Source organism: Vulpes vulpes, chromosome 13, assembly GCF_048418805.1.
Source record: "Vulpes vulpes isolate BD-2025 chromosome 13, VulVul3, whole genome shotgun sequence".
NCBI lineage: Eukaryota > Metazoa > Chordata > Mammalia > Carnivora > Canidae > Vulpes > Vulpes vulpes.
This window is the reverse complement of record NC_132792.1, coordinates 10,760,426-10,832,514: the sequence shown is the minus strand read 5'-3', so window position 1 is coordinate 10,832,514 and position 72,089 is coordinate 10,760,426. Positions and strand designations below refer to the sequence as shown.

Sequence of the window (72,089 nt, the reverse complement as noted above, 5' to 3'; positions counted from 1 at the left end):
ACATTGTATGCATTTTAAGGAAGCACCACAAATAATTCCCAGAAAGAGGTTGCTTCAAACTTAACCAAAGAAAGTGAGCTCCCCTCATTCAAAGCAATGCATTTCTGCTTCTTAAGTGATATCTTATTGGTTTTCAAGAACTGAGCCCCTCATACTCTGCTTTCTTCTAGGGTGGAGAGCTCCGTATGATATCTGGAAAAAACCTTGAATCTCTTAGCAAAATCAAACTCAAGACCTTATGGAGTCCTTAGCTTTCAATTAATTGGAACCCTGAAAGTCCTAAGCTCCTCACCACAGCTGGACCATGGCTCTATCAAGAATACAGTTGCCAAATTAGGCAAATAAGATTATAGGACACCCAGTGAGATAGATGACAATTTTTAGCATATATACGTCTCACATAATATTTGGGATATCCTTATAATATAGAAATTATTGGTTGTTTATCTTAAATTCAGTTTAACTGTGTGTCCTTTGTTTTATGTGGCAATTCTAGTCAAGAGGACCCTCATATATTTGAGAGGCTATTATCTGGACTTGTTTTTATAGCTCTTGAGAGCATGCTTAGGAATAGAAGTTATACCTTGAAAGGTATCTTTGTTCAAAAGCTTTGGGAATTCCAGTCCTGGGGAAAAAAAAATCAGAGATACTGAGTAATTGACCTTTCCATTGAGCTCTCTGCTAAAACCCCACCCAACAGAAAAAGCATTACAGCCATTCATATTAACATGGTGGTTTTATGTAAAAGAATATGGAATGTTTTATGTAAAAGAATAGACAGATCGGGGTGCCTGGGTGGCCTAGTTGGTTAAGCATCTGACTCTTGATTTCAGCTCAGGTCATGATCTCAGGTTCGTGAGATTGAGCCCTAAATCATGCACACACATGAGATTAGGAAAGCAGCCATTGTTAAAATTAATAAAAGAAAAGCAAAAAAAAAAGAGACAAAATCAAAATGATATTTTGCTAGAGATAGGCTATAAGTTTTATGCTGAGTCATGTAGTAGCCAGTGGAAAGAAGAGAGTATGATTCTCATTGTCTATCACTAAAAATCAGCTGTTGCTCTGGAGAGGGAGATTCATTTTTGGTCCTCAGCCCCAGGGGAAGTTTCTCCTTTGGGATATCAGAGAGAAGGTGCCACATAATTTACTGAGTAATATCTTCAATATCAGTCCTACAATTGATGTGCTCATCGATTCATTCATTCTTTCATTTAAAAATTTGGTTCGGTGTGTACAAGGTGTTGGCCATTGTCCAAATCACTGGGGATATGACAGTGAATGAAATAAGGACCTCATTTCATGATTTATCTGCCTAAGAATGGCACATTTTGAAAGATTTTGTTTTCCAACTGCATTGATTATTTATCTATCTGTATGGTTTTACAGCAGTGGAATCAGCAAATTGCAGAGACCCAATAAAACGTGGCAAAGCTCATCCTTAGCAGGGTCCCCGTGGGGATACACTGCCCTAGGATCTTTGAATCCATGCTTTTGCTTTCCCATTCCTTAGTGCAAAGTTAGGCTTTTTGGCCAAACTCAAATCTGCCCCTTTCATTTCTCAACTCTGTTACCATCTTGTTTTGGAAGACTTACGGGGTGTCCAGATGAGCCCAGGTGCTGGACACAGGGCTAGGAGGGTCACATATTTCATAACCCTTCATCCTCACAATCATTCTGTGAGATAAGCAAAATGAAACCCAGAGAGTATGAGTTACCAGAAACTCTATGGCTAATAAGTGTAAGAATTTCTGCTCTTCCCATTATTCCTGTCTTCAAAGCACAGTGACCACCATCCAACCCAAAATCACTCAATTGTGACCAACAGATGCAAGTCTAGCCCAGGCTTGGACCCTGATAGCTCCAATTCTAGCAGCCAGACACAAGTCAAGGCACCTTTCACTTCCAAAGAAAGAATAACTCTTTTCTCAGCTGGCCTTGACTTAGCATAGTTTGACTGGTCTCATGATTATTATTGGTTCCCTACAAGTGCTGAGCCAGAAGGCCTTGACTCAGAGCAGGTGAAGGCAATTCCTACACTGTGTGGGAAGTTGTTCTAGATGACCTTTTTGGTCTTTTCCAACCCAGAGATGCTTTATTTTGTCAATAAGATGGTGTCCACATGCATGCTAAACACGAGTGATACTGGAGATTAGGAAAGAAGAGAGCTCAATGTGTACTGACTTGTCAGATAGATGTATAGGTGTGAATAATTTTCATTTTGAATGTAAGTTGTAACCTAGTGAGATGGAGATCTGGGTATGCTTAAAACATAAAATCTTTATTGCAGCCTTTTTTTTTTTTTTTTTTTTTTTAGAGAGAGAGAGAGAATGTGTAAGGTGGAGGGAGGGGCAGAGGGAAAGAGAGAGAGAAAGAGAGAGAGAAAGCAGGTTCCACACCCACACCTTGAGCTCAGGTGAGATCATGACCTGAGCCAAAAATCAAGAGTCAGACATTTAACTGACTGAATCACCCAGGCACCCTGCCTTTTTTTCTTAAAGAAAAGCAAGTACATATACCAGTTAAATTTCAAAAACAAAAAACACACTTAATAGCTTCTTGGGGCTTGGCTGTCCTATGGAGATAAGTTCATTTCCCTAAGGTTCACCTCCCTCATTAGCAGATGGAAAGGGTTAAAGTAGATGCACTCCAAGATCCCTTCCCATTCTGTATTCTAGAATTGCCTGATTTTATCCTGCCTTTCCTCTTCTTCCACCTTCTCCACTTCCCTGCCTCCCCCTACTTTCCTGCCCTCTACCATGAAATATGTTGTCAAGATGACATCGTTGATTAAAATCAGCCCAACTAAAGACATTAATAGCCACATGTGACTAGTTAAATTTACATAAATAAATTTAATAAAGAAAGAGTTTTGCTCTGAACCTCCAGAAACCCTTCTTGTATTTTACTGATTAGTTCATCATTCTCTCCAGAGCAATTTATGGATATGAACATGCCCCAGAATTTTAAACATTTATGCAGCTGCAAAAAAGATGGTCTGCCTTTATCGATATTAATGAGAGGCCACAAATTATACTTTGAGCTTTCCCCAAAGCAATCCAAATGGTACAAATTGACACGTTTATCTGTATCTACGGATGGAAGATAAGTACTGGACACAGAAACAATAGACCAGTCTCATTTGTGCTTCTGAATACTTGTGCTACCTTGGGTATACAATTTAATCTCTTGTGACTCTCGGTTATCATCATTTGCAAGTTAGATAGAACATTCCCTTTGTCCTATGTCTGTAGTGAACATTAGGAGAAATGTTTGGATAAAATAAGATAAAAGCAGAGAGGGAGAAACCATGAGAGACTGTAGTTAAGAGAACAAACTGAGGGGTGCTGGAGGGGAGGAGGATGGGGGGATAGGCTAGATGGAGGATGGGCATTAAGGAGGGCACTTGTTGGGATGAGCACTGGCTGTTATCTGTAAGTAATTCTATTCCTGAAACCAATACTACACTATATGTTAACGAACTTGAATTTAAATAAAATTAAATAATTTAAGAATAAAAAGAGAGAGAGAGATTTAGGAGAGAACCTATCCAATCCTGCTCACAAGAAGCATCAGCAAGTGTGTGTGAATGTGAACATAGTCAAAGTCATGACTTTTATTTTCAGCAAGCTCCTAACATCACATTTCTGTCTTCTGCATGGTTCACTCTGTCCGCATGTGGTCTCTGTAACACACCACACACGCAAACACACCGTGGCACAAATACCATCCAAAGGAGCTTGGACCTCAGTGTTGGATTGGAGATGCTGGCATCTGTGTCCTCATTTAAACAGCATCCATTTTCATAATTCAATTGGCTAGACTTTAATTGGTGCAGCTTTTTCTTTACCACTATATTACCCTCCCTTCGCAGCTGTTGAGTGGCCGACTTACCTCTTTCCTTGGCCTCTTTATCAAATTTCCCTGCCCTGTGGACTCCCTCTTCAAGGGCTGGCCATAGATATTCACCAGTTCTGAAAGCAGGCTGGCAAATGAATGGTTGCTAAGGGGATTCTCGGAGTTGTAGTTGATTATAATCTATTTTATTATACCTAGAAGCAGCTGTGTTTCCACTGGGGCCCTCCATTCCCCATACAAACACATTAGATCCTCCTCGATGAGCAGCATTAAAAGTCATATGGGGAATTAAAATTCATGTAGCTCTTACAGATATTTTTACTATTTACATTTTAGGTGAGCCTAACTCACTTTACAACGCTCCACCTTGATATAATTGGCCTCTACCTCTTTTTCACCCCTCTTAAACACCGTGCATTTCCAACCCTAGATCCATCTCAGTGTTGAGGGTGGAAATTTATTCATTTGTGCATCCCTAACATCTAGTATAATCCTAATACACAGGATGCTGCTGAGGGCAAGGGGAGGAGGAGGAAGAAAGAGAAAAAAATGGAAAGGAATTAATAAAATGCTCGAGTTGCAAAATGACTCAAATTCAGAACTGGTAAGTGAAGGGGCCAGACAGACCCACGTAATTTGGCTCCAAATTCCTCATGAGCCAGAACTCTGACCTATTTTCTTCTAGGTTTAGCAAATTTCTATAGCAGAGTGTAGGCCCTAAAAGGATCTTTTACTGGATAGAGTCTATTCAAGTCAACAGACAAAACATGGAACATACCCTGGTTCCAGACACTGTGCTTCACCCTGGGAATACACAGACACCACAGATGTTGACCCAGCCCTCTGGAAGGTTAGTAGTGTTGAAGGCCATGCAAATCCACACACATTATTAATAGAATAGAGCACGCAAAGTAGCTATTGTGTGTGCGTCTCTTCCAGAGGTAGCACTATAAATGTTTAATCTATTATGAAATCACATATGGAGGGGATGCTTAAGTTGTGGTATAAAGGGTTGTTAAAGTCTATCCAAGAATATAAAGGGAATGGGAGTGACAGGAAGAAGAAGGAGGGACACTTGATGCTGCAGGGATAGCATGGCTGTCATGGAAAAGTGGAAGCATATTTGCATGGGGAAGACAACATTCTTGGAGCATAAACATGTATAAGAAAGTGGATGAAATGATACAGAAGAAAGGAGGAGCACGCGGAGAAGGACTGGATACCACATGTCTGTGCCAAGACAAACACACCTGACCACCTCTCTGCTCAGCTCTGATGGAGGAAATCTGAGGCAGAGAGCGAGTTCCTTGGAAGATGATACTCGCTGTATTATCCATTCAGTTTTCCACATTGTAACACAGATCACACAATCACAAGTTTCCCATTAGGCTTTCTGCAAGCTGACGAGGTACGTCTTTTCCTGTTTCATTCCTGAGCACCTGGACAGAGAACACTCACAAATGATAATGATGATCCATTACAATTTAACAATGCACTTTACACAAGGGACTCATTTGAAAGTATATCTTAAAATGCTTTTGAGACTTGGTTTACGTGTATATATATATATGCACATACATAGGGTTACATCCATATATAATATACATAGTGTTTGCATTACATATTATGTGTTATGTATATGCATGTATATTACTAATATGATAGTAACTAATACTGATCTATGTAAATGTAAAACTATTTTTATATTAATACCTATCTTGCAGGGTGGCCATGAATTTTAAGCATACATAAACATTCTGTTATTACAACATGACATTTATCTAAAAATAATAGTTTTTACAGGGCACATAATATCGTGTCGCTTGCCAAAAATCACTTAATTTATAAGCAATTACAGTGATCAGCATTTAATGAGCCTATACAAACATGCCAGACACTGCACTAAGTGGTAGACATTTTTACATTTTATAAAAAATGTATGTTTGGAAAGGTTTGTCAGCAGCAGCATTATTACCATTATCATCCCCTGCAAACAAGAATACTGAAGACTACAGGAGTTCAAGGACTTGCCTAAAATTATATATCTGCTAACAGGTAAGAACTAGGATTTGAACCAAGGAAGGGCGGCCCAAAATTTATGCATTTAACCTCTATGTGACCGGCAAAAACAGAGCTGGCGAATTTAACCTGCCACTTTCTGATGCTCCTCAACCGGGCAGGCAGCTTGTAACATGTTTGAGCTAACAGCCCAGGTTGCTTTGCTTCCAGCCCAGGGCAAATCTTCAGAAGGTCAATGAAAAGTGTATTTCTTTGAAACTCTCCAGTGTCTACGGATCCAGTGGTCTGCTTTCCCTTGTGTCGGGCGCCCCCGAGGATGTCATAACACCCTCCCTTCTTACCTCCAGGGTCACTTGAGTAGACCATACAATGCTCCTGTAAGTTCCAAAGAGCCAGGCAGACGGAGCTCAGAGAACAACGTGACTCCCCAGCTATCTTCCCACTCCTGAAAGCTGTGGTCTGCTCCTGTCTCCTTGCCTCACATCGCCCTAGAAGAGACTGTTTATCCTTGGCCAGTTTCCATGGCAACCACTTCTCCCACAGTACTATCTTTTCCTTATAGTAATTGCTAAAAGAAGAAAAACATATGAAAAATAATTAGGAGTTTTTGTTGCATGCTTTCTCGAGTGTGACAGGTAGGGCAAGGGGCAGAAGGTGAAGGTTGTAGGACTGTAGTGAGGAATCACGCGAACCATGGCAGTGTGGGCAAAGGTGATTAACACAAAAGAAGTAATCTCATAGCCAAAGTGGAGTGCAATTTCCTGTTTCCACCGTGGGAATACATGCATTCTCATTTTTACTCATGGATGGTTATGAGAAGTAAGTGAAAGAGGTTATACACTTGGTATCTTAGTTCTGGACAAGGTTCTACCCAGATTAATGAAATTTAAAGTGTCCAAGGAATTAGTTGCTGGTACCTGTTGAACCGACATAACTACTGCATCCTGGCTCAGTGTCAGTCAATAAGATACTGCTTCCCTTGGAGGTCTAAACTCTAAAGCGGTAAAAGCTTCTTTGGAGACCCTTTGGGAAACAGATGTGGTAAGAATGAGCACTGGATTGGGAATCAGGACACCTGCTTTCTATCCCCAGCTCAATCATTTAACTAGCTATGTAATCTAAAGCAATTCCACCATCTATAAAACAAGAGCTTTGGATGTGACAGCTCCAGTGAGCTCAGAAAGTCTTAGAGTTACTGATCTGTGAGTTCTGGAGAGCTATGTCAGATGGCAAGGAAAGGAAAAGTAACCAGGAAAGGTCTAACAATGACAATAATGGCTACTAATATCTAATCCAAACAGGCTTTTGTCTTGGGGAGTGTGCTTTGTGCTTTCCATGCATTATCCCACTAAATCCTCATGATGATATTATGAGGGAGCAATTCTTATTCCTATTTTTCAGATAAAAAAGCTGAAGACTCAAGAGATGGAGCACAGTGTCGGTATAAAGCAGAGCTAGCCCCCAAACTCACGTCTCTTTGACTCCAGTGCAGACACAGGATTGCATCCTAACTTGGCAATGAGAGATAAAATTATAAGGCCTCCACCAACGTCCCCCAGAACACACATGTGTAATTTCCTACATTTTGTTTATCACCAAATCTCATACATTGAAGAAAAACAAAAGAGCCCCATTGCAAGGAACAAAAGACCAGGCAGCGCATCTTTCTGCATCATTTTTACGTGCAATTAGGAAGTCCCTGGGTAAATGCACCTGTGAGAGCAGAACCTGGAATCAGTGGAACCCAGCTCAGGTTCAGATCTGTACTACTCGCACCTCTGTACCCCTCCACAGAGGAATAGTATATCCAATGTCCTCTGAGAAGTGGTGAGGTTTCTTGAGGATTGAGTTCCTGTGACCTTAGCATCTAGAACAGAGCTGGGCACATCAATAATATTTGAATAAAGGATTAATGTTCCCTGTCATTTTTGTTTCTAAGCTACTTACTTTCATCAGTTGGTTCTGGCCTCCAGTTTATTGCACTATTTCTCTCTGACCTAAAACCAGTCTGACTACCTTCACAATACTGCTATCTGTGCCTACAGTTTATATACATTCCATTTGCCCCGAAGAGCTACAATCTGCTGTATTAGTATAATTGTAATAGTGTCTTTATTTTCAGAGTGTCCCTATTGTCCAGGCTTGAACAATAAATTACATGGTTCCCTCTAGGTACCTCACCATTACAGCTGAGCTTCATAATCACATCGAAACATAAAGAGTCAGGGAAGATGTGAGAAAATATTCTCTAAGAATCTGAGTTGCTAAACTTTGAAATAATTGAATGGCAAGGATGAAACTGCTATCTTCTCTGAAGATCTTCAGAACCAGATGTGAGCTGTAACCACCAATATTATTCAAGCACTCATTTCTTAGATTGGAACAGTGATATGTAGGAGTGGATAGGAAACCACACAAAGTCACTTCCTGATCAATGGCTCTACGTGATAGGAAAGAATGGGCGACAACAGGTAGCATGGCATCATGTTAATAAATGGCACCAAAAACCAAAGCAACTCAGCTCTTATATGCCTGTTGTTTAAGTTAAAGTGAATAAATTTTCAAATTGAAAGGCATGAAATAGGGGTGACTGAGTGCATCAGTTGGTTGAGCATCTGCCTGAGGCTCAGGTCACAATCGCAGGGTCCTGGGATCGAGCCCAACGTTGGATCCCCTGCTCAGCCAGGAGCCTGCATCTCCCTTTCCCTCTGCCTGCCACCCTCCCTACTTGTGCGCTCGCTTGCTCTCTCTCTCTCTCTCTCTCTCATTTTATTAATAAATAAAATAAAGGCATAGAACAGATGTGTTTAATAGGGAATTGAAGGTTACATGAGGTGAGAAGATAATGAGGATGCCAGCCCTATCTTCTTTGTATTCAAGTTTCCAGATGCAGACAAATTACATTCCAAGGTACCAGAAGAGCTTGCTAATATAAGTACAGAGGAATTGCTGCATGTAGAATCATGTAGAAGGAAAAGGTATTGAAAAGTGGAAACGGACAAGTGTTTCCCCAAATTCTGAAAAGGGTTAAAAATCAGTTTACAGAACTAACAGCTGAGGTCCCTTATCAGTCCCAGGAAAAATTCTGGAACTGGTTATACAAAATACATGTGGTTATCACACATGGAACCAACTAGGGATCCCAAAAAGCCTGCATAAATTCACTAGATAAAACTTAAGCTTTTATTTTCCAGGTTGAAGAAGTCATTAGGCTATTTACACAAAAGAAAGATGGAACTTTTGTACTGCTTTGATATTAGCAATGTATGTGGCAAGGTCTCTCCTTATGGTCTTATGTACATGTTAGAAAAGTATATACTCTATAAAGTGGACCATGGAAGCTCCGTTATCCTCCGAAAGATCAGGAAGACCCAGGAATCCTGGATTCAGATCTTGGCTTTGCCTTTTTTATCTGTGCAACCTTGAGAAATGTCTTTAACCTCGCTGAGCCTCATCTATAAAATGAGTGGACCAATGGTTCATAAGCTATTGTGATAATTCAGTGTAATTTTATATTGAGGATTAATTCAGAAGTCAGGTAAGTGAAGATCAAATTTGCCTGTTTACTGTGGCTAAAACTGAGTTGGAGACCATGGCTCCAGCTATTACCGGAATCAAGTTTCCAAATATAACTCCTGAGGAGGGTGCCAGGGTGGCTCAGTCGGGAAGGCGTCTGACTCTTGATCTCAGCTCATGTCTTGATCTCAAGGTGGTGAGTTCAAGCCCTGTGTTGGTGGGTCCATGCTGGGTACAGAACCTACTAAAAATAATAATTCCTGAGGAATAGATATCTCTATGGAACACAGGCCCCCTCATAACAGGCTTAGAGTAGAACATGAAGCAATCAAGAATGTATGAGTCTCACTAGCAAACTACTCTGCAAAATAAGGGAGGAAAGAAGGCTCTATAGTGCACACTTAATACTTTACTAATTTCACAAACCCTCTAGAGGACTCCTCCTCCTGGAGAGAAAAATGAGTGCAGAAGTAGAGGGAAGGGCCAAAGCTACTTCCAAGAAGACGGTGCAGCGTCTATATTACAGTTCTAAGCAGAAACTCTGGAAGAAGAAAAGATTTGCTCCTACACTAAAAGGCAATAAACAGGAAGCTAGGTATAGGATGTTATAGTATTCTAGGCTGGACACGGAGCTTAACTGGCGATGTAGTCGACGGGAAAAAGAAAAGAGGTTGTCCAGCTCAACATTCTACTTGCTAGAACAAGCAAAGTCATAAAATCGGACTAGTTTACTCCCTCATATTGCAAAGATACAGGGCAGCCAAGTTTAAGACAAGTCACTTCATGGAGAGTGACGTTATTGATGAAGACAGAAAGTCCGGAGAGTGAAAAAACTTTGTAATGAAGCTATGCATTTTCAGCTTTTTTTTCCGAATGTCTTACCCGTCGTGGTTATCAATATTGACCATCTATCTCTCCCTTGCACCGCTTATGCTTTGCCCGCATTCAAGCGCACCACATCTTAAAATTTTCACGTACCTTAATGGTTTTTCTATAGAATGCTCAGTTAAAAGGAGTTATTCAGAAAGCAGAGCATTCTTGAGAGCTTCTTTATGCCAGATTATCCAAGTATTATAACTTCAGATACTCCCTAACATATTATTATTTTAATATCATTGTCATTACACTGCTGCCTTAAGTGAGATTTTGCTGCAGCTGGCTTTTTTCATTTGTTGTTTTTGGGTTATAATAGAACATAGTAGCTTCCAAAGACAAAAAAAAAAAAAAAATCAATATACACTGCTAAAAATACCTTGGTGTTATCCCAGCTTGCAGTTCTTCCAGCCTTAAAAGGGAAAGAAAGATCAGTGAAGATAGGTTTTCAGGCCCTGGCATTTAGGATTCTATTTGATGATTTCCAAATCAATGCACCAGAAATGTCTCCAATGTCTTACTTGTAAGGACAGCTCTCCTGCCCTGCTTTTCAGTATCACAAAAGCCAGTCTAAAAAGCTGTACTGATCGGCTCTACCGTGCATTTCTCCACATCACTCCCACTTCAGATTCTTGCTCACAAGGCCGGGTGAGGTACAGTCCCACGGAATGGGTGTGTACGATGTGTGTTGAGGACTGGGGAAGCACGTATGCACTTAGTGTTCCCAGAAGCTCGATTTCAAAAATTAGGGGAGTCTGGGAGTAATGCCAGAAGGAGAAAAAAAAAAAAAAAAGAAAGAAACTCCTTTTCTCTGTCTCCATCCAGGCCATGAAGAACTTTGTGCCTTGGGATTGGTCCAAGCTGCTCTCTGGCTCACGACATTTTCTCAAACCAGAGAATGTATTTTCTGGTAAATATCCCTTCACTACTGCTGATGGGAGAAACTGGAAGCTGACAGGAGTTGATATCAAATTTAATATGATTTAGTTTAAAAAGCATTTACTAAAGTCCTTCCTGGTGTCCAGCACTTTATCAGACCCTGTGGGGAACATAAAAATTGAATAAGATGCTCACTCCCTTGCAATCAGCCTAACACGCAAATGGTTAGCAACAGAGTATGAGTCTTGGGTGAGTTTGTGGCAGGAATTCAAAGGAGAATCTGTCATAGAGACCATCTGGATTGGCTTTTTAAGAAGGTAGCAGGTGCGCTGGGACTCTAAGGATGGGTAAGGTTTGAATTTAGAGAGGACCAACATGTGAGGCATGTGGAAAGGCAAGTCATGGGTTCTTCTTGGACAACTATGGCAGCCTAAGGGCTGGACTCGTTGTTTGGGGTTATTGAGAGCAGTTGCTTAGGGCCAGAGTTGAATATTAGTTTAACAAATGAGCTCTGAAATCAGCTTAGGTTGGATCTTTAAACCGGGGTTCTCTCCTACAGTCTTGGGTAAGTTCCTGAAACAGGTAAAGAATACATACCACATGAGGTGGTGTTGAAGATAAAATGATTCAATTCATTCATTCCACCAATAGTCTTGATGCCATCTTTGCACCAGGTATGTAGACTTCAAAAGTTCTAGGCACTGAGGAATCAGTATACGCAAACAGACAAAAATGATTCTGTAAACCGTCCACTGTAGGGCAAACAATCAGCAAATGATCGTTTTTAATTCAAGACTTTAAGCTTCGTGGGAGAGAAACTGAAATGGTAGGAACTGTCTTAAGGAATATAGACTTGTCCTGGGTGGATAGAAACAGGGGTGGTCAGAGAGCTCGAAGGCAGAAAGACCAGCTAAGGAGCCACTGCAACAACCACACGATGAGAGTCAACCAGGGTGGGGGCAGTGCTCAGGAAGGTTGCTGATGGGTGGAGCTCAATGTGGCACCTTCTCCCCTGAAATTTTATGCTAATGTCCCCAGGAATAATTCAGAGCTCATGGTTTCACCCATCACAAAAGAGTCATCACTAGACTTTCCACTGAGTATATATTAAGGCATCCTGACCTTTATTTACTTCTGAGAACAGCAGTTTTCCCAGGTTCCCAGTTGGGAAGGAGGCTTATAAATAAACCATTTTGCTTGTTCACTGAACTAGACTGTCATTCACGGTGATGTGCTGACTCAGGTGATGCTGAGTGAGTTGGAATGTTAACATGAAGGTCTTTGAGGGGAAAAGAAACAACACTGCTCTTCCCCTTAAGTTGGAGGAAGTAAAACTGGGAAGGCTGTGGTCTCGGCTCATTAAATGATCTCCAGTGTATTCATCAGATGCCTCGTCAAGAGTTTTATTATCGACAAAGGGATTCTCTTTTCTCTAATTGTATATACCTTAGAGCCCAGGAAATTGCCTGTTCTAAAGGTAAATAAAACACCAGATCTCCTCCCTCCCTGCAAATACGGGACTCCTTGATTTTTAAGCCATAAGCTTACTTAGAGGAAGAAAGCAACCACAGAAGCAATGCCAGTGTCTTCGGGGTTGTTACCATATGCCGGAGCACTTGCCATTTGCTGTGTGGGTTACACATATCTGAATTAATCAATTCAATTAACTGTGTGCCCCAGAAACTTAACAAGGAATAAGAGAAGAGACACCGACACCATCTTACAGTAGAAGCTCACAAGGAATTACTAAACCAGACTTTCTCAGCAAAATACTGATAAGCACTTGACCAGCACCCACTCTCTGCCTGTGTATCCTTCCCTCTCCTAATATCCTGGAAATCCTCCAGGAAAATGACAGACCCTTGACCCCCCTTTCCTCCGTTTTGCCAGCCAGGACCTCCCTCCCTTTTCTGGCTTCATCATCTTTTGCTCCTTTGGGTCAGTCATTGTTGGCACATTCTCATCAATACCAACCAATCTCCTTCCCGTGCAAACTTTGCCAGAGAGCTCGGTTGTGTAGCTTGCAGAAACAACAGAATGAGCACTGGCCTGGGGTCAGAGGGCCTGGGTTCAGATCTGGCTCTGATCTTTACTATCTGTGCAGCCTTGAAAAATGTCTTTTCTGAGCCTCATCTGTAAAATGAGTGAACAGTGGTTCACAAGCTAGTGTGATAATTCAGTATGGTGCTAAATAGATACAGAGATATCCACGTATACATCAATATAGATACAGGGGGATGGACATGTTTATATTGAAATCTACATATATACATATGGAGATGTTAGTATGTACATATAAATTGATGACATAAATCACAGTCTGCTATTATCTTAATTATGTATTAGTTCGCCTATTTATCATTCTGGTTTATGCCGCAAAATGGCAAGCTCCTGGGCAACTGGGTGGCTTGGTCAGTGGAGCATCTGCCTTCAGTTCAGGTTATGGTCTCAGGGTCCTGGCATTGAGGCCCGCGTTGGGCTCCCTGCTCAGTGTGGAGTCTGCTTCTTCCTCTCCATCTGCCCGTCCCTTGCTCATCATGCTCTCTCTCTTTCTTTCAAATAGGTAAATAAAAAAATCTTTAAAAAGGGGTGCCTGGGTGGCTCAGTCGGTTAAACGTCTGCCTTAAGCTCAGGTCATGATCTTTGGGTCCTGGGATCAAGCCCCGTGTTGGGCTCCTTGCTGAGCAAAGAACCTGTCTCTCCCTTTTGTCCCTGCTATGCTCTCTCTTGCTATCTCTGTCATATCTCTTTCTCTCTCTCTCTCAAATAAATAAATAAAATCTTTAAAAAAATTTTTTTTAATCTTTTTAAAAATGGCTAGCTCTATCAGAAAAGAAAATCATTCCACCTTGCTATTGTCCCGTCCTCAAGGCCTAGAACAGAGCCTGGAACATAGCAGGTATTTAATAAATATTTTTGCAAGAGTGAATGGATGAATTGTTGATGCTCAATAAATATGTTTCTTTCTGAGCTTCAAGCTAATAGGGGATTTTTTTTTTTTTTTTTTTGCTTCTGATCCCCAGCTGAGACCTATTGGAAGAAAAGTGCATAATCGTGCTAATTGACTTCATAACAAATTTATGATTTTCAATCTTCACCAGACTCTAAGTGTTTCTTGATAATCCTTTAACATGTGTTGGCTCAATTTCCATTCTTTTTTTTCCAAAGCAGCTGTTGCTAAGTATCACCTCCTCCCTTGCCTTCTGCAGCCCTCCATCCAGTTCACTCTGCCTTTGATCCATCTGCAGAGAAAAGAGTCCTATGACTTCAATTAGCCCTTTCCCTCCCTCCTGCTTCATGATGGCTAATTTTTTGAGTCAGAGTGACTGGGTGCAGGGATGTCTGGAGGGGAAGACATTATATCTGGGTGTGTTGGGAGATGTTTCTGGAAGAGATTAGCATTGGAATGGGGGGACCGGGTAAAGTCACACCAGTGGGGATGGGCAGCATCTAATTGGTTGAGGGCCTGAATAAATGAAGAGGCAGAGAAAGGGTAGAATTTTTCCTCTGCTGGATCTGGGACACATGTCTCCTCCCGCCCTCTGACAATAACTGTCCTGGTTCTCAGGCCTTTGGACTGGGACTGAGTGACACCTCCAGCTTTCCTGGGTTTCCAGCATATGAGCAGCAGGTCACAGGGCTTCTCAGCCTCTGTAATCACATGAGTCAATTCCTATAGGAAATGTCCATATATATACATATATACATCTATGCATCCTGTTGGTTTCTCTGGAGACCTCCAACCGATACACGACTCCTGCCAGACCTTCTTCCAACTCTCCCCCACCTCCTCTCTCTTCCCTTTCAGTCTACGAGGAAAAAGGGCCCTCTACTAATCTCTAATGGAATTCCCCAAGGGGATTAACTCCCATCAGCTTCCCATGTGCAAAGAGGAACATAAAAATAGATTGAAAAAGACAAACGAATGGTAGCTTTTTAAGGATGAATGTTAAATTTATAAGTGAAAACGCCCAAGGCCTAAGGATATAAAAAATGTTCTTACCTAACAAGGCTCTCCTTCTTGGCACACAGGATCTGGCAATACTCTCTTAGATGTGCATAGCCCAGTTGCATGATGTTTACAGAGCACTGAACCACATGACAATCCTTTAAAAATTGAGGAACAGGTATTAGTACCCCCATGTTGTAAGTGAGGAAACAGAGGCTCAGAGAACTGATGTGCCCAAGGTCACAACCTTCATAACTTTGATGGTTGCAAGTGGACACCAGATCTTCTTACTAGAAATCCCAGGCTTTCTCCACGGAGCCCTTCTGACCTCTGTTGGTTTTAGCCCACATCACAGACCCACAGATACCTAGTTTATGATCCAATTTTTTGCCCTAGCCCTATCTTCTATGACAGAATGCCCAAAAGGCTATGATTCTAGATGCATCTCGTGTAATAGTTAAGCATACTGTCTCAGGGGGAGCCAGACTGTGCACTTTCAAAGCCTGTAGCCATCACTAGCTGCACAAAGTTTAGCAATGTCCTTCATCTAGTTGTCCCTTGCCCCTAAGATGGAGAGGCTATCCAAATATCATACACTTCTCTGAAGATAAAAGGAATTAATGCATGTAAGACACTTAAAATTGTGCCTGCCATAGAAAGGATCTGTACGCATGAACTATTCTCACTTAACCAAGGAATGTCCTTTTCTTCTCCTTCCTCTGTGTAACATTATGGCTCACGCTGAACAGCGGGTGGTCAGATACACATTTATTAAGAGCCTACAGTAAGTGCCATGTTATTTTCTTGCACTTCTATCTTGATGTGCTTTGCCTGAATTTTGAAGTATTGATGCATTTTTTTCCCATGGTGATCAAGGGCCCTATGGCAGGGATTATTTCTAGGAATGGCCCCCAGAATCCAATGTCCGGATCCCCAGAACCTGTGAATTATTTGTGGAACTGCGTTATGTTATATGGCACAGTTGGCCTTAACGAGAAGTTACCCGGGTGCTTCTAATCTAATCACACGCGCCTTGAAAAGAGGAGAACTTTCTGCAGGTGGTCACAGAAGAGGAAGTCAGAAGGAGTTCAAGCCTGAGGGGGGAACTGACATGCTTTTGTCTGAAATGGAAGGGGCCACATGAGAAAGAGTGTGGGCAGCTCCTAAGAACAAACAACGGCCCCTGGCTGACAGCCGGCGAGCAGCCAGGGACCTCCATCCTACACCTGCCAGGAAGCCAGCTCTGCCCACACCTGAGTGAGCCTGAGAGCAGGTTCTCCCCCAGCACTTCCAGGTGAGAGTCCGGCTGGCCTGTACCTTCGCAGCAGCCTGCGATGCCCTGAATAGAGACCCACTTAGCCTGCTGAGAACTCCTGACCTACAAAACTTCACGGTAATAAATGAGCATTGCATTAAAATGTGAAGTCTTTGACAGTTTGTTTTGGCAGTGATGGAAAATGGATATGGGCGGGAACCTGCCAATGTGCTCTTCAGGAAAACATTTGTGCTGCCGGAACAGCTCTTCCCTGCCACTCGGAAATATAAGATCTTCACTCTGGAGCTGACGCCTCCACTGAGTGACGAATGGGGCCAGGAGGAAGGAGGACGAGAAAGGAACGTCGGGGACACAGACCACAGAATCCAGGCTTGCAGGTAGGGTTTTGGCACCTTGGTGAGAAAACTTGGCTATTTTTATATAACATTTGTAGAAATATTTTTATTTTTTATTTTATTTTTTTAAGGATTTTATTCACAAGCAAGAGAGAGGCAGAGACACAGGCAGAGGGAGAAAGAAGCATCGGTTCCCTGTGGGGAACCTGATGTGGGACTCGATCCCAGGACCCCGGGATCACGATCTGAGCCAAAGGTAGATGCTCAACCACTGAGCCACCCAGGTGTCCCTGTAGAAATATTTTAAATTTCTACTTCGGGTAAATAAGTTTACAGGGGAGAGTGTCAGGAGCATCAACTCGGTAGTCAGAGTCGCCTTGCTGCCACTGACCCGCTGTGTAACCTTGGATAAAACACTTGGCCTTGCTAAGCCTCAGTCTCCATATCTGTGAAATGGGGAGAATGCCAGCCCCAAATTGAGCGGTCTGTTGTGAGGGTTAAATAAGAGGATGTTTCTGAAGCACTTCCTTTGACACCTGGCACTTATTAAGTGCTAAATAAATGGTTATAATTATAATTATTCATGTATTCATTCAAAAAGCATGTATTAATCATCTCTATGCCAAGCATTGCTAGGCAATGTGAGAACACAAATATGAATAAGGAAGAGTCTCCACCCTCAACAAATCTCTCAGTAATGTGTCCCTATGTATCCTTGCATTTACTCATACATGTAAATCTTCCCATGTGTGCGCGTGTCGGGTGTGTACAGCGTGTCGGGGGCGCAGGTGGTGTGAACACTGTGCTCTCCAAAACTCCCAAAGGACAAAGTGCTGCGTTCAAACCTAAGCTTTCTCCTTCTCCTCAGAGGTAGGCGACCATACAACTGTTAAATCACTTCAGAGGGGTAGAGCCGGGAGGTCTCAGCACGGGGACCCTCACCAGCCCGTGCCCCCAGGAGAGGGATGTTGTGCCTCATACAGGGGGGCAGGCATGCCTCAGGCAGAGGGCTCCCCACCCAGAGAATTTTGCCCGGTCCTACCCTCCAAGCAGGGAAGCACAAGGCCATCCATCAGCTTGGCTGTCTGGGAGTCCCAAGAGCTCCTCCAAACAGACCCATTAGCTGAAAGGATAAATATTTACTCTGGGCTCATCTGAATAACCCAGAAAAAGGACTCTGTTTTTTATCAGTAATAAAAAACACTCCCACCTAAGCTTGGATTTAGAGCTTTTTGTCTTTAAATCTTTGCTGCCTTGAACCACTCAAAGTCCTGTGAGAGACCAGATTAGGGTTTCCCCTTGGCCTCCAAGCTGCCTGGGGGTGGGCGTGCACAGGAGCATAAAGGGAAATGTGTCCTTTCACTAAGCCAAGTATGTGTGGCCTCAGCCTGGCTCCTGCTACACAGGTAACCGAAATATTTGCCCTTGGGAGAGAAGGTGCAGAATGTGCTCTTAAAATGCTCCGACTGGTGAAATAAGAGATTTTAGATAAACAGCTTTCGAGGGACCCCATTTCCTGAGCTATGCTTTGATCACATGACAACAGCACCAGTGAAAACACTTTTGTTAACCTTTCAAGGGAGACGTTTGGGAAAGAGCGCTGGCCTGGGTAGTGGAGGGGAGAGTATGGGTAAGGTGGGGGGGAGGGAGGGACAAGGGGGGAGGAAGGGGAAGGAGGGGGAAGGGAAGGGGGAGGAGGTGGAGACAAGGAGGGAGGAAGGAGAAGGGGGAGGAGGGATGGGGGAGGGGGGAGGAGGGGGTGGGGGAGGAGGGACGAGGGACGAGGGGGGAGGGGGGGGAGGGAGGAGGGATGAGGGACGAGGGATGAGGGGGATGGGGGAGGAGGGGGTGGGGGAGGAGGGACGAGGGACGAGGGGGGAGGGGGGGGAGGGAGGAGGGATGAGGGACGAGGGATGAGGGGGATGGGGGAGGAGGGGGTGGGGGAGGAGGGAGGGGGGAGGAGGGGGGAGGGGGGAGGGAGTAGGGGGTGGGGGAGGAGGGAGGGGGTGGGGGAGGAGGGAGGAGGGGGGAGGGAGGAGGGGGGAGGGAGTAGGGGGTGGGGGAGGAGGGGGGAGGAGGAGGGGGGAGGAGGGAGGAGGGGGGAGGAGGGAGGACGCTGGGATGGAATAATCAGGAGAAGCTGGCGGCTGTTCAGACAACCCTGGGCCAGTCTCCCCATCCCCCAGCCCCACTTTCCTTACAGGTACACCCTGCCCCTGTCTCCTTTCTGGAAGCCAGACTGACCTGGCAGAAAAAGCCCAGAGTGTGGAAGCAAATAACTGTCCTCAAGCGTAGGGCCTGGACATGATAGGGACCAGAATATGCTAAATGAAAAGCTTGCACTATTCTTTCCACCACAAAGATGTTCTTTGATCCCTCTGGGCCTCAGTTTCCCCAGCCGAGTTATGGAGATAACAGTGCTTCCCTCCGGGATGGTGGAAAGGTAAATAAGAAGATACACGTGTATGTACCCAACAGAGATGGCTGCACTCGGGGGGGCCAATACGGGTCAGCACAAATCGCAGTCCAGGGCTCTGGAAGATGGCAAATGTATTGGAACCAGTTTAATTGACAACTGGCCATCCAAAGGCTCGTACAGGTACTTGGCTAAGGTTTGCAGGCAAAGCCGAGCAAGGCCTACCAGGTGGAGACAAACTTCCTCCTGGCCGCATCTCGGTCCTCCAGGATACCTGGCTTCACGGGACCTGGGCGCAGGCTGCCCACACACTGCAGGGCACTTTCCTATCCTCCAGACCTGATGGGGGGGGCCCATCTCTGTCCCCAGCCTGTCCACGCAAACACCTTGGTCTCTCTCGCCACAGCAGAGACAGCTGTACTCGTTGCCCAACACGCTCCTATCATATGGTAGTAAGTTCTCAATTAAGTTTTAGTGAATTAATGAAGAGACGAAAGAATGAATACAAAAATGTGAAGATAAATCTCTGTAATAATCTTCCGTTAGGTTCGTAATGTGCTTTCTAATTGTCCTTCATTCAAGTAGGTCACTTAGCTTCCTGGTTACTGGAGGGTCACCCTGGCTGCTTGGCCATCACGTGGGGGGTTTTAAGCCATCAGGGAGGCCGGCAGGAGACCTTGCGGGCCCAGTCACCACTGCAGAGGGGTTTGCAGAAGAGAGGAAAAGCCTGGGTCTCTCTTTCTGCTGCTGCTGCATAACGATGCTAATCTTGCTCTTCTCTTCCAGCCCCGATGCTCTGTACCCGTGTCCCTCCTGAGACCCAAGGAACTGGGGATACCTTTGCTACTTGTGACCCCACTGCAGGACAACTGTCCCACCTCTTTTCTTCCCACGTAATGAAAACTTTTCCCAGAGAGAGGCATCAATGTGGCCGGGATTCCAGGAGAGACCATATCCTGTCTCCCAGTCTTGGGTTGTTTGTCTTGATGGCCGTGGAGTTTTGAACCTACCCCCTGGTCTGAATGAGGAGTATATTATTTTAATGTATTAATAGTATTTTTATTATTAATATATAAAATACAGTTATAGTTGATGTTTGTTCTTTCCTTATTTCTAATGATTTATTGAGATAGAGTTTGCTCAGGCATTTTCTAGAAACACAATGGGTGAGGTTCCTGATACTCTGGAACTTCTACCCTAGAAGGGGATGCAGGTAATAAATAAACGTGCAGCTAAATTCAGATAAGTGAGCTGCTAAAAGAAAAACTGACATCTGTAGAGCTTCCGTTAGGATTATTTTTATTCTATCACTCATTCACCCAACACTTAAGTGCTTACCAAGCACATTCTTTTTTGCTAAAGACGGAGCAGAGAACAAGGTGTCCTCTTTGTCCCCAGGAGCACACATTCACCTAGGGAGTCAGAAGTTAAATATCAAGTTATACAGTTAATCATTTTAGGGAAGTGTAGTGTGGTAAGAGCACAAAGCAAGGCATTATAATGTAGTCTCAGGCTGTCAAGAAATGCTTCCTGGTGGATCAAGGAATGGGCACCAGTGAATTCTAGTGTGCTCTATGAGCAGCACCCTTGTGAGGCCCCTTTTGACATTGACTCTGCGCTTGAGCATGTGATTAACCTTGGCCAATGACCTACAAGCAAATCCAAAGTGCATAGAGGGGTGGAAAGCACTCATGCCCTGGAGCTCACCCTCTCTCCATGCCAGGAATTCTTCTGCCACCACGTGAAGCAGCCCAGGCTGATCTGAGGGAGATATGTGGCTCACCCGGCACCTGTGCCCAGATGTAGGAGAAAGAACATCGTAGACTATGCAGTCACAGTCGAGGTGCCAGGGACTGCAGCTGCACAAGTGACCCAGGTGACACGAGCAGAAGACCTACTCAAACTGCTGATCAAAAGAATCCTGAGCAAACTGAAATTTCTTTTTTAAGTCTATAAGTTTTTAGGGTGTTTTGTTCTGTGACAAAGGCTGATTGAGAAAGAGCTCCCCAGAAGCGGGCAGTTCTCCATGCAAAGAGCCAGCACATGGGTTATGGGCATACAGACTGGGGAACAGGTGAGAAAGTTGTTATCAAAGTCTTGTAAAATGGTGAAAAATTTTTGTAGAGTCTGGAGGAGTGCTCAGAAAAGTGCTTTTGGAAGGTGGAAAACCGTTGATGCGCAGCAGTGCCAAACTGTCCTCCGAGTCAAGAGAAAACTATTCCTAATGAATTTGCAGATCTGGCTATGGAGATGACCAGAAAGAATGAGGAAGTGTTGATTGGCTGCTTCTTGTCGCTGCTGGTGAGGTCCAGGAAGGGAGAGGAGAGGGAAAGATCTACGCTCTTCGTAAACCGGGATTTTGAGGGACTGGAATGTAACCAAGACTTTCCAAGTTGGAAAATGAAACTATTTCACACCCTTTTATTTATTTATTTTTTTAAGATTGATCGATTGATTTGAGAGAGAGCGAGTGAGCAGCGGGGAGGGGCTGAGGGAGAAGGAGACGAGCAGACCCCCTGCTGAGCGGGGAGCCTGATGCAGGGCTCCATCCCAGAACCCTGGGATCATGACCTGAACCAAGATCAAGAGTGGGACACTTAACTGATGAAGCCACCCAGGTGGCCCTGTACACCTTTTTTTTTTTTTTTTTTTTTTTTTAGTAAGAAACAGCCTCAGATTAAAGATCAAATCAAGGGTGTGGCTATACAATTTTTTCCTTAATATCTCAAAAAGACTGAAAGTGATACTTAATAGAGCCTCTCAGCTAGACAAAGCTGTTTTTCAGAATTATTAATAATAATATATTAATTATTTTATTATTATAAAACAGCCTTAGAAAGTCTGGTGTGAGAAGCCGATCTCAAAAAGGAATTATGAATGTGGATTTTGACCAAGAAACTGAATGTAATGTGATACATAACAAGCCCAAAAAGGCTTTAAGGGAGTTATACAATCTAAGATTAAAGGAAATGAGGAGGTTCTTCTGAACCCCTATTTTCCTTTGAATAAGAAGGAGTTTGAGAAAACCTCTCAAGTATGATTTTTTTTTTTTTAAGGCAAGAAGCATTCTCTGAGGTTAGAGATCAGAATATTGAGTGTGGAAAAAGAACATGGGGGGATACCAGTCTAAGGAGCCAACCTCAGTGAGCGTAACCAGAACAGGGCCTGATGACTTATACTTGGTTATATGTTATGATTTTTTTAAATATTGTATTTTATTTCTTTGAGAGAGCACAAACAGGGGGAGGAGTAGCAGGAGAGGGAGAAGCAGACTCCTCACCAAGCAGGGAGCCAGCCACAAGGCTCAAGCCCAGGACCCTGGGATCATGACCTGAGCCAAAGGCAGATGCTTAACTGACTGAGCCACCCAGGTGCCACCATTATGATTTCTGCAAACCAGTGCCAATTCTTTTGCTCCTCATCCCTTCCCTTTTTTGAATGGAAGCATCTATTACCGTTTTTTTTCTTCCTATATCACCGCTGTATGATAGGTATTTGGGGGTAGAAAAACTTGCCCTTTTAGTTCCTATGTCTTTGTATCAATGAGAATCACAGTTAGGGAGCTCCACTCGTGGAGCTTCACCTGTGTTGGGATCTAACACAGATTATAAGATAGGAGCTATGAAACTAATGCCATGATTGAATGATCTGTTGGGACTCTTCTGAGGAGGTTAATATTTCTGCAGGTTAGAGGGGCATGAGTCACTGGGGCCAGAGGGGAAACTGTGGTAAGCCCCTTGTTCACTATGACTCTTGGTATGCATGCCCTTGGGTGGTCCCCTTCCCACACTGACCATTTGACTTGTTTTCACTAATGAAACATGGGAAGATAAGATGCAGGCAATCACCTTATACATTGAGATTTGCTCTATCTTGCCGCTGGGGACTCTAAGCATGTGAAGAAACCCAAGCTAGCCGATTGCCTAGCTTGTATGTATGGTCCAGTTGATACATACCCCAGATCACTGAATCTTGAACTATCAATCTCCAATTGATCATCCAGTGATCCTAGGGCCAAGCCAAAAAAACAGCCTAGCCCATATTACCCAGTTTCCTGAGAATAAAGTAGTTGTTTTAAGCAGTAGGTTTGGGGACAGTTTGTTTCTGAGCAAAAGTGTGTATAGCTTCTCTGAGGCAAAGATATTTAAACTGAAATATGAAGGTTTGGCAGAGATTAGTTAGGCAATAGTGGGGTGGGGGGACAATCTTCCAGGTAGAAGGAGAACCTATATGGTGAGTTTGAGTGGCTGAAAACATGTCCCAGTGGCTAGAAGAATGACAATAGTACGAAACAAGGATGTTGGTGAGTCTGGGCTTGACTGTCCACTGTGGTTTGAACTTAGGTCTTTCCCACATTTTTTCATGCTTGGGCCCAGGCTGAAGAGGTACCAGCTATCTGGAAAACTCTCTTCATGGTGATGAGGGAGGTGCAAGAGAGAAACCTAACCATGCAAGCACATTTCTGTTTACATCTCATTTGTGAATATCCCATTGGCCAAAGCAAGTCATGGGGATAAGCACAAAATCAAGAGCAGGAAGTCCTTCTGATCACCTACATTTATAGGGACCTACATTTGGCCAGAGTAAGTCACACTATTCATAGCAGCACTCCTCAGTAGGCAAAAAGTGAAAAAAATCCAGATGCCTACTAATTGGTGAATAAGTTTTAAAAATGCATATCCAGAGCTATCTGGCTGGCTCAGAAGGTAGAGCATGCCACTGTTGATCTCAGAGGATCATGAGTTCAAGCCCCACGTTGGGTGTAGAGATTACTTTTAAAAATGCATATCCATACAATAGGATACTTTTTTTTGACAATAAAAAGGATTAAAGTCCTGATACATGTCATTATATGGATGAACCTCACAGACGTTTTTTCTAGGTGAAAGAATCCAGACATAAAAGACTGCATATTGAATTTCTAGAAAAGGCAGATATAGAGACAATCTATTGGTGATTACTTGGGACTAAGGGTGAGAGTAGAGATTTACTGCAAAGGGAAATGAGGTTGATGAAAATGTTCTAAAACCAGATATGGGTGATGACTGTAGAGCTGTATTTGCTCAAAATCATTGAACTATTTACTTAAAATAAAGGAATTCTGTAGTCTGTAAATCATCTCCATACCCGTACTAACATGTGTAACTAGTGGAATGAATGATACCTTGGCATTTTACTTAACAATATAACATTTCCAAAGGCATAATTAAAAGATTGACTTGATACAATGTGGCCATAGTTGCAAAACTCTATTGTCTCTTTAAGCAATGGCTGAAGTTAAATATTTTTTTCTTCAAAAGTATTTTGCCAAATTTTAGAATTTTCATTAGTTATTCAACTCTGGCTGTAAATAATAAACTTTTTTTTTATTTTGACTTCTGTGCTACTGCATTTTATGTTAGTGCATGTGGTATTAAAAAAAAAAAAAGTTGGCACCCATAAAAGCAGCTGCAATTAATGAAGCATGCTCTACTTATTGGCTTTTCATATAATATGTACAACAGAAACATTCTCTTATAAACAGGTCAAGAACTGTAAAATGTTCACTAATTGCTAGAATTTGTTCTTCTGTTTAGAATAAAAATGGATTTAACAATCAGAATAGCTATTCAAGGGGTAATAGAAGCAGGAAGGAGGGACCTCTGTCATTAGCTAATCTAGCAATTATCCCCAAATCAGAGCTTGTATTCTACATGAATATCAACTGAGTTTGTTGAGGAGGTGCAGCTGGAGAGGTGCAAACAGCTGCCTACTCTAATGCAAAGTTCCTTTGGTTAGAAGAATGCACTAGCATTCATCCAGGAGCTGTAGGATGAACTTAATTCTCTAAGCGGAAAACAGCAATTTCAATAGGCCAACGGCAATTTCACTACACTTCCTTTTGAAGCACGTGGAGAATGTGCCCACTGTAACATCCTCCCATTTATGAACTCTTGACATTATTGTTTACGAGTTAAACATCTATCCTGAAAGCGGTGACTCTGCCTGAGATCCTGGAGGAGAGTAAGCTTAGGAAAGTGTTTTCTCTCTACATTCTTTTTCTAGCAGGAGGTCAAAGAGGGAGTTACAAAACTAAAAATGAGCACAGCAAAAATTGTACGTCACAGCTTACAAAACATTGTCACAGGCATCGCCTCTGAGTTAATATTTATTCCAAAATGTTCATCAGGAACTTTCATAAAACCCATGTGTTTGGCTAGGTGCACTACTTCTCTCAAACTACTGCCTTTGGAAGGATTCTGGTGCACATCCTTATGGAGTTCGTGGTAAGCATTTGGTTCTCAGTTCTCTAAGGTCTGCATCATCACAATGTACGTTCAAAGGTTTGGGAACTTCAGGAGCTTATTGTTTAATCACGGTCCCAGTATTTCAAATGTGTGGGGAGGTAGGCCGACCTCATCAAATACGGATAGCGTTGCCTCATGGCTCTATGATTTGGAGCATGTTTGTTTTGTTTTGCTTTTGTTTAATTGTCTGTTTCCAAAGCTTCAAAGTCCTCATCTTGGAGGAGATTTAACAATATAAATGTCTTAGGTGTGAATGAGAAATTCCTCTCTGGACCCCACTTCAGCCTTCATCTGCCACCCCATTTCTCTTCTTTCTTTCCCAGCAAAATTTATTCAGAGTTTTTATTTATTTATATTCAGTTTCCAGTTCAAGTTTTTCCTCAAACCCACTGTTTCCCAAACACCTGTCCTGTCAAATTCTAAATCAGGTCATAATCTACCTTATGCAGAGTAAGAATCAGTCTACTCCCCTCTCTCTGATCTCATTTCGTATCACTCTTTCTGGCCTCATTCATTGAGATCTCATTGACATCTAGTTTCTTCTAAAATATGTCCGGAATCTTCCTCCTCTCTTTATAGGGCATTTCATTCTGTTGTTTTCTCTTCCTGAAATTGTCTTCTTCCTGTGATCCATGTTGATGACTCCACATGTTCTCTTTTAAATGTCAATCTCCAGGAGGATTTCCCTAATGCTTCTGTTTAAATCGCAGCCCCTCTACCCACCAGCTACTCACTATACATCCTATCACATACATTATTTAATTCAGTAACCTAAGCTCTGAGAGGATAAAGAACATTCTTACTGTTCTCCTGGGTCATGTAGCTTAGGGGAAAAGTGGTTTTAAGGCTCCAAACATCTATTATTTGTAGAAGAAACAATGGATTAAGATTAGGAGGGCCATGTTTGATACTCAGCTTCTTCACAGGGTCTTTGACATCTTAGGAAAACCATGTCACCTTGCTTAGTCTACATATCCTCGTTTGTAAATGAGGGCAAAGCATGGCTGTTAGTGTCCTAGGCATCCTCCTGCTCCATGATTATTTTTTTTTAAGATCACAAATGTCACTGGGAGCTAAAGACTGTCCCATAACTGTATGGTCCCCTTGTGTACAAAGTTGTGTTATCTTCATTTCCAGCTCAGTACTTCTGGTAAGTCAATGTAGCTGATGATCACAGGGAATAAACTACTTATCTCCACAGTTGGGTTTGACTAATTTCCCTTTTCTGAAGAGAACTAGAGAAGGAGGCCCCTGGAGTTGTCTCTAGCTCTGTGGTGAACTGCTAATTTGAAACCACAGGGTGCTCTTTGAGAAATTGCAGACTCACATCTGATAACCATTTTATGGGAATGTGCCTGGGCCTTTTAGCTGTGGTTCCCCACAAAATGCCATGATGAGTGACATGCTTCCAGCAGATGAAAGCTCCATGGGGGTCAGTGCCAGAGACCTCTGACTACATCACTTGGCATTTGCTGATTTCTGCCTATTTTCTGTGTAAGTGAATGTCTCTGGGCTATGCTCTCATTTGAATGTTGGTATCCTAGTGAAATTCACATGCGGTCAAATGGAAATGGTATCTCCAGAATGAGGTAAAGTATACCAAGAGAATTAGATTCTAGTGTTTAAGAAAAGTTACCGACAAGCTTTCCAACCACGGCCTTTCTTCATCTTTCTTTCTTTTTTTTTTTCTTTCTTTCTTGAGGAAGAATATGATCTTTGCAAGATGTCAGCACTTCCATTAGCACTGGCTTCTGAATTTCTGCTCATTTTAGGCAGGAAGGGAACTAAGGTCAGAAGAAAATGGGACGTAAAATGAAGTAGTAGTTGTCAAACCCTAGGAACAGAGTATGCACTTTCAAAATACAGCATTTTCCTTGACAGGCAGTTTAAGATGGTGAAGAGCCTGGCAGTCTGGAGCTGGACTGCCTGGTTCAAATCATAGCTCTGTCACTTATAAGCGCCAGGGCTTTGAGCAAATCAATTCACTTCTGTGCCTCACCTTTTATGTCTCTAAAATGGGAATTCTAAAATAAATTTTTTAAAAGATTTTATGTATTTGATAGCACAAGCAGGGGGAGTGGCAGGCAGAAGGAAAGAGAGAAGCAGGATCCTCACTGATCAGGGAGCCTGACATAGGCCTCGATCCCAGGACCCTGAGATCATGACCTGAGCCGAAGGTAGATGTTTAACCACCTGAGCCATCCAGGTGCCCCTAAAATGGGAATTCTAATACTATTGTAAAAGGTTCTTGTTAAGAGTACAATAGCATCTGAGATTATGAAGTTTTTGTGATTTCCCCTATAGCACACTGTCTTCCACACTCTTAGCTCCTAAAGGACCTGAAATTCTCACACAAGAGCCAAGAGATATGTTTATTCTCCATTTACTGAGGGCTTACTCTGTGCCAAGTGATATACTATATGCCGAGAAAGGAGGATTAAATACACCCTTTTGTCCTTCAGTGAGGCAAAGGACACACACATACAAATAACCAACTATTGCAAGTCTAGTGCTTTTTACAGAGGAAGCTTATTAGCAGAAGATAAATTCTTTCTAGTTTTTCAGAGAAAATAATACCTGGGCTCTAGCTGAAAAAAAAAAGTAGGGACTGGGCATTGCAGACAGAAGAAAAACAAGACAAAGATGGGAAAATACATGATGTCTTTGAGAGCCTATTTTGTGAAGATAGTGTCATCTTTAGTAGGCCATGTGAATGTTGATCTCACCAATTATATTTAAAACATCTTAACAGCAAAGACCCTTTCATCTGTGTTTTTCCCTAGGGAATGTCTTATATATAAATACAAGCAATGTTTGGTGAATTGGTTTGAATTGAAAATGTGATTTAGATAATAAGTACTATAGGATTTCAGAGGAAGGAGTGATTCATTCCATACTGGAAGTTTCATGGAGAAATCTTACTAGACTAGTGAAAGATTGAGAGATTCTTTTTTTTTATAAGTAAATTTTGGTGAAAAGGAATCAAATTACAGCAAAGAGTATGAGCAAATGTGTATTTAATCCTTCTTTTGGACCCTAGAAGGTACATAATTAGAGAGGCATCTATACTAATTCTATATTATTCACCTTCTCTTTGGCCAACCATCTTTCCCTTCTTGAAGATATCCAAGAGGGGCTCACAATTAACTGTCCTATTCCCAATCTACAGAGATGGACACACAGGATTCAGGTTGACCAATCAGGATGTGACATCTACCTGGCCTCACTAATTTGTCCTGGGAAGGGCAGGCGACCAGTCAATCCCCCTACAATGATCTGACCCATTCTACGAGAGGTCGTCTTCATTCTGGATCATGGACCTTGTTGAACCACTTCCCACCAAATGGAAGTAGCCCATCTGATAGGTAGCCAACATATAAAGAATGATAAGTCCTGCGAACAATATGTGGAACCCTGTCTGCAAAATTTTACAGCTATCCAGTTACATTAGAGAATAATCTCTTCTCCACCTCTTTCATATCAGCCTGGATTTTGTTCTTTGCTCTACCAAAAACGAACTTCCTCCCTAATACAAGATGAATGGCAGGGATTGAGAAACCAGCCTTTGGGAACTGCCTCCTAAGAATTAGTGGTTCAAAGAACACATGGAAGTAAATGCTTTCAGGTCTGACCTTCAAAGCAATGAAGCCAAGAAGCTGGGTTTGTACTCAGCACGATGAACAGATGAGAATGAAGTAGAATCTAATATTGCTTCTACTTTATTAAAGATTTTATCAGACGGCCTCACATCAGGACCTAAAAGTCCTACACACAAGCAGCAACCAGTGAACACCGAATGTAGAGTCGTGATCTTTAGTGACCACCTACTGGTCTCATTAATTTTTCATTCATTGATAGTCCAGTCATTAATTTGTTATCAGGTCAGTTATTCAACAAATGAACATATGACCCATTTGAAGAGTCTAGGAGAGATTGGGTATATTCTAGAGGATGACAGTTAAGGGGTCCTAGTACTCTACATCAGAAATCCTCCCCTTCGATTCCTTGAAGTCTCCTGAAGTATACCTCTCGCTGATGTTTCCGCTAAGTACTGGTAAGACAACTGTTGTATAATTCTTCTATAACGCCGTTAGTGAGTCCTTTGCCTGTCTTCTTGGCAAAGGACTTCCACTGATTTTTGACTTCCTTCTGATCTTTTCCCTCTGTTTCCTCCATCACATCTAGCCCATCTAACATATCAATCTTCTACCTATTTTTGTCAGCCATCATATCTTAAAACATTCCACAGAATATAATGTAAGTGGAGAAAAGAAATCTCACAACAGAGTGAACCACATGTGTCACACACTGCAGAAGAATCTTCGATGCATGTTAATTTGGTAGAGGACCATTGGCTGATACCATTTGCAACGTGGCTCACCACAGCTCACTGCCCCAACTAACTCTGGTTGAGAGCACGAATAAATTAAGTCTATATTATGAGCATAATGTAATGTGTTGAGATACTTATGTATAAATAGAGACACAAGTAGATTTTAACTACTCGGTGCTCTATGGAGAGTGATTCAAGGGATATATGTGTGTTTATTATAGATGAAGGAAGCGCATTAAGAACAACCTGGGGTTAGTGGTCTCTGGAACTATCCATTGTGCCATAGCCAGGGCGATCCCACCTCTGAGTGTATATCCAAAGGAAATGAAATCAGTGCCTCAGAGAGATATCTGCATTCCCGTGTTCATTGCAGCATTATTCACAATAGCCAAAATATGGAAACAACCTAAGTGTCTGTTGACAGATGAATAAAGAAAATATGATATATAAAAATGCATATATATTATTCAGCCTTTAAAAAAGAAGGAAATGCTGCCATTTGGAACAACCTGGAGGACATTATGCTAAGTGAAATAAGCCAGACCCAGAAAAACAAATACTGCATGATCTCATTTATATGTAGAACCTAAGAAGGTCAAATTCATAAAAGCAGAGAGTAGAATGGTGGTTGCCAGAAGCTTGAGGTGGGGATGGTGGTAAGGGAAGTGAGATGTTTCATTTATGCAGGATGAATACGTTCTGCAGATCTAATGTGCAACATGGTGACTGTAGTTAATAATACTGTACTATGTGCTATGTACTTGAAATTTACTAAGAGAGTAGATCGTAAGTGTTCTCACAACACACACACACACACACACACAAATAACTATGTGAGGTGATGGATATATTAATTAGCTTGACTGGGCTAATTATTTCACATTGTACAGGTGTATCAGACTCTCCCATTGCATGCTTTGTTTTCATATCATTTGTTTTTTAATTTTAGTCGAAGTAGACTTGACATACAATATTCTATTAGTTTCAGATGTGACTCAACAGCTATACACATTACAACAACACACAGCATTGTAAGTGGTCACCATCTGTCGCCACACAAACCTATTACCTATTACTGACTACATTCCCTATGCTGTGTTTTACATCCCCTTGGGTTACTTGTTTTACAGCTGGAAGTTGGTACCTCTTCTCCCCTTCATCTGGTTTTCCCATCCCCCCACCTCCTTCCCCAACAAAGTGGCAACCACCAATTTATTCTCTGTATTGGTGAGTCTATTTGTTTTTTTTTATTTGTTCCCCCCTGCCTTCTTTTTAGTTTCCACATATAAGTGAAATCCTATAGTATTTGTCTTTCTCTGTCTTATTTCACTACAGTCTAAGGTCCATCCATGTTGCTATGGCAAGATTTCATTCCTTTTTATCATTGAATAATATTCCATTGTGTGTATATATACCACATCTTTTTAAAATATATACAATTTTTGTCATTTGTCCCTCAGTAAAGCTGGGGAAGAAGAGTACCTGGAAGCAGGCAAGAATACATTTTTATGGAGAACAAGCTAAGTTAAGATAGAGCAAAAGGTATATCTAGGAAAGGAAAGAAAAATATATTGGGAAAGACAGTTTAGAGGGAGAAAGTTTTGGGTGTACATTGCCACCTGCTATGTTGGAAGGACCTAAGAAAATAATGGAAATTAGCCCTACTTGACTAAATTGACTTCCCTTCAAACACTAACTGTGCATATCCACAGCAACTGTGGCTATTTAAAAATTTTTCTCCGGTTAGGTGTGGTACGCTATGTAGGAGAAAATCTCAAAACAGAGATTGCATCCTCAGCCTGCCCAATTTTCACACTAAAACTATCAAAATTTGTTTTTCCAAAATCAAGTTATTTTACTTAACAATGCCTGGAGGGTACCTGCCCTACCCCCTCAAAGACAGGGTGCATTTTAAAGTCACTTAAAGAGACTGGTGAAGAACTGAACTCATCTTATAGAATTATTTTCTAAGTGTTTAACAGTTAACAAACAAGGAAACATTTTAAAACACTATGTCAGTTGCCTAAACTATATCTGTCTGAATACAAGGATTTCTCCTTATATTGTTGCCCCCTCGCAAGTATATGTACATATCCCTTGTAAAGATGTAAGTCACCTTATGGTATTCTTTCTCAAATACTTTATTTTGCACAAGATATTACTAATTAGAAAATATCATTAGGCGGAATCCACCTAATCAGTTTTTTTTTAAAGCAGGTAATAGTCCAGGTGATAACATTTTACAATTTTAAGTATTGAATGATTTAAGTACTGTTTACCTTAAAAATAAAAATGCCAATTATTTTACCAGCAGAAATGGGTTTATTCAGGAACAGTGAAGAATTACTGTCTAGGATAAACGAGCTACAGCAAAAACCATAGGCATATCCAACAAAAAAAGGAGAGGAACATTTTATGGAGAAGGGAAAAGAAGTGGGGAGGGGTTGTTTGAACAAAAGTCCATTGGAGAGAAGCAAGCGTTCAGGGTGATGACAATTTCTCATTGGCTGAATTGTAGATATAGTTGATTTCTTGTAGGAGATATGATATATAGCTTTCCTTGTTGGGGCCCATAATTGATGATTCTTTCCTGTTGAGATTCTTCCTAGGTGTCTGTAATTGACAATTCTTCCTATCATTGACACTGAGTGGTAGGGCTCTCTCTATCACCCTCCACTTCTAGGATCCAAAGTGTACTTTAGTAAGGTTTCTTTTTATTAATTTTCACAGTACACTTTCTAAAGATCACTTAGAAGAAAGTACAGAAAACGATTATCTTGTGAAGATCTAAATGTATTATCTATAGAGTAAATGAACAATTCCCTGGATGTTGTATGGCTGGATATTTTTTGCCTTAGTGGAAAGTATCTAAGAACAGCATGCTTTGCAGAGTCAAGAAGTTTTATGCTACATCTCAATTTAGAGAAGATGGTAGGCTCTGTAAGAGAGTGTTAATGACTCTGAAACATCCTTAGAGATGATGAAGATACTGATGCCGAAGACACTTACAAAGAGTTTGTGTACATTTTTAAATGAAGATTCATAAAAAAAATACTTATTCCAAATTGGTATATTTTTATATAATATATGGTATAAATATTGATATAAATGATTAAATTTTATATACATCACAATCTTTTAAATATATCTCTACAATTTATGTGGTTCTATGTTTTACAGAACAGGTAATCCATGCTCACTCTTATCTCTCTTTTTCAGCCACTAGTACTTTTCAACTCTCTCTCTTTTATTTTTAATTTTTTTTTAAGATTTTTTTATTTATTCGTGAGAGACACAGAGAAAGAAGCAGAGACACAGGCAGAGGGAGAAGCAGGCTCCCTGCAGGGAGTTCATTTTATATCACATGAAAAAGTATATTTAGAGCTTCTCATGAGTAACCGGAAGAGCTGAAAATTCTGGTTGGGATTCTGGGATGGTAGTGACAGGCTAGGAATGAGGAATTGTCTCATCCTCTGAAAAGCTCATGTGCTCTCCACAGTCCCCACCTGGCTGGCCCCACAGCGTGACTTGGCGGCCCTGGTCCCAGCAGGACTGTGAGAGTCACATCCGTGCTCTGTTGTCTTCAAGTTCCCCTGTCATAACTGGCTTCTCCCTGCTTCCAAGCCCTACCCAGGTCGTCATACCCCCAGCACCACACCTGCCTGTATTGGTTTTCTTAAATGTTCAACATCAGTGATGTCCTAAGAGTTAAAGTTTCTGAGACACATTCAAGTTCATGATTTTTTATTTTATTTATATTCGTGTAGTGAGGTTGGTGTGGCACAGATGGAAAGTCTTCCCATATATATATGATATATAAAATATGAAAATTTTAAAGCATATATATTTTTATATATAAATATATATGTTCTTTTTTTTTAAGGTTTTATTTATTTATTCACAAGAGACAGAGAGAGGCAGAGACCTAGGCAGATGGAGAAAGCAGGCTACCTGCGGGGAGCCTGATGCAGGACTCGATCCCAGGACCCCGGTATCACGATCTGAGCGGAAGGCAGATGCTCAACCACTGAGCCACCCAGGTACCCCTGTATGTTTTAAGCACATGAAGAAACCAAGGCCCATGCCACAGCACTAATAAATATGAAAATTCAGCAAAAAACTCACGTCTTCCTTTACTTGCCCCAGGTTTCACATTTTCAGTTCTTCTGTGATCTCAGGCATCAGGAAGCAGGCCACTCACTTCACGGGTCTCTCACTTCGCTGCCTTTCCCCAGGTTTCCACACACATTTCGGGGCTTCCTTATTCTCTTTCGCTAACATGAGGTCGTCTGGAATGAAGAGAATGCAAGTTGTTCTAGTGGTTTAAACATTTGTGCTCTCCCCCCCTCCAAAATCAACAAAAGCCGCTGAGTCTATAAATTTAAAAAGTTGAATTTAGACCAGTAATTATAGTTATTGAGTTGAGGAATTTTCGATGTGTTTTTTTTTTCTTTTCTTAGGTTTATCATCTCAGATCTGGAATCTGAATTCCTGTTCCTCTTTTTCCAGTAATTCCATGTGAGAAGTACAAATTTGTTTACACAGCATGCCTAATGACCATTAGCAGGCAAATAGGGTGACTCAACCGACATTATCTGAGTCGGTCTTTTGAAATACAGCAATTCTGCATTGCACATATTCCCAGAGAAATCAACTGACTTTTTAAGCAAAATGAATTTTGAAAACAAGAAATACCACTACCACCACCACCTCAGTACCCACCCAGAGAAAAATTTAAGAATTCAGACAAGACCAACTCAAATATGAATAATGTAGGAATTTGCCATTTGTGTGGAATAAGAACGACTCACCTTTTAAAACATTATTATTTATGAATTTGACTTTAGCTGTTCTGTGATTAAATCTTTTTTTTTTTCTTTTCTGGTCAAATATTTGTGACATGAAAAATGGAATGGAATTTATCCCTAGTGTGATACTTCCAGAAGTATATTAAGTAGAAATCTCTGACCTCACTGAGCAAAAGGGCATCGTGTCTAAGAATTTAGAGTGGAGATCACACTTTCCTCCCTGGTGCACCTGTTCTTGGGTTCCACTCTGAAGGGTTTCTCTTGGAAGGGATTGTGGCAAGTATTCAGCAAAATAGGATGTGCTTCTCCTCTTTCATCATTGAAAAAACAAACAAACAAGTATGGTGTCCAAATGATCCACACCAAAAAATCATTCAGGGTTTTGTATTTTATAAGATGTATGTGCTTTCTCAAAGGGTAAGGAAGGGCTATATGTGATTTCTTCATAGAGGGACTGAAGTATCTAAATAAGCATAAGTATGTATGTGTTTGATGGCACCTGTTATTCTCATCCCTTCCTCCCCTCCATGTGGTTCTCCCCGTCATGCTGGCATCTTCTCTCAACCCTTGCTAAGCTGCCAGGAAATCAGGTCAAGCTTTGGCATCAGATTGATTCACTCTTGTATCACTCTCTGTGTAATGCATGGCCAAGTTATCTCTGCTGAAAGCAACTGTTCACAGGACATATTGTTCAGGGACATATGTCCTTCTTCTCCAGAGAAATAGAACCAATAGGGTAAATGTGATTTATCATAAGGAATTGGCTCATGTGATTTTGAAAGCAGGCACGTCTCATGCCCTGTAGGGTGGCTCAATAAGCTAGAGATTCAGGAGAGCCAATAGGTTAGTTCTAGTCTTAGTCTAAAAGCCTAAGAACCAGGAGAGCCAATGGTGTATTTCCCATCTGAAGACCAGGAGGCTTATGATCCAGAAAGCACCATTTCAGTTTGAGTCTGAAGGCAGGAAGAAAATATCTGTCCCAACGTGTAAGCAACCAGGCAGGAAAGAATTCTTTCTTGCTGAGGGATGGTTAGCCTTTTTGTTCTATTCAGGCCTTCAGCTGATTGGATGAGGCTCACCCCCATTATGAAGCGTAATCTGCTTCACTCAGTCTACCAATTTAAATGTTAATCTCATCCCCAAATACCCTCAAACAACAATAATCTTTGATTTAATAGCAGAGTACCCCATGGCCCAGTCAAGTTGACACATAAAGTTAATCATCACACAGGGCAATCCATCAAGGATGTGTTCCCCAGAGCTCTCTCAGGAGTTTTTTAAACATTCATTTCCCTCCCAGCTATTAGACTGAGGCTTCTATTCCTTGCAGGTTGTTAGCTGGAGGTTGCCCTCAGTTCCTTGCCATATAGGCCTCTCCAACATAATAGCTTGTTTCATCAAAGGCAATAAGAGGTAAAGAATCAGCTAGCAAAATGAAGTAACTCTCTTTTATAATCAAATCACAGAACTGACTTCCTATCACCTTTGCCACATTCTGTTGGTTAGAAGCAAGTCATGGGGTTCAATCCATAGTTGAAACATTACATAAAGGTAACACCAGGAGGTGGGCATCTTTAGGGGGTGGGCATTGTAAAAGTATGCCTGTCACACAACTGAAATGCGTATTGAATGTTTGAGGGAGGAATAGAAACAGTGGAACGGCAAAGAAGGGACCTGCCTCAATGTCATTAAACCTGGATTTGAGCGTCATTTAAAGAAAAACTTAAAGGGTCTAAGAGTTTGTGCAAATTAATACCATTAACCCTATTTTTTCGTGTATTACAGTGGATGTATGTTTTTATGCTGTTTCTTACACAATATTATTCCCTTTTTCTTCTGGTAATAGAACTTGGTTTTTGTTTTGTTTTTGTTTTTGAGAACTTGGTTTTCTTTGGCTCTCCCATTCTCAGGCCAGATGATTAAGGTAGGGTGACGAATGTAAAGCTGATATAATCCCCTTACTCCTCCAGGGACAGGCATAGGAAGCAACTAGTTGAGGATGGAACATAAGATCCATTCTGGGTCCAGAAGAACCAGGTCTGAGACTTTTTCTGGAAGTACTAGGAAAGAGAAAGCCTTTGTTTCAATGAGCTTGAAGCTGAAGGAATGTGGGCCTGAGGTTGCCTATAGCCCTCTGATTACTGAGTAGGAAAAGCCTGAATGAGAATAAAGTTAACCTAAGAATTTGATCCTGAGCTACAGAGGAAAGTAATGGATTCCTGAAGATGTGAAACCCCTGGATTCAGCCTTGCCTGAAGCTAGCAAAGGTATTAAATACCTAGATCCAGCCTTGCCTGAAGCCATTAAGGATACTGAACACTTAGATATAGCCTTGCCTAAAGCAGAAACCCTGATTCTTTAGTTATATGAATCAATACATTTCTGCTTAAGTCTATTTGACTTTTGTTGCTGGCCACGCCTGATCCACGCAGCACCTACAGCAGTGTGCAACACACAGTTGGCTCCCAACAGATATACACTAATGTATGAAAATGATTTTTTGGAAGATTAACATTGAAACCCAATGGGTAGGAAGTTGGAACATATCCACCACCACCATCCCCACGAGTCGTTCTGAATCCTAAAATTCTACACTTGGCTGCTTCCCAAAACACCTCTTTGAGGCTTCTCCTTTGAACTCACGTCCAGAATATTCGAGGATGGCTTAGGCAGCTCTCATCTGTTCATTCCTTGCTATCCCCAGACTCACGGCTGTGTAGGTGGGCCAAACTCATAAAACTCTATCTCTCAGCACCCTCAGGCACAGGAAGTTGGCCCATAGAAGTTCTAAAAGGAGAAAAAAAATTCACCCAACATATAAGACCCAGAGCAGGAAGCAAAACTAATGAAAAAATGTCCCCAGCTTTCACAGGAAATTATTTTCACTCCACCTCTATAAAAAGTAACAGATTTGACCCCTCGCCCCTCCCTACCTCCTTCTCGGCTAACCTCCCTATAGAGGCAATGGGAGAGCCAGGGCCAGACTGCAGCAATGAGAGACGGGCCACTTTCCATAAAAATGTTCATCAGAAACCAGTTTGTCATAGCCAGAGGCTACCGAGAGTATTTAGGGCTGGCAAGTTGTGGAACTGGACAGTTTTGACTAAAGAAATTCATAGCAGTTAGTGATCACAGAAGCAAAGCATCTCAGAGACTCAAAAAGTGTGTTCAGGCTGCTTTTCTCACTGTGTTGGGACTATTTACCCAGGGAAGTTCACATATTTTATGTAAAGATCTTGATTCAATTTTGACACTGTTGGGGTGAAAGGTAAAGGGCTGAAGTGCAGCCAATGATCTGAGACCAATGAGACCCAGGCTGAGCCCTCTGAAGAACACATTCATTCTGCAATTTTCTTTGCAGCCCGTGACGGCTAGGATCTGGCTGGCCAGCCTATTGTCCACCGGTAGTGGGGGGCGGCCAGGGAGTACCTATGAAAAAGAATAGCCTGGATTCTTCTCTACTATGCAATGAAAGAACATTCTCAGGTATGTATGTATGTATTTATACACACACAGAGACACTGATACACATGCGTGCGAATAATTACAATAAAATACGCACTTAGACAAATAATTACAACAAAATGTGGTAAGTGTTAATGGAAGAAGCAAGAAAGCATGTAAGCTGTTGAGTAATCCACCTATGGCAGCCAGAAAAGCTTCACAAGGGTGGTGACAAGTTAAAGGAAGAAAGAGAGTTTGGCAAATATCCGAAGTTAGGGGAAGACTTTCCAGAGAAAGAATAGAGTGAACACAGAACATCGTTTGATAGAATGGAACAGAAAATCTTGCTGGATGGTGCCAGAATATGAAACTCCAAAGCTGAGGCCAAATCTTCAAGGGTTTGCAACATCAAGCTCATATCTTGTCTGCAGGCCATGGGAGCCATTTAAAAATGCTAATGGAGGAGGAGGGGTAAGGTGTTGAGATCTGCATTTTATTATCCAGATCTTCCAACAGGGGAATCTGAGCAACAGAGGTTAGATGACTTTCTCTGGGTCATCGGGAGCATAAAAGAAGCCAAGTTTTTGCTGCATTGGAAATGAAATGCCAAATAGCTACTTCCTGCTCACTGCTTAATTATTAGAGACAATATTTGTCATGTGGAAAAAGAGTTAATTATAATCAGACTGGAAATTCATGTACCTGAAAATCTTTAGAAGGGAAAATGGAAGGGAAGGAACAAGATAGAATAGCAGATACAAAACAATTCTTATCAGTCTGAATCTGTTTTACATTTTATTCCAGACTCTGCAAATTAGCACCAACACAATGAATCTTTGTAAATTAATGAGAGCAACAGCGGGAAAGAATCAATCAGCCACTCTTGTTCCAAAACCCTCCTAGGTAATAACCTGAAATGAACCTTGGAGTCATGACCCCAGACTAATAGCCTGCTTCATACTCTTTGAACAAAACAATTAAATAATCACATTCCTCATGGTCCAACTTCCTGAATATATTAATTAGATTAAAATGCAACTTGTCAGGATCCCTTGAGAGGAAGGGGTTTGTGGAATATGTTTCCTCCTGCCCTCCAGTTTCCAGTGGCATGTCCTGCTTTTCCATAGATGGAGCCTATACCTGCCCACGCAAGCCCCTTTGCCTGCACCTTCTAGAACTGGTGCCCTCATCCCTTCTCTCACCTGGACTCCTCCCCTGAAGGCCTCCTTCCTTCTCTCTGGAGAAATCCAGCCATTCAGTTCTAACTGGGTTACAAATCCTCTTAAAATATCAAGGCCAGCTAACAGCTCTACTCGGCTCAATTTTAACATTCATCCCTCTGTCCAATCCATCCATCTGTCCATCTAGTCTCTATGAGAAGTGGGTTCAAATCCTGGTTTTGCTACCTCTTATCTCTGCAATCCTAGACAAATTATGTAATCTCTCCGTTGCTCACTTCCTTCATCTGTAAAAAGAGAATGAGAATAGGCCCTGCCTTCTGTGGTATACATGTGGCATCCTAGCAGCACAGAAGCGGGGTGACCACAGCCAGGCCAGGGAACGCTTGCCAAGGTCTACACACGTGCCACCTGGCTCTTCTGAGATACCCCAAAGCTTCATTCTCATACTTGCATCGGGTCTCTGCCAAGTGGTTGGCCTCTTCTGATGGTCCCACCTAAACAGCAGCACCCACTGCAGTGTATCAGGCTCTCTGTTCCCTTCTGCTCTTTTTCTTCAGAGCGCTTATCACAGGTGTTATGAAACGCATTTGCCCTTTTATTTCTTCATACCTCTTGTTCTCCAAGTGTGGTCCATGGAGCCTAGGATCTTGTTAGAAAAGCAAATTCCTGGGCCTGATCTTGACCTAAGGAATCAGAATGTTTGGGTGTGGGATCCAGCCATCTGTGTTTTTAACAATTGTCTACAGGTAATTTGGATGTTCAATAGAGTTTGAGAACCACTGGTTTATAGTTTGTCTCCACCGGGGAGTGACAGTCCCTTGAAGCAGGGATGTTTCCCATTTTCCGTTTACTGCTATATCCCCAGAACTGAAATCCACATCTGACACGTGGTAGGCATTCAGTCAGTAGCGGCTGAATGAATGGACAAAAGGATGACTACATCTCACTTGGTGACTGAGCCAAAATCACCAGCCAGCCAGCTCTCTCATCTAGCTCTATGTTCTTTTACAATCTGGCTGCAAGATATTATTTCAATATAAAAAGTTTAATCATTTGTATGCAAGTTAAGAGACAGTGGCCTTGGGGGGGCATGCATTTGCATAGATATATGGCATATATTATATAATATGGTTTTTGGTATAGAAGTTACTTAGAAAATGCTAGTATTTATATAGGTAGAAAAAAAAACATGTGAATAGTCAAAAGCTCATCAAAGCACGATCATTTGAGCATATGTTTATGTCGAAGCTGGTTTCATAATGCCCAGGAGACGTAAAAAGGAGTTGGATAGAAATACAATTGTAGCAGATTTTTGCATCCAGTGAAGAAACAAGAACCTTCATACTGGTCAGAAGATGTCTGTATCCACCACAAATAGCACAGACAGACCAATGGGAAAAGAGGAGGGAGGGAGATGACATCAGGGCAGGGGAGGAAGGCAGAGGTTGAAGACAGAGACAGAGGGGATGGAGACATGCTGGCACCATAGATCTATGACCTTATTTTTCCCAAGAAAGCAGCCATGGCCTGTTGAGCACCATAGCCACAAGCTCCCTTCGTGTACCACCCCTGCCATCCATCACAAGCACACAGAAGAGACGCATGGATGGCCCATTAAGAAGCCAGAGAGAAGTGAAGCAGAGAGCTCTCCCTGCACAGAAGGCTAAAAGCAGAGGGCTTGAGCACTCTATGCGGTGGTCCGGTGCTCAGACATCATCAGACCCGTTCCTAAGGAAGAGATGGGGAAACTGCATCTGTGGTTAAATGTTTGGATGTGTGTTGAGCTGGGGGCCTGGGGTGCAATGAGGCTGCAAGTCACTCTATCAAAGGACCAAAAAGTGCATTGGCTAAGACTAAATTCATCATCAAATGTTAAGCGGTTTGCTCTTAACTACATGAAATGTGTCCCTTCTTCCCAGGGTTTGACCTGAGCTCATTGCACGAAGACCAACAGCAAGCAAAGAGTTATTTTCTTAGGCTTTACTGTTAGCACCTTTAAACTAGGCATAAAATCCTATTTTCTCAAGCCATGTATTATATTATCTTAAATAATGGTGTGTGAAAAATTCTTGGTGTTGGGTCTTTCTAGCAAGGATAGCCTAGGTTCTGCTGAGGTAAGAGATCCACTCCTGAAGGATGACTTATACAAATAAGGGTTTTTTTGGTTTTTGGGTTTTTTTTGTTGTTGTTGTTCAAGCTATTTGTGCAGTGACTTTGGGGCAGCGGGGGTGACACTGTGTCCCACATAGGGAATGCAAGGCCCCGGGTGGATTCTCCAACATCTCAACAAGTGGTCTCATGTTCACCATGGAGGAAGTGCCGAACCACTCAGAAATGGCACACATCCCTCTGCTTATGACTAGACCCAGTCCCATGCTCCTTTGCAAGGGGCTAAATGAGGGGGACCAGATAGGTATTCGGTCAGCAGTTACCATTTCTGTGACAGAGGCAGGGTAGGTGCTTAGTAAATGGGCCCACACAACAAAGGCCTAGATATTTACCACTTTTGAGTTTCACTGTGTGCCAAGCATTCTCTTTAGTCTCACAGCAATCCCTGAAAGCACATACAATTATCCTCATTTTACCAAAGAGGAAGTACATCCCTTGCCCACAGTGTCTCTCTCACAGTGAATGGTCAGGATGTAACTAATACATCTTCCACTTCTTCCCCAACTCCACTCCATCTTCAGAGTTCGTGCAAGACCCCAAGGTCTCCACTTGAGAGTCTTGTGACAGTCATCTCCAGGGGTAGACTTTCCTGACCTCAATTAAGCAGTTAAGTTCTTTATTTGTTCTCACTGCACTCTGAATTTCTCCTTCAGACACATGTCATAATTTTAATCAATCACTGGTTACTCTCTGTCTCACTGGCAGGATGGATGATTCGTGAGGGCAGAAGGATATGTGTCTGGGTTACTATACATCTCCTCCATCAAGCATGGTGCCCCCCATACAATCAACAGCCAGTAAATATAGCCACGTGAGGGATACTCTCTTCTGCTATTTCCTTTCTCATCTCCCCCACACTTAGTCAGATTAATGGTTCAAAAATGCTGAATGTATGCAGTGTTGCCAAATCCCTCAAACCTTCCCATTGCTTGCAACACATGACCATGCTATGCCAGTGTTTCTCAACCTTAGCTGCCCATGAGAATCCCTTGGAGAGTTTCAAAATAATACCCATTCTACCCCAAACCAATGGAGTCAGAATCTCCATCAGTGCTGCTAGGATATCACTGTATCTTTAAAGCTGCCCCCACTCAATGATCCTAAAGTGCACTCAATATTAAGAACAACTTGTGTGCCATATGGCCTCATTATAGAAAGACCTACTAACCCTTCTTCTGATAACAGAACCATCATACTGCAAGAGGCTTGGGATGCTCAAACAGAGCTTCCTGACCTGTGTTCTGCTCTGGAAATAAAGCCTAGCTTGCAGCAGAACCACAAACCCTGTTTACTTCCATAAACATCACTCTGAGGGATGTCAGTTTTCCAAATTCAGATTAAAAAAAAAAAAAAAAAGAAACTTAAGTCAAATACCTCTTTGCTTTTCACTCCTATTACAGTGCTATTTGAAGAGGGGACTGGTGAAATCCTGTTTTCTAAATATTTAACTCCCAAATTATCAAAATACTAGGAAATGCCAAAAAGGTCTTTAAAGCCCCATTCCCTTTTAGCAGAAAAGACACTTGTTGGAGGGAAGACAGTAATAATAGGTTGCAAACTAAAATAATTGAAGCTTGCAAATTAAACACTTAAAACCATAATGGCTTTCAATCTCAGGATAATGAGATGGAGAAAATGTTTATTCTCTTAGCATCTAATAAGAGGAATCTCCCGGGAAAGACCAGTCGATATAGTGAAAATACATAGAAAAATGTCTTCTTGATATAGGTGAATTCCTAAAGGGTGTAGTTAGGATTGAGGCTGTAGCTTTGGATATAGGAAATGCTTCTGCTTTATAGGAGGCAAGGATAGCACAATGAAAGAACGAGAGAATTCTGTGATTCTGCGTGCTCAGTGACGTGGCCCCTTCCGATGAATCAATGGATTCCAGTTCAATGCTCACTGTGATTGGGTTTATTTTGAAAGTGATAAAGAGGCTTATTTCTACTTTTAGGCTTACACAGGACCAATTCCAAGGCAGGAGCTGAAAATAGAATTGTTAGCTCCTGGGCATTTGCTAAAATCTCAAAGTCTTTGGACATCCCTGTGCTGTGGAATTGAGAAGATTTGTGGAAATTAGTACTAGAAAATCGGGAGACAGCCTGGTACATCAGGCAAACTTGTTGTTTTCTCCTTTGGATTACCATGGTAACATTTGAAAATTTTGTTGCTGTTAGTAGATTTCATTTCCACCAAGTGGAAAGCTTCAACTCCCCAAATAATGACGCAGATTTTAAAATAGTCCAAAGTTCACAAGGCGTTCTGTGTCATGGGCTTTTAGGTAAAATGGGGACATTTTCAATGAGGCTCCCTTCCTCAGAGACCACTTTCCATTGTGTTTTGTCAAGCCCACGTGAGCTTGTTAGTTTCCCTTATTTGCTTTGTTTAAGAAGCTTTGCTAGTGGCTGGTCTCCACCCAGGCTCTAAAATAGCCTGCCCAGGACATTGGCATCACCTAAACCACTAACACCAATTGAGAGCGAGAGAAGTCTCCCACTCAGAGCACCCAGAAGCCCAAAGAAACAGAGGTAATTGAGAGCCAAGTTCCAGTATTTCAAAAGGGTCAAGCATCAAGCCAGGCAAATTGCCCAAAGGGCTACCCATAGAAAAAGATCAATGACAAAAGGTCAAAAAGCACACATATGAAAAAGTCTTAAACTGGGTAATGGCTCCAATTGTATCCCCCCAAAGATATGTACACATCTTGATCCTTTTGACCTCAAAATGTGACCATATTTGGAAATTGGTCCTTTACAGATGTAATTACGTTAAGATGAGGTCATCCTTCATTAGCCTGGGCCCTACATCCAATGACTTTTGTCCCTTATAGAAGAGGAGGGGACACATAGACACACAGAAGATAGGGCCTCATGAAGATCTTGGCAGAGATTGGAGCAAGACAGCACAAGTAAATAAACACCTGGATCCACTAGAAGCGGGGAGAGGCAGAGACAGATTCTTACCAGAAACTTCTGAGGAGATGTGGTCCTTCCAAAACCTTGATTGCAGACTTCCGGCCTCTAGAAATGTAAGAGTAAATGTCTGTTGTAAGCCACCCAACTTGGCGGCCGGTGTTACAGCCGCCCTAAGAAACTAATGCAGGCTGGGGGTGAAATTTGGGAAACCCTGTAGACAAACACACCTGGAGGTAGGCAGATTCTATCTGCTCAGTTGCATTTCTTTGTCCAGTTCAGGGATCCCATAATAGTATACTGCACTGTAAATTTTCAGTTGTATATTCCAACCCCAGGCATTGTGCTCCCTGATATCAGAGATCATGACCATCTCCCTCAGATCTCATCCCCAGCAGCAAGCCCAGTGCCTGCCACGTAGTAGGTCTTCCATACATTTGTCCAGTGGAGTCAGTGGGTTGACCTGGGTCACGGATAGAGGGGAGGGCAGAAGGCTGGTCCGAAGATCTTTCTGATCCTGAGTTTCCCTGCTATTGAAGCAGGAATTTGCTTATTAAAACACCCACCTTCTAACACTGGCTCTGTCTCTCTCACTTCTGTTCTGCCTGCATTTGGATGAAGCAATCTGCCTGTGGAAGCAGAGAACAATCTGCACACTGTGTGTGCACTCGTGTTGGAAAAGGCTGACCCCCCCCCCCCAAGGGCCCCTGCACTGCCGGGTCCTGAGGGTGATCACATTTGCCTTGGTGTCCTCCAGGATCTGCAACCTGGACGCTGCCAGGCATTGAGATTCTTCATCTTGACTATTTGCAGGCCTCTCCCTTTCCAACGCCAGTGAGTCTGAGGGATGAGAGGGTCTCTCCCAGGGGCTCTGTCTGCCTGTACTGCAATTTTGCAAGTCTAGCAAGAACTGGCTTTCATTTCAAGCACGTCTCAAGGATGGAGACTTTTAGAGGGGAAAGCAAATTTGCAAAGGAGAAAAGACTCCGAGACTCCAGATAATAAATGGGGCTTAAAACAAGTTTTATCGGCCTCCTTTTCAACACTCTGCCCCAATCTAACACCATTAATTCTGTGCGTGATTGGTGGAATTGAGCACCAATAAACACAGTTCATAATAAATAAAATATAGGGGATTTTTATTTGTTTCTTTATAATATCCTCTTCATGGTTGCCACAGAAAATTGAGGGGTTAATAAATCAAAAGTTTCTTCAAATAAGGCAAGGTTATATCAAAAATAAATAAGGGGTACATGTGCTTACCACACAGAAGTTGTGAACAGAGGCCAAGCTGTGCCCTGGTATAGACATGATAATGCATAGCTGCTTCCTCAGCCTGGCTGTGGATCTTGATTCTTCCATCCGGTGCTACTGCTACCCCAGCAGAAAAGACTCCTCAAAACTCCTCAGGGTACCTTAGTAAATAAGTAGAATAACATATGGTTATAGCAGCTTAGTCTTTAGCAAGCAATCACAAATGATTTTCACATCGTAAAAAAAAAAAAAAAATCAAGTCATAATTCTCTGCAGAGACCCATAGAAAATTATATATATAGATGTCTCTCATATACTTAGAAACTACATTTTTCCCTTTACAGATTTATAAATGTACAACAAAGCCAGAACATGGTAACACTTATGGATGTGCATATCATGCACAAATGTGTGTGCATAGAATGCTTTCCTTATAGGTGACCACCATCTTTCTTCAAAGCAATATTCTCTCTAATAAAGTAAACACATGCTCAAAATTAACATTGATTCACTAAGGACTGTGTTGAATATCCAATGAGTCAATGCGCATAAACACACAGAAGAGCGCCCGACGCATAGAAAGAGTTCAATGAAGTTCATTTATTATTATGCTCGTTTGTATTATTCTTTGTTCAACTAACTACAAGTATTTATTGAGCAACTATTGTATTTCAAACACAAGGAGTAAGAAGGAAGGCACCTTTTCTCTCAGAGTTTAAAATCTAGAGGAAAGGCAAACACCAATCGTGATGAATCAGTGTAATCCAGAAGATGTGCGGTCTCACCGTGAGAAGAGATTTGTACTGATATTCAATATAGTCATGCTCTGGGCCTCTTTCTGAAATACAGGTGCCCTAACAAGGGCAGATTTATGTTGACTTTTCATAGAGAGAGGTACATAAGCCAATAATTTGTACTGGCTTCCTGCCATTCTTGTTGGACATGTCTCCATTCTTGTCCCTTGCCAGCATCTACGACTTCCTTGACAGCCTTCTGTAATTCAACAGAGCTTTAGTCAATTTCTCTCCATTCACACATCTAATGTCATCGTTAGGAACTTTATCATCTGTGTTAATAATTCATCATATTAGCTTATTTTATCTTTCTTTTGCCTCCCTGACGCTAGCAGGCATCACACTCATGCCATTTTCTGGAACATTTCTATTATGGTCAACGGGATCCATCCCACTTCTGAATCAAGTTTTCTCATATCTAAGACCTTAAATGTCATCCTTTTGGTCTCTGAACACGACTCCCCTACCCCCCACCCCTCCTCTGAGATTTCTTTCTGGCCACATTTCCACCAAGCTTGTTCCTTGGCTTCATTTGGTTTTCTGCCTCTGAAAGTTTCCCTTTGCCCCAGAAAGATTCCTATCCTTTTCTTAGTTTCCCTTCAGTTTGTGTTGAACCTAGGTCCCTTGGTGCATCTCTAGTGAATCCTTAATGTATTTGTGCTACGTTTTCATTGAATGCCAGGTGTCATGCAATACTGAAGATGCCACAGCCATGTGGACAGGCACCCTCACAACTTTATACTCTTGGATGAGATCCGCTAATCACACAGAGCTACAGGGGGATTCTGGCCAGGTTCTCCCGCATTCCTCCTGCATCTTTGTGTCCCTCCAAAATCCTTGTTAAAACCCTAATCTTAAATGTAACACTATTTGAAGATGGGGCCTTTGGGAGGTAGATTTAGATGAGGTTATGTCAGTAGGTCCCCCATGATAGGATTAGTGTCTTTATAAGAAGAAGAAGAGAAGACCAGAGTTTGCTCTTCCAGTGCAATGTGGAGACACAGCAAAAAGATGGCTGTCTGAAAGCCAGGGAGCAGGCACTCTCCAAACAGGAAACCTCCAGCAGCTTGATCTTAGATTTCCCAGACTTCAGATCTGTGAGAAAGAAATGATTTTGTTTAAGCCACCCAGCTTATGATATTTTGTTATAGCAGCTCAAACTGACAGATATCCTCCAGCCAATTTTCTCAAATTTTCTCCAGCCTCTTTAAGACTTCTGCTATGACCTCTTACCCTTCCCCTCCCTTTCCCTCTCCTCCTCCTCCTTATTCTTCTTCAATAGATTTTTGCCTCCTTATTTTAAGATCAGAATTTCATTCCAGGTCATCTGATTCATTTCACACTTTATATTCAAAGAATACATGTTGGCTACTGCAGAATGTGTTCTCCAAACCCTATTTTTCTCCCTTTCGTGTATCTCCACCAGTAGATCCCCAACTGAGCAACCAACATTTAACCTGGTATCACTTCATAACCTTTCTTCTCCTGTGATCTTTCTACTCTGCCATGTGAATAACCTTTGGATGCCATTAGATTCTGGATGCCGAAGTACCAGCTTGACTGGTAGAAATTCTTGTTTGATATATTCAGATTCTTATAAAGGGATATAACTATTTAAGAGGTAAATACAAACCTTTTGATTCAAAACTTCCCATTCTCTTAAGCATCTATGGGATGATGAACATATCATATACCAGCATTTGAGTTGTGATGAAAGAAATCATTGTCCATCAGCCAACACTTGGATCACGAATACAGCATTCTGCTCCACTAAGGCAGAGTGCTGCTATCAATTGATCATGTGGCTATGCATGGGTTATTTCTACTTCTCAAACCTCTGTTCAGTCATGTAGAAGTTAAGGGAGTTGAACTAGATGATCTCTGAATTTTTCTTTCAACCTAAAAATTCCTTCTTCATTGCTATTCTCACCATTTTAGGTATTTAGTAAAACATTTACTGTGTTCTACACTGTAGAAAGTTCTACGGCAAAGTGGAGAACATATAAAATGACATGGGGGTTTTGATCCCTGCATTTGGGGGTAGGAATTCAGTTTACTGGAGTGCAGTGAGGAAATGTCCATTCTAGTTGGAACTTTTCCACTAACTTGTGGAATGAGGGTAGGATATTCATTCCTCCTTCTAGATACTAACTCAGTTTGCCCATCTGCAAAACAAGGATACTGAACAGTTGATCTGGAAGGCCCCTTTGAGTTCTGAGATGCTGTTGTCTACTTACAGGGAAAAGATTAAGACATCAGTTAATTCAAGAATAAAACACAGTGGTACAAAATTATCCCTCACAATCACTGGGCTGCTTCTGGTGAGGATACAGATGTAGAGTAATTTATGCAGCCACCTCTTTGAGAATGCTTGCTTAAACACTGTGGGAGCTGAGCCAGCTCTTCAGTGCTCTTCACTCAATGGCTTGTCAGTTCCTCTTTTAATAGTAACATTGCACCCTCAATGAAGTGCTAAGGCATTTTTCCTCGCAAGATGAAAAGAAGTGGTCATGGAACTGGCACAGCTCTGGGCTGCAGACATCCTTCCAAATCTCTTTTCTTTGAGGAGCCAAATGATTCATTCAGGAAATGTATGAGTGCCCAGTGCAGAGGAAATTAGGAAGATTATCTCCCCTGACCTCCCTCCATTTCCCCCATTCTCTTGATGTTTGCATTTTGGGAGCTCTCAAAAGGTTTATTATCCAACTCCTCAAATTTTCTTTCAGGAGTAGAGGATATAAAATTGAAGTCTAATTAATCCAATGAATAGAAGCACATCTTCACTTCTGAAAACTTAATAGTATCGAGGAGTAGATGGAAAATATACTGCTCAAATGTATAGTTGTCTTTTGGAAGGAAGAGGGGCTCCACCCTCTGCCCTTAAAATCTCATCCCTCTCCTGACATGTCCAGTAGCCTTCCTGTTGCATTGAGTTTCCGGGCCAAAAAGCTGTGCCTCAAAAGCTTAAATGAGCTCACTTCCCTCGAATTTCCTCTTGTTCCTGCCTCCTCGCCCCTCGGCCACCAAACCCATGCATTCCTTCAACAGACCTTTGTTGAATGTCTAAGAGACAACAGGCTGTAACGGCAATAGCATTTGATTAGGGGACTGGTGTTCGTGTTCTGCGCCCAGACTTGTTAATGGTGTGTGATGCTGGTAGAGCTCTTCTTTGCTCTGTGTTTAAGTCTCCCCTTCTGTAATGGTTTATTGCTCTGCCCAGAAGCAGTCAACCCTGTACACACTGGTACGACTGGTAATGACTAATTGACCAGAAACTTGATGAAGATAGAGACCCTGGTTCCTTTATCTCTGTATTCCTAGCCTCTGGCAAATGCCTTATTCACAGAAGGTATTCACTATAAATTAGCAGAATGAACAATTTAATGACTAAACCTGAGTCTTCCCATGCTGCTGCAACTAAAGCTGCTGAGAGCTCATGAGACACAGGGAGTGGGGCGCAGACGGAAGAAAATCCCCCAATGCAGCAACACATACACACACACACACACACACACACACACACACGCAAACTAGAGGCTCATAGGGATTCTCCACTGACTAGAGACTGTCCTTTGCCCATTTCACCTATTTCCTATAGATACTTTTTTTCTATAGTAATCGATCCTTACGAATAATTCCTTTTCCATGTTTTTACGTAAGGATAAAAGTAGGTTGAAGACAGACTTACTGTTGCAATTACGTGGGACTCATACCCCTTTGGGAGGAGTCTATGGAGAACAAAATGCTAATGAAATTATGAAAAGAAATCTAGCAAAAGGGAAACTATGCAAGCCAGCCAGGCTACCTCCCCTTGGGCTCATCCTTGAGGTTAAGCCACCTTAACAGAATGCTGCCAAGGTGGGTCCAAAAAATGAGGTCCCATCCCGTGATACCCGCGATAAACAATCATAAGCTACCTCGACTTTACAAATTCTTCTTCCTGACACATGTGACTTAAGCATTGCCTCTAAAATCAGACAAGTCTGGGTCAAAATTTAGCCCTGCCACTTTCTTAAATATTGTTTTCCGGAAAATCCCTTAATTTTCCTGAGCTCAACTTATGAGTTGAGCTCAACTTAAGTTGAGTTTCCTCAACTATAAGCAGAAGATAATACAATAATGATATATTTAATTGACAGGATGGTAGGGAAAAATCAAAATAGAGAATAGACAGGGCAATTATAAAACTCTATCCTCTTGTATGTGTTAATGATTACCATAATCCTGGAGCCACGGTCTTGGTCCAGGTCTAGGTCCTGGCCCTACACTCCAATTGGGGAGACCAGGTGAGGTCTCAAGAAAAGACTAGTCAAAAGGCAAGGCAACATTGCAGGAGATGACATGAAGCTATGGCAGATAAAGTACTAAATGAATGGAGAGAATCTATTAATCTGTGTTTTCAGAACTCACTACTGTGTCTGGCTCTCAGGGAGCCATCATTGCTTTAAGTAGCTGCCTAGAGGTCCATAAAATGTTTAAGAGCTCTGTCCAGCCCCACACAGAGAGCTTTAAAAGTTTAAATGGACTCTCTCCCAACCTCAGGTTTTAGTTGAACATCTATGCAAGGGTTTGGTTTAGTATCTTTAAGAGATTAAGGAGTCTCCAGAGGGTTTCCTACCAGTCCCAGAATCTTAATAGAGTAAAACATACTGGCTCCATTTCAAAATTAAAGAGACAGATGCTCCAGAGTGATCTTCCACTGACATCCAGTGCAGGTTGGATGTCCAGGCATGGCGCCAACACGTCTCTTATTTGGGAAATGAGTGCTTGGACATCATCCTAACTTCCTGCCAAAGGATTGCACAGCTTGATCCCTTGCAGACAAGAAGCCATAAGCACATAATTGACATTGTTGAGTGAGATTGACAAAGACGTATCTATAACAGTGACATATTCATAAAAATTATTTATTGAGAGCTACTGTAGGCCGCAGACTGTGCTAATCCCTCTTGATACAATATTACTGACAAGAATGAGCAAGAGCTCTGTGCACTAGGTATTTTATTTCTCATTTTTTAGAGGCGGTAACGGACTCAGACATTACACGACTTGCCCGTGATTGCTTGACTAGTACGTGTCAGAGCCCAGACTCTGGCTCAAGTCTTTATAATAATATTTATTATTATAGTAATAAAATATAAGCCATCATATCAATGGCGAGAAAAACAGTTAAGCGGGCAGCCACTGGGCTCGAAATATTAGGATTTAATCTTTGTAACAATTGTGTCCCTTAGGTACCACCATCCTCGTTTTACAATTGAGGAAACTGGACCTTGAGGTTTTTTAAGTATATTGCCAGAGCTTATGTAACTAGTGAGTGCTTGTCTCACTCCCAAGTGTGTGCCCTTTACACTATCCTGCACTGCCATTCAAGGAGAAAACATAATTTATAGTCTCCCTAGGCAAGAACTTTGCCATTTCAATTACGAGCAGGCTCCTTGTGAGACATGTGGGACTTGTCTGATGATGGCTAGGAGAAGTGGACTGTGTGGGCATGTCTGGGGAAAGGGCACGCAGTGGGGGGATGTCCTGCATCCCGAAGCCCTGCCATTTGGTTTGATATTGAGGGTATTCATCCAGATGGTTCTGAGGATAGAGAGCAACTCTACATTTCACTTCGGTGGCTTCAGAGCTTTGAGTGAGGTAGATGACCATCCGATGTGAAAACAAAACAAAACATAACAAAACCAAAAACAAAACAAAACAAAACAAAACAAAGGCTTGGGAGTTCGGTTTAGACTGGTGCTTACAAACCAGGGCCTTAGTGCCAGAACTAACTAACATGACAGATGGGTTTTATTTTATCAAGACAAGGTGTGAACAGAAATGGAACTGGCTAACAACTTTTTAAATCAATAGATTTCACAAGAAAATCCAGATTCCAAGCTTCCTTTGGGGAAAAAGAACTCAAAAGATTTGGCATCTCTGGAGCTACACAGCAGCACAGTGGGGGTCAGGCCCCTTGGGAAGGTTGGACACTCTTGTTTGCTGCAATGTTTTCCCTGCCCACATCACTCATTTCCGTTATTTGGTCCTGTAGGTATTGGAGCTTACCACTCTTGTGCCAGAGCCAGCTTACCCTTACCTAGCTAGGGCAACAGAGATAAATCTCTAAATATTTCTAAAAATAGGAGAGAATTTTATGAGATCAGTAGTTTGCAAACTAGTTTTGAGCCATGGACTGTTTTCTATTAACAAAACTTGCCCTTGAAACTCAAGTGCAGTACAGGCAATGAGTGAAGAGAGTCTAAGGGCCGTTATCATCCTCATCCCCCATTCTGGAAATATTCTTGAAAGTACTGTGTAGTAGAGTACCCAGGAAAACTCTAGACTGACCTGTAAGGCTGGGTCAAACTTGCAAGTGTCCCAGTATTTATAGCAGCAATGTCCACAGTAGCCGAACTGTGGAAGGAGCCTCAGTGTCCATCGAAAGATGAATGGATAAAGAAGTTGTGGTCTTATATACAATTGAATATTACTCAGCCATTAGAAATGATGAATATCCACCATTTGCTTCAACGTGGATGGAACTGGAGGGTATTACACTGAGTGAAGTAAGTCAATTGGAGAAGAACAAACATTGTATGGTTTCATTCATTTGGGGAATATAAAAAAATAGTGAAAGGGATTAAAAGGAAAAAGGAGAGGAAATGAGTGGGAAATATCAGAGACGGTGATAGAACATGAGAAACTCCTAACTCTGGGAAACGAGCAAGGAGTAGTGGAAGGGGAGGTGGGCAGTGATATGGGGTGACTGGGTGACGGGCACTGAGGGGGGCACTTTACGGGATGAGCGCTGGGTGTTACACTATATGTTGGCAAATTGAATTCCAATAAAAAAAAACATACAAAAAAAAAAAAAAAAAAGCAAACTTGCAAGTGTGAGGAGCAGGACATTATTCCTCCCTGGGATCTTTATACTGATCATTCTTGAACATCCATGGTTCTTTCCTGGTTTTTCATCTCCATTCTTTTTTCTGTGTTCCTTTTTGGTTTCCCTTTGTCTTGTTTTGTTGTTTTTTTCTTTAAAAGCCTTAATTTGGTGAGCACATCACCCAATAATGTTTTTCAATTTTAAAAAACCAAGCTATAATTTACATGCCAAAAAAAAAATCACCATTTATTTAATAGTTTATGAGTGTTAGCAGATGTATCCAATACCGCCATTATCAAGATAGTGAAAAGTTTCGTCAACCAAAAAAATTTCTCCCGTGCCTGCTTGTAATTAATTCCCAGTTCTTGGCAATCACTGATCTATTTTTCTGTTGCTACAGTTTTGCCTTTGCAAAAATGCCATGTAAATGAAATTACATGGTATGTAGCCTCTTGAATATAGCCTTTTTCATTTAAAGTAATGCATTTTGAGATTTACCATGCTGTCATCAGTATCAGTAAGTCTTTATTTTCTATGGTTGAATAGTATTTCATTTCACGGCCATCCCACCATTTTTTCATCCGCTTATCAGCTGATGGTCACTTGGGTTGTTTTGGCTTTGAGAGATCAGAAATAAAGCCGTCAGCATACAGATCTGTGTGCAAACATCAGTTTTCACTTCACTTGCGTATTCACCTTGGAGTAGGATTACCAAGTCATGTGAGATATGTGTAATTTTATGAAAAGCAATTAAATCAGTTCCAAAAGTAGATGTTCCATTTTGCTTTCACATCAGCAATCTGTGAGAATTTCTGTTGTTCTGTGTCCTCTTGTCCTTGGGATTGCCATGTTGTGGTTTTTTTCATTTGATGATTTGTTTTGTCATTCCAATAGGTGCATGAGAGTATGTCATTGTGGTTTTCTTGTGCATTTCTCTAGTGACTAATGAGGTTGAACATTTTTGATGTACTTATTTGCCATCTGTATATCTTCTGAAATAAAGTATGTATTCAAATTTTGCCTATCTTTGGTTGGGTAATTTGTCTTGTTACTGTGGGTTCAAAGGCTTCCTGATATATTCAAGTCTTTTGTTAGTTATGAGATATACAAAAAAGCCAGTCCATAGATTCCTGTTCCATCCTCTTGTAGTTTCCTTAGGAGAACAGAAGTTCTTAATTTTGATAAAGTTCAATTTATCTTTTATTTTTCTTTTACGGACTGTGCTTTTCACTACATCATAGTGAATTATTTGTCTCATCTTAGTTCACAAAGATTTTCTTCTCAGTTTTCTTCTGGAAATTTTACATTTAGGTCTCTAATTCACTTCAAACTAATTTTTATATAGGGTATAAGTAATGAATAGAAGTTTCTTTCCTCACATGGATATGTGAAAAGTTTCAGCTTAAAAGAGCATTCTTTCTTCATTGATTTACTTTTACACTTTTGTAAAAAAAATTATTTGATCATATATATGTGAGTCTACTGCTGGACTCAATAATATTTTGAAATGAAGTATCTCCTACTTAAATATAAGACATTATATAAAGATCGAGTCCAGATTTCATTGTGCAGCAGAGAAAATAAAACCCCAAAAGTGGGGGACGATTTGTGGAATCTAAAACTTTCCATGGTCTCTAAGTGTAAGGAGGAGACTGTAGATTTTATAGGCCAAATTAGAAAGAGACTTACCTAGGCTTTAGAAGACCTAATCAGAGTACCAGTTCTGCTATTAACTTCAAGAACTTTTGCAAATTACTTACATAGTTCTGTGCCACAGTATTGACAAGGATTATGTGCACAGGTTAGCATGGCACCAGAGACATGGTAAGTATACGAAAAACAAACAGTGCAACAATTATTAAAATACGTTGGCTCAGGAATCCAACCAAATGAGTGGAATCCTGAGATCTCTTTCTCCTTCATGATCCGATGCTGATTTGCGGTGTGGTTAAGCCATAAGCTACAACCTTCTGAACCTCAGTCTCCTTATGTATAAAATGAGGTAATTATGCCCCATCTGCCAACCACAAAAGGTACTCACGAAAATGAAATAAAATCTCTTTGTGAATGTATGTTTAAAACACACCTGGAGGGAATAGAAAGGGTCTTTACCTGATGGTGTGAAAACACAGGATGGCGAGAGGGTGTTTAAAATAACATCTGGGCAACAATTTGTCTTCTGTTTTGAAAAGTTTTAACTAAGTTCTTTCTAACCAACTTACGAAGAAAAGTCCCAGCCAGCGGATGGACTGCTCAGTTTGGAAAAATGGAGACTGTGAGAGGCTGCCAGCAAAGTAGACGGAGATTGTGGTCTGCAGGAAGGCAGAGGAATGAAATATGGTAGCAGGTACTCATGCTACTGTTAAAAGATAAACGAAGGCATGTTACACATTTTAAGAGTTTATTTGAGCAAACCTCTGTGTGAATCAGGCAGCATCAAACTGGAAGTGACCAGGAGCAGTGAGCCAACAGGAACCACGGGAAAGGCTTCTCACCAGAGACAGGTCCAAAGCAAAGGAAATATTTGGTTGGCTATAGCTCAAATGGGTGCTTTGTTTGAGAAAGGCTAGTTGGCTGTTGGTGATTGGTTGCAATTTCTTGATCTGGAATCATTTAAAGGGTTAGGTTTTGGTTTGCTTCTGTAGGTTGGTTAGGTGTTAGAGGCACTTCATTCTAATGGCCTTCTTGTGTCATTATTTTAACAGTGTGAAGACATTATCCAGAAGTCAAAGATCCAGATGAACTCATGAAAAAAAGTTCAAGGTAAACAGAAGATTGGAAAACAGGTGTCAGAACACATGTTGCGTGAGAAGCCATGGTGAGCAGAGAAAAAAAATATATTAATATTTAATATGTATTGAGTGTTTGCTACATTTCAGGGGCTTGATTGATTGATTGTTGGCTGATTCATTCCTCATAACAATTTTATAAGAAAACTACTCTATGCTCTTTGCTGCTGAGACACCAGAGCAGAGAGGTGGGGTAGCACACTGGGCTTTGCCATTTACCTGTCTAGTGGTCCCCACTTCCTATCCTGCTCTGTGCCACTCCACCAATATGCTTCCACAGGCTTCCTTGCCCTTGGGCTTCCAGATGGTTCAAGATAATAGAAAGCCTCAGCTGGAGACCCATGGTGGGGATACAATTATTCCCCTGGCTTCCCTCTCTGTAGGGGCAAGGTTAACTTCCTGCATCCCTCCACCTAGCACCAGGATTTCCTTCTCTTTGGATAATTCTCCCTGTCTCCAGGTGAATGCCTCCCCTGTCTCCTCAGGTTTCAGGGTGGTAAAGTAGTAACCCTGGGGTATCTCACAATACCTTGTGATCTTCTTACTCCCAGCCCATACTTTGTAAAAAATATATCCATTAAACTCTTCTTGAATTATCCAATTTGTGTATGTCCTCTCTTCCTTGGTCATACTCCAATAGATAAAAGTAACTGGCCCAAGGTGATCCTGCCAAAACAGTGGGGATTCAAACCTGGGAACCTGATACCAGAGAAAAAATCAAAATCAAACCAGTTCTCACTTGGTGCCCGAGGGCAGGATGATAATGTTTCTTCATCCCTGAAGCAGGCAAGTATTACTCCTGTGATGAAGGTACCATGTTAAGTGCTGAGCAAAGAAATCTCAGCAATCTGTTATCTCAGCAATTCTGCTATCAAAGACTAGTTGTATAGAAAGACAATTTCTTTTTTTTTAATAGAAAGACAATTTCAATATGCAATCATAAGAGCGGAATATATAATGTTCTCTGGAAGAAAGCAAAAGAACATGGTGGCTAGAGAAAGGTTAGAGGGTATGTGCCTTCTTATAAACTGATCCATGATCCCCCTAAGCTATTTGGACAAGGGCTTCTGAATGCAAAGTTTTGCTCAGAGAAAGGTAATTATTTTCTTGTAATGCCTGTAATGTAATAAGATATCTGCTAGGTTGTGACAAATATAAGTTAATTTTTTTTGAAGTTATGAAATAAATACAAGTAAAATTAAGTTAATCAAAATCTAACCAAATCATACTGACTAACCTTAACATTTTATACATATTTGAATATCCTTCATATATAAATGATTATACAGGGCATAATGTTTTTTACTCTGCCTTTTTCATTCTAAAAAGTATGTTGATTCCTTTGACATTGAGTTATTGTCATGTTATTAGAGTAGCTACTGTAGTTTGCCTACAAAATTCCTTTTTTTTTTTTTTTTAGTTCATTATTTAACATACGATTTAATTTGACAGGAACCCAACTTTCTCTGGAACATATCCTCAAAGTTAGAGAATTTCTGCCAGTATTTCAGGAAAATTTCCATGGAACAGTATCTACCTAAGGCAAATGTTTCCAGTCACAATAAATTATAGGGCCACACAAATATTAAGCAGCTTCCAATCCTGTTTTTTGGTGTAATGAAACGGGGACAAATCCTTTACCTACATAGCATTTGTTCATGGATAGCCCATTGCTTAGAGGCCTATAATATTCCTATAATATTAACATATATCAGAAATAGGGAAGGTTCCTTGGTTCAACCATTGGCTTGTCATCTATTCATTCCTTCACTTATCCCTTCATTCATTCACTTCATTTATTATGACTTGCTCTTCACAATTCAGGTTCTGGAATGGCTTTTGGTTGTTCTGGCCATATTGAGCCTAAACTTGAGTTTGCATGTGATCTGTTTTTCCAGTGCTTGGGCAAGTAGACTTGGTTCTGGAAAAGTCTGTGTCATCTGGCATCAAACACTTGAGCATTTCAGACTGTACACTATCTCACCCATGCTCTGCCTCCCCACTTTCCATTTCTCTTGTGCTCCCTAACACTCATCTGTTACAAATCTGTCAACAACAGTAAAAGGAGATCATTCTTTATGTCTTTCTTTGGTAGCAAGTCTACTTTTTAAATAACTTATAGATTAAAGAATTTTTGAATGTCTGCTTGAAAGAACAAGAATGTTTCAGTGTTTCATAGGCTAGAGCTAACTCCAATGGCAAGAAATACATAAGACATTAAATTAGTTTGCTTATTTCTTTGCTATGGTGGGCAGAATAATGGCTCCTCCAAGATGTCCATGTCCTCATCCTCAGGACCTATAAATATGTTAAATTACATGGCAAGAAGAGAGTTAAAGTAACTAATCCTCTAGTTTTGGGTTAGGGAGATTCTTCTGGATTTTCTGTCTGGGCCCTGTGTAATTACAAGAGTCTTTATAAGGGAAAGAGTCGGGAGTTAGGAGTGTAAGTGATGTAATGTGAGAAAGTTGTGGCTATTGCTGGCTTTGCAGATGGAAGGAAGCCACAAGCCAAGGAATGTGCGTGGAAACTTGAAGCAAGAAAATAGACTCTTCCTTAGGGTCTCCTGAAGGCAAAGTAGCCCTACATCTTCATTTTAGCTCAGTGAGACCCATTTTGGACTTCTGACCTCTAGAAGTATAAGATATTTAGTGTGTGTTGTTTTAAGCCACAAAGCATATGGTACTGTTACAACAGCAAAGGGAAATAAATACAGTAGTTTACTGAGCATTTGTCTGTTTTTTTAACCATGAATCATTATGAATTTTATCAATTTATGTATCTATTAAGATATTCATTTATTTTTATTCCTTTATTCATGAAGGTGATGGGTTACCTGAACAGTGATATGTCTTAACCTTATTTGGATTTCCCTTATTGTGATCATCCTTTTTCCAGAAGACTGGATTCCATTTCATAATATTTTGTTTGGGAGGCTTATATCTACCTCTTTGTCTCCTTTTGCACTCAGGGGAAACTTCTCTGTACATAATGTATTATTGGTAGGCATCCTGAGTGTCAATATAGTGTAAAGGTGAGGAATCAGGGTTTTGCCAAACTTGAATCCTATCTTTGATACATACCTATTGCCTGAGTTGGGACTAGGTCTCTAGCCCATCTCTATACCTCAATATCTCCCACCTAAATACAGTAGTAACAAGGGTAATCCTAACTCTAAGGATTATATAGACTATATGAGATAGTCTAAGCAGTCAGCATGGTTTCTGGAACTTAGGAAAATTCAATATCTATTATCATGAATATGAGTATTATCAGTACAAGGAAGAAATTCAAACTAATTTTCAACTGTTATACAAATTAGTCCCAGCAATTCATGACTCATACTCTATTTACCTAATCTCTATTTGAAACTTTCTCTTAGAATTTAGGATAGAAGGCTGACTATTGATGGTCTGTATATCTGCTTCAGTTAGAAACCTGATGTGGAGAGGAATCTAAGAAAGCACATTTTTCAGTAAAAACTCATTGAAACTCTTTTCTTGGGGGAACTTTCTACCTTTGGAGGAAGGAGTGGCTTCTCTCAGGTTTCCTGAACCCCTCCTCTCAAGGGTAAGCCAGTCACCTGGTGAGCTGCCTCCATGGGATACACCTTCACTATTTGATGCAGTAGATCTGAAATTATAAAATTAACTCCTAGAGTATTGCTTCTTTCCCAGCCCAAATTGACTTTTGTGCCTTCATCTTGATTTTGAAATCTGTGTTGGAGAAAAAAATATAGCATGGCTATACAATCTCTAATTTAGCACAGCAATCCCACTGGTGATACAGGAAGAGAATGGGCATAACAATAAGGATTAGATTCAGCTTTGTAACAGAAAAAACACTTTAACAGTGACTTAAATCAAATAGATCCATTTCACTCTATAGAAAAGTCCGAAAGTAGCCATTCCAGGTCTTAATGTCAACTCCAAGATATCACGTCTCGGCTTCTTCTATCTTTCATCCTTAGCATGAGGTTCAATGTCATGATTCAAGGTAGCTGCCTGAGTTTGTTATCAATGTCCACCTTTCAAGCAGCAAAATGGAAAATGGGAAAGAACTCACCCCTGCTTTTAAGAAGAATCCTCCAAAATGACAAATACATTTCACTTGCATTGCAAAGGAGAGATCTGAATTATATAGTCATGATTGACTCAAAGAGAGGCAGGAAAATGTAGTCCTTCAGCTAGGTGGCTTTATGACCAGTTGTAAATGAAGGTTATGAAGGTCACTAATTAGCAGCACCTCTATACTTATTAACACCCAGATCTTCCAGACTTGCCCCTTACTGCAGTCCATGACCCTAGGTCAAGATTGGGAAGAACAGATATTACCCGTCCCTATTCTCTTCCAGGATGCTAAAATGGCACACAAAACAAAGCCAATTGTTCTCTTTCCTGCTCAGATCCCCAGACCCCAACTCCAGAGCATCTCCTTTTTAAATACTTTATATATTAATCTGGAAATGTTTTAGCCCATGGAGGTATACTCCATGCCTTTTTTGACTTTTGTGTTTTTGTCTAAATAACTTAGTAGTACATCTTCTTTAAATGTCAGCTAGACCTCAGCTATGGAACTCTCTTGCTCTTGTATGTCTTCTTCCCTTTGATCTTCTTAAACATCTTTCCATTTCTCGGTCATTGTCCAAATTTTCTTCTTGTTGAATATAGTTGGGGTAATTTCCCCTCGATTTATAAATGTGCTATGGAGTCTCATGAAGCATATGCTCAAATTACTTTAATCTCTTCATCCTTAATATTGCATAACTTTGAGATCTTTGTCATTTATCAAGTTAGCAAGTTAAATAGAACAATTTGTCTATTTTTATAATTATCTTTAAAGAACTGGCTTTTTTATCCTGTTCATACTCTTTTTTTTTTTTTTTACCTTGTTCTTGTTAAAACCCATTCTGGAGATCATTTTGTATTGATATATGCAAATTTAGCTCATTCTTTTTAATAGATAAATGTTATTTCATTTCAGAGCTGTGGTATAATCTTTTAAACTCATCTCTTATTAGTAACTATAGAACACACTGGAGAGTTGTTTACCAAATTTGTTTATTTTCCCTCTGAGCAGATGATTAAGCTACATTTTCTAGATTCCCATGTAAATGGGTAGGGCCATGTGACTGATCTCCAGCTGCTGGAATGTAGACAGAATTTACAGGAGCCTCTACCTCACCTGGTGAAAAACATATGTAACTACATTTCCCCCCTCTTTTGGAGACCTTGGAAGTGCAATATTAATGATGATTAGAGCCACACATGGAATAAGGCTACATCCCTGAATTACTATTTGGAAGAGTGGCCCCTGTGAATTGAGAATACTTACTTTGACTTTAGATGAGTGAGGAATAAATTTCCATTATGTTGCTGTGATCTATAGGTTGATTTAGTTTATCCTGTAGGACAGCAGCCCTACAATTCATCGACAAACAGAATGACACTGTACATCCTTTTACACATACCTCTGAACTCATATAAACTTAGCCTGTGCATTCAGTTTGCTTGATCAAGTATAATTCAGTTTTAAACATTTTAAATTTCCTTCCTAAAAGTCTGAATCAATCTGTGCTTTTACAAATGGAATATCCAACAATTCTAACCAATATTGTACACTGTCTAAGTATTTGGTCTCTGTCAATCTGATTTTGAAAAGTGGTAGCTAACAGTTGTGGGGTGAGGCTAAGCATCTTTTCATGCTCTTGACTTTCAGAACTTATTTACATTTCTTCTGTTATGTGAACTACCCTTTAGTGTCATTTTTCAGTTTTGCTCTTGAGTTTTCGGTCATTTTCTCAGTGATTTGTAAGAGATATTATACATCAAGATTTTAAGACATCTTAATGTTTATGCATCATGAAATTCATCCCTTCCTGTGTTGCATATGTTGGAAATAGCTGTATCTACTATTTTGTTCATCATTCAACTTGGATTATAGCATTAACACAAAGAAATTCAGATTAGGATCTAGTCAAATTCATAATTTTTCTTTCGAAGATTTGGAGTTACATTTTCTTATAAAAGCTTTACCCTATTTTCTAATAATACCCTTGCAACTGTTATATTTAAATTCAAAAACTTAGTGTATCAAAATCATTTTTAGATAAATGTGAGCTCTGAGGTATAGCTCTTTTTTTTTTTTAAAGAAATGGCTAATTAGCTGTTTAACCACCCATTATTAAATATTCTTTTCTCTGTTGATTTGAAATGCTTTCTTGATCATCTGTTACATTTCTACACATCTATCTATTGACAGATTCCTGATTTCATGTGATTGAACAATTGTCTCTCTACCCATGAACCAGAACAAACCATTTAAATTTGTTACAGCATTGTACACACCCAAGAATTTGTCAGGCTTATATTCTCTCCATTCCTATTGTGCCACCTTTTGCTACCCATTCTCTTTACCACTTACTTCTGAGAAAAATAGCAATTAACATCTTTATTGTGCTTATATCAAACTTTAAGATTATTAAATTTATAATCAATAGAGACCTGCAAGCCTTATTTCACAGAGTCTTTCAAGTTTTTTTATTTTAATTCCAGTGTAGTTAACATACAGTGTTTTTTAGTTTTAGGTGTGCAATACAATGATTTTATAATTCTATACATAACTGGGTGTTCATCACAGAAGTGCACTCTTAACTCCCATCACCTATTTCTCCCATCCTCCATCTATCTCCCCTCTAATAATCTTCAGTTTTTTTCTCTATAGTTAAGAGTCCGTTCCTTGGCTTGTCTCTCTCTTTTTTCCCCTTTTGGTTTGCTTGTTTTGTTTCTTAAATTTCACATAAGAGTGAAATTTCTCTTTCTTTGGCTGACTTACTTTGTTTAGCATTATAAGCACCAGTTCCACCCACGTTGTTGCAAATGGCAAGATTTCATTCTTTTTTAGGGCTGGGTAATATTCCATTATAAGTATCTATCTATCTATCTATCTAGATATATATATATATTAAAATTATTTCTTTTTTTAAGATTTATTTTTAGAGCAAGAACATGAGAGCACAAGGTGGGGAGCAGAAGAAGAGGGACAGAGAATCTCAGGTGGACTCCTGCTGAGAATAGAGCCCAACACAGGGCTCAATCCCATGATCCTGAGATCATAACCTGAGCTAAAATCAAGAGTTGGACACTTAACCAACCCAGCCATTCAGGTGCCCCAAATTATTTTTACTTTTTAAGTCAATTTTCATGTTTCTTTTCTAAGTGTACATTTTACATACAAATAGTGACAATTTTATTTCCAACTTTGAAATTATTTTTCCTTGACAAGTGTCATTGACTACTACTTTCTAAAACAAAGTTAAATAATGGTGAGCTAGGGCAGCCTGGGTGTCTCAGCGGTTTAGCACCACCTTCAGCCCAGGGCCTGATCCTGGAGACCCAGGATCAAGTTCCACATCCTGCTGCCTGCACGGAGCCTGCTTCTCCCTCTGCCTGTGTCTCTGCCCCCCTTTCTCTCTCATGAATAAATAAATAAAATCTTAAAAAAAATAATGGTGAGCTAGAAGACACCTTTACCTTGTAACAAAGGCAATTTTTTTTTTTGCCTAATTTTAACAGATAGTATTCTTTTCATGTTTGATTCAAATGGTATTATATCTAGAAAATATTCTTCAGAGTCAGTGATTTGGAGGTACCCATTCCTTGGGCTCAGACTTAATGATATTTTCTTTCTATCTATCTTTTTTTAGTAAAGTATAGTCGGTTTACAAAGTTATATTAGTTTCAGATATACAACATATTATTGATTTGACAATTCTATACATTATGCAACATTCACCATGATAAGTATAGTCACCATCTGTCACCATATATCATTACAATATTATTGGCTATATTCCTTATGCTGTACTCTTCATTTCTATGACTCATTTTATAACTAGAAATTTGTACCTCTTAATCCAATGTGTTATTTTTATTTCTTTTATATCCCTTTGTCACTTTTGGCTCTTTTTGGTTGATTTTAGGGAGAGAAAATATGTAAACATGCATTTACTCTTCACATTTCCTGAAGTCCAAATCCCTTTGTAAATCTATTTGAAGTATTTTATTATTCCTGACATCTTTTACAAGAAATAATTAGATGGATAGCTCACAGATTGTTTTGGGATCCCAAACAGGAAGCACATTTGTGTTTAAAGCAGAAATCACCCACGTAATTATATTTATGTCAGCCTGCAAGCAGAGAGTTTCTTAATTATTATTATTGATGACTTCTACAGAGGATTTCCTGAGAAGCCTACATATGTTCTGAATCAATTGCATTGTCTCCAGTTAGTCCCAAAATACCATGACTGAACCCAAATCAGGGAGCCTAGGTCGAGGCTGGCTTCACGGCTAATTAATCTCCTTCAGGGGAAGTCAAGTAAGTTATACAGCGACAAGACAGAGAGGTGGTACTCTGAGCAGCAGGAGCCTGGGGCACATGCTCTCTCCTTGTGAAAGAAGCAAAGAAAAGAGAGAATGGAGACCCTGTGAACTTTCTGCCTCTCAGTGGGAAGGAAGCTGGAGGCATTTGGTTCCTCTTACTAGAAGACACCAAGATCTCTGGCCCATGACCTCTACTCACTTGAGAAGAGCAACACAAAGGCCCGTCTGGAACATGGGGCTGTCTGCATCTTGAGGGTTCCTGTGATAGAAAGTTAATTTAGGGCCTGAAAACCAGGAAAGATGAAGTGAACAGGGCCTTATGCTCATTGAGCTGTGGGGACTTGAAAGGGAGCAACACAGTTACTTTTCCTGTTGACTTGCCAGGTCAGGTGGTGCAAAAAAGAGAAACTGATTCAAGCCCGAGGGTCCCTGTTAAGTGTTCCCTAGGAGATTCTGCACTAGTCACAGGTGTATAGATGTGAATAAGACGTAAGCATGTGGACAGGAGCAAGACCCGGAACAAGACAGCTCGGTATTAGAATCCGGAAAGGGAGACAGAAATGATAAGGGATGATTATAGAATCTGTGAAGCTCTAGTGTTGCAGTGATAAAAGGACTGTGAAAGCACACAAGCCAGGTAACTCGGTTTGAACGGAGTAGTTAAATGTTTCACAGAAAGAGGCAGCACATAGGGTGTCTTAAAGGGTGTGTAAAGGTTGGTTCACAGACTCAGAAGGGTCAAATAGACTTTCTAGCTGGAGGGAGCAGGAGCAAAGTACCAAAGGGTAATGCTTCCTAACTGCATGTGGGCAACGGGCTGAGGTATTTTAACATATATTAATTCATTTGAGCCACAACATTGCAGAGTGATGCAATCATTGGCAAGGGGTCCATGGTGCTTGCTGCATGAAATGTGAGGCAGAGGGATGAAGGCAAGAGAGGAGGCAGACACGTACATCGGATTCAGGCCACAGAAGTCAGATTTGGAAGTCTCCAAATGTTGGGACTCCCATGCAGGCCAGTATACCAAACAACACTAAAGAATATCCGTTAAAGGTTGATGGAAGAACTTAAGAAGGCAGATGCTTACTGATAAATTTTCTTATTTGGAAAATGGGAAAGATAATCTGTTTCAGATTATTTTGAGAATAAAAAATGAGCCAATTAACAATAAATTCCTCCGGGTTCCTGGGTGGCTCAATGGTGAAGCATCTGCCTTCAGATTGGGCCATAGTCCCAGAGTCCTGGGATCAAGTTCCATGGCGGGCTCCCTGCTCAGTGGGGGGTCTGCTACTCCCTCCTTTCCTACTTTGCTGTCTTTCACTGTTTCTCAAATGAAATAAATAGATAAATAAAATCTTAGAAAAACAAATAATACAGTCCTTCATGAATTACCAGGTCCCATCAAATGTTGATTCTTATCATTTATAGAGGAAGATAAAGGGCAAGAGAAAATCATTTTCCTGTGCATGCAACAACAAATTGTTTGCAGGGAGAGTAACGTGCTGTCCAGGTACCTGAGAAGCTGCTCTTATCCCAGAAAGTTTGGCTGTAGCCTGACCTCCTTCTTTGTAGGGAAATAAAAGTGTTGGAGCCATTCAGGCTTCAGGATCTTTCTCTCCCAAGATAATGTGAGAAATTTACATAGTTCACATTAACTTTTCCTTTTAAATGTAAATGTGGGGTAGGCAAGCAACAAATCCCTTTTAACGTGGAGGGTAAAATCAGCACTCACAGAAAGGGTTTCTAGTAAGCATTTATAAGGCTTCCAGACATAACTCTGTAAATCAATTAACAAAATGGATTATCATGCCTCGTATTGGTTTGCAATGTGTAACTCGCAGGGTTCTTCTCCAGACATTATCCCCCTGGTCAATGGTCAAACTAATTTTTATTGAGGGTCTATAATGTGTGAAGTGTTGTACATAAATTATCCACAATCCATGCAACAACCCTGTCAACAAGGTCACATCCCCAGGAGGGAGCAGGGCCGGGATTCAAAGACATGTGTGTCCAAATGCAAAATCTGTTTTCTTTCTACCAAACTGCACTGTGTTTTGCACACTTCCAAAGACTGTGATTCCAAAATGGGAATTCTTTTCTAGGTAGGATTTTAGATAAAGCCATCCAATGTCCTTGGTCTCGGTTTTCTTATGTCTACAAGGAGGGGATTGGAATAATTATCTTTAACATTGCTTCTCCCTCCAGCAATCTATGAACCCTTGGTTCAAATTATGTACATCAGTGCCAAAGACATGCAACTCTGCTCTCCACACCTCTCCCCCAGCCAGCCAATCAACTGCATCAAGCCCGGCAGCCGGCGAGGTGACAGATGTCACAGCCAGGTCTTCCCGAAACCCAGTATGTGAACCTCAGCTAAGATCTTCCATATGTCCTCACCCACGGGGGATACAAGAAAAACAAACACAATCTAAGGGAAACTCCAGCACATTAACTTTGCACGTGATTGGGAAATGCAGGGTTTTTAGATTCCTTTCAAATGAGACTGAGTGGCTGACAGCCAGCAAACTAAAATCTCAAGCTGACATAAGATGGAGAAGACCAGGAAAACGATGGAGCTAAGATATTTGAAAATAAGAATTGGGAACAGACCTGACGAAAAGACGAGATACACCCATAAACTCCTTTGCACAAAGAGGCATGATCATATTGAAAACCTAGGGATTGCTGGTATTTGCTCAACACCTCCCTCTCCTGAAAAGTTCAAAAGGCCAGACAGTCATACTGGACTTCAAATGCATCTTCACTGAATTCTAATAAAGAAGGGATGTACTGACCTGGAATTCACTCCTCTCAGGGGCATTACTGTCCAGAGGAAATGCTTTCAGCATGAACATTCTGGATGCACTAAAGTGCAGTAAGATCCAGGATCACTGGGCTCACGAAGAGAATCCCGTAGAGCAAAGACTTCTCAGGGAAGTGGTCTCTTTCCTTCCTCTCCTTTAGCCATTTGCCCCCAAAGAGCTCTTTCCACCTAATTACCCAAGTGGTGAACTACAAGGGGTAAACATTCATTTCAGTATATACTGTGGGAGAAACGAGTGTTGATGCTTTATCATCCCACCTCTCATAGGGTTGTTTCTCCAACACACTGTAATCAACGGTAGATGTTAGAGCATACTGTGCCATCTCAAGTTTTGCAAAGTGTTAAGAGCATGACAACTGAAAGTTTTAAAAGATGATGCAAGAGGGGAAACATTTGTTTCCTACTCTGAGCACCTCCTCTGTCTATCAGATATCCTAAAAGGCCTTTTCTTAAATCATCACACAACTCTGTGCGACGGGTACCATGCTGGTGCCTGATGGATGAAGAAAGCAAGGCTAGTGAACTTGATGTGAGTATTTGAAGTCTAAACCCCTCTCCGTGGCATTGTCACCCTTACTAGTTAGCCTCCCGCTAAATAATAATTTAATCACTCTATTCTCAAGAACTCATGCTTTGGCAAAACTGGAATCACAAGCAATGTTCCTTCTCTCTCATGTCCTCATGGTTTTCAACAATATTCTTACCTTTGGTAAGTAAAGCCCTTTTTGGAAACCTTCACCGCCCCTCTTTGTCCCTCTGGTGAATCCTTGCTGACTCCCCTGGGAAGAATCACAGCCTTCCCCATGCCCCCTTCTCCCCACTTCATGAAGTCATTACACAAGGTACAAAATGACATTGCAACTAATTATCTGTTTTTGTGTCCCTAACTCAGTAAGAATTAAATCCTCTTTGGGGGGCAGGACTGTTTTTGCCTTGTTTTGTTTTGTTCTGTTTTCCACCACCCTGTGGCACCAGCATGAAGGAAGCAGTCCTTCTAACTTTGTGAAGATGAGGAAGTCAGGTCAAGAGGAGGAAGGAGGTAATGAGGGAAAATAGGGAGAAACTAAATGCTAGATAATATGAATGAATTTTTTTTAACATGTTGTGGTTCACTAAGGCATGTTCAATTTTATTAATTCCCTTGATCTTCAAAACCAACTATGTAAAATAAATTGGAGTGAATATCGACTTCATCTCATAAATGAATGACCTGAGGCTCGAGGAGGCAAAGCATATGTTGCAAGAAATGAAGCAAAAGAGCAGCCTCATTCAAGAGGCAGGACTCCAAGGTAAGTCTTCTAACTCCACATTCCTTTTTTTTCTTTTTGAGTTTTTTTAAGATTTTTTTTTTTTAAGAGCAACCTACCACCAACATGAGGTTTGAACGCAGAACCCCAAGATCAGGAGCCACATGCTCTATTGACTGAGCCAGCCAAGCACCTCTCATTTCTTTTTTTACACACACATAAGCAGTGCTGTGGAATTTTGATAAGATGAGGTCTCTCCCCTCTCAAAAGCCCTCATGTGAAATGAAAGAGCAAGGGAGACCAAAAGCCAAAAGTCCGAATTTAAGGGCTGTCCACTGGCTACTAAAGAACAGCCTCATATTTAAAAGGTGATTTTCTTGATTTGAGCTTAATGTCGACTATCCTGGAAGCCAGAGCTCTTTGCACCAGGTTTTGGGGAGAAAATAATGTTGGCCACACATTGGTTTATTCGGTTCCTCCAGCAAAGAGACAGCAACCAGATGAGCCATGCTCAGAGGGAACGTTCTCCTCTCCACCAGGATAAGGAACACAGGATGAGAACAGGTAGGGGCCTTTGACACTGTATTATTTTCATGCGGATAACACATCAAATTATCTACAACCTTGCTCGCTTAAAAGAACAGAACTTTATCCTGGAAGACAGAATTCCAAAACCAAGTGTCAGTGGGAATATGCTCCCTCCAAAGTCTCAGGGAGGACGAGACTTCCTTGCCTCTTCCAGCTTTTGACAGTTCCAGGTAGCCCACAGCTATGGCTGCATCATCCCAATCTCTGTCTCTGTCTTCACATGGCCTTCTCCCTCTTTCTTATTCATTCCTCTCTCACCTGTCCCTTATAAAGACACTTGTCTTGGTTTTAGGGCCCACACAGGTAACCCAAGGTAGACTCATCTCAAGATTTAATTGCAAAAGCATTTTTTTCCAAGTAAGTTCACACTCAGAGGCATCTGGGTGGCTCAAGCAGTGAAGCATCTGCCTTTGGCTCAGGTCATGATCCCAGGGTCCTGGGATCAAGCCCCATATTGGGCTCCCTGCTCAGCGGGAAGCCTGCTTCTCCCTCTCCCTCTCCTCCTCCCTCTGATCATGTGTGCTTTCTCTCAAATAAATAAATAAACAAACAAATAAATAAAGTTACACTCACAAGTTCTGGGTGGACATATCTTTTAAGGATCCTCCATTCAACCCACTTACAGGTGTATTTTCTTATTATAAATCACATTTTCTGGGGCCTCTGCATGGTCAGTCAGTTAAGCATCCAACTCTAGATCTCAGGCTCAGGTCTTAATCTCAGGGTCTTGAGTTCAAGCCCTGTGTCAGGCTGCATGTTGGGTGTGGAGCCTACTTAAAACAAAAAAGTAAAAAAAAAAAAAAAAAAAAAAAAGTAAATAAAAACAAGTCACTTTTTCTGTTTTCTGCCTGGTTATTGCTGGTATATAGAAAATTTCTTGATTTTTATTAAGATTTCTTTATATCTAGACTCCTTTCAAAGCTCTCTTTTTGGTTCTTACTGTTTTTTAAGTGATGCTTAGAATATCTAGAGAGACAATCCCATCATCTGCATAAATGATAATTGTGTTCCCTCCTTTCCAATTCACAACTGCATTTGACATTCGTGCTTTTGAGACATGGTTCTCAAAAAGCAAATTATCTTAAGAGCTGGTGTAGGAGTTACTGCTAACAGTTAGAGGAAATCAAATTTGCCAAGGCACAGAACAAAGTGAGAATGTCAGGGTAATTCAGGTCACAGACTTAAAGAGCTGTGAGGTCTTCAAAATTATTTAATGTCTTCCTTTGAGTCTGCCAATGCACATAACAAGGCTCAGATACCTGAAGATACTTGCCCAAGGTCACTTGACAGAGAAAGAATTCACAGTGTGAAAACAAATCTTCTCCTTTCAACCCACTGTAGTCACAATGATATTTTAGTAAAGATTTTAGTTTTAAGGAATCTCTGTATCCTATGTGGGACTCGAACCCACAGCCCCAAAATCAATAGTCTCACACTCTTCCCCCTGAGTCGGTTACACACCTCCAAAATGATATTTTAAACTTAAAGGTGTAACCGCGGTACTCCCTTAAAAACCCACATTAACAGCTTTGGGGTTTTTTGGTTTTTTTTTTCTTTTCTTGTTTGTTTGTTTGTTTAAGATTTTATTTATTCATGAGAGGCAGAGACTTAGGCAGAGGGAGAAGCAGGCTCCCCCTAGGGAGCCCGGTGTAGGACTCAAGCCCAGAACCCCGAGACCACGCCTTGAGCTAAAGGCAAGATGCTCATCCACTGAGCCACCTGGGTGTCCCAGCAGCCTTGTTTTTAAGGCAGTCTCACAAGACCTGCAAAGCCCCAAGAGAACTGGCTCCAGCCTGTCCCTGCAGCCCTGCCTTCTGTCTCTTTCATTGGATCTCACTCTGTTCTGGACACACTTCCTTGAGGCGGCCCAGCTAGTCTCAAGGCTTTACAAATCCTTTTCTATCTGGCCTGAAGAAAGTTCCCTGTGCATACACCTACCCTTTCTCCTGGCTAGTCCTGTTCTCTGTGAACTTCCATTGCCCAAGAGAAGGTTGGCGTCACCTGCCGGCCCAGATCGGATTAAAGCCCATGCTTCTCATTCTCATCAGAAATCTGAAGATCTTCCATATCATGTATAGAAACAGCAATTAATCGATGTTTTATGTAATTTATTTGTTTAATGTCTGTTTTCCCCACTAGACTGCAAACTGCCTGGAAGCCAAACCCCAAACTTATTTGCTGTTCATTGTTCAATCCTACACCTTGCGTAGCCCCTGGCTCATGGTATTCATTTAATTGTAAAAACTCTTGGATGGATGGAACATTCATAGTGATGCTTGTTCTATGACACTACAGCCTTTACTTCTGCGGTCCTTCGGGATACTCCACTTTTTCTTTTCCTGATAGTTGTATGTATTTCCTAAGCCTGTTCTTTCTTGTTTTGAACGACTTAACAGAGTAGTTACCTTAGGAAAACACAATGCTTAAACAGTATCAAATAATAATTTTAAACACTCAAAGGCATCAGAAGGATTGTGGAAAAGATAGTGTGGACACAGTCAACTAGATTCAGAACATATCTTAAGTGGTCCTTTTCTGATGACCTTTATTTATGCTATAATGGGAATAATAACCTCCATAGCTAGCATGTATGAGATGTCTCCTTTATAAGAGGTGTTTATTCTCAGCTCTCACTTCCTTCCCAGACCTAAAGGATCTCATCTTTCTTGAGCAGGCCATAAATAAAGAAACCAATCAACAGAATTCCTCCTATTATTTTTTTTCAGAAGTTCTGCAGGGCATGAGCCATGGTCGAAGGCTAACGTAAAGCTTAAAGTTTCCCAACGGGAGAATATTCAGACCCCCAACAGTCACCTCAATTACGTATTGTTCTTGTTTCCTATCTGTGCACATAAAACCTACTAGTAAAATACAACAAATCAATTTTTCATGAAGACAATAGTGTACAGTAATTTTTTCACAAAGAGCCTGCCAAATTATTTTCAGGAAGCATAGAAGATGGATATGTTCTCAGCATCTCACATATTGAGACTCAGGCCCAAATTGCATGGCATGAAGGAAAACAAAATCCCATTCCAAACATCAGGGTTTTATCCTCTTGCAATGTGTGTAAAATG

The 72,089-nt window shown here is 41.1% G+C and overlaps 2 long non-coding RNA genes across 2 annotated transcripts in view; both read right to left on the bottom strand.

The window, feature by feature from the left end:
* The window catches only part of LOC140595044 (uncharacterized), an 18,222-nt gene extending 11,783 nt beyond the window's left edge, over window positions 1-6,439 (bottom strand). The window contains exons 1-2 of the long non-coding RNA XR_011996441.1: window positions 6,219-6,439; window positions 5,109-5,297 (exon numbers count right to left, since the gene is read on the bottom strand). This is a non-coding gene — a long non-coding RNA (uncharacterized lncRNA). The remainder of the gene's footprint in view (window positions 1-5,108; window positions 5,298-6,218) is intronic.
* An 8,709-nt stretch (window positions 6,440-15,148) lies between these two features.
* LOC140595043 (uncharacterized) lies at window positions 15,149-44,820 on the bottom strand. The gene is made up of 3 exons (XR_011996440.1): window positions 44,307-44,820; window positions 33,867-34,030; window positions 15,149-15,252 (listed from the first exon to the last, which is right to left on the bottom strand). It is a non-coding gene; the product is annotated as an uncharacterized lncRNA (long non-coding RNA).
* Window positions 44,821-72,089: the final 27,269 nt, after the last annotated feature.